Raw genomic sequence first — 71,164 nt, forward strand, 5'->3', positions numbered from 1 at the left:
ACGATTTTCCAGGAAATTAGGAAACAACCTTCCTCAAAACCCAGTAATACCACTTTTGGGTATATATCCAAACGATGCTCAATCATGCCATAAAGACGTGTTCAACTATGTTCATAGCAGCTTTGTTTGTCATAGCCAGAACCTGGAAATAACCTAAATGCCCCTCGATCGAAGAATGGATAAGAAAAATGTGGTACATTTACACAAAGAAGTACTACACAGCAGAAAAAAATAACGACAGCTTAAATTTTGCAGGAAAATGGATGGAGCTAGAAAACATTATTTTGAGTGAGGTAACCCAGACACAGAAAGACAATTATCACATGTACTCACTCATAGGTGGTTTTTAAACATAATGCAAAGAAAGCCAGACTACAAACCACAATCCCAGAGAATTTAGACAACAATGCGGACACTAAGAGAGACTTACATAGATCTAATCTACATGGGAAGTAGAAAGTAGAAAAAGACAAGCTCTCCTGAGTTAATTGGGAGCATGGGGACCTTGGGGGAGGATTGAAGAGGGGAGGAGAGAGGCAGGGAGGGGAGCAGAGAAAAATGTAGAGCTCAATAAATATCAATAAAATAAAAAAAAAAGAATGACTCTTAACCCAGTTCCCTGCAAATGCTTTCTCCCTACTGCCATCATGGTAAATGGGTTTTTTTTTGGGGGGGGGGGGGAATGAGACAGAGTTTCTCTGTGTTACAGCTGTGGCTTCTGGCTATCCTGGGATGCACTTTGTAGACCAGGCTGGCCTCGAACTCATGGAAGCCGGCCTGCCTCTGCCTTCTGAGTGCTGGGACTAAAGGGGTTCACCATGCCTAGCTAGTATTTTCACTTAAATGCAAGATGACATTTTATTTAGCAGTCTGTTCTCGTTCAAACACCTACACCTTTCCACTTCAGCAATTCTTATCTCATCTTTTATATTCAAACTATCAAATTTCTCCAGTGGATCCCCAAAACTTTCCATAACCAATCTGTCCAGGTCGATAGCTGTATGAAGATTATAATCTTCTGGCTTTTTTTTTTTTTTTTGATCTAGCAGACATCACGGAAACTGACATAGTTCTGGGCTGGGGCTCTATGTCCCTCCGTGGCAGTGCATGGCCTAGCATGCAGTAGGGTCTGTCATTGGTTTCCAGCACTGCCGTCAGAACCAAACTGAGGCTAGATATGATGGCCCACACCTTCAGTCCCAGCACTCAGAAGGTAGAGTAGCAAGCAGATCTCTGGCTCACAATGAATTCCCATTTCAAAAATCAAAAACAAGCCAGAAAGCAACAATTTTGTTTCCTCATTATATTGTTTTTCTATCCCATTCATTCCCTTTTATTTCTTTTTCTTTCTTTCTTTCTTTTTCTTTCTTTTCTTTCTTTCTTTCTTTCTTTCTTTCTTTCTGGTTTTTCTGAGACAGGGTTTCTCTGCGTAGCTTTGGAGACTGTCCTGGAACTCGTGCTGTAGACCTGGCTGGCCTTGAACTCACAGAGATCCACCTGCCTCTGCCACACACTCCCCCCCCCCTACAGTGCTTGGACATTTGCCACCACTGCCTGGCCCCAAGCTGTTTCTGGTGAGATTAAATAGCATCATTCTTCTCAGTAAATAGGTACCATTATATAACCGAGAATAAGCTGTTGACCTTGTGTGGCGTCACTAATGACGACACATTATCTCACTGATGTTCTATTTCTAGATTAGGATGGTAAATTTAGCCTATGGGAATACGAATACTCGGTTAACCTACTGCTCCTGCCACGATTTAAGCAGTTGATATTTATATTTATATTTATGTATTTAAAAGGTGTTGTGTAGCTTACCTTGGGATCCGTGAACAAACCGTCTGTTTTGACGGGGCACCGGTCGACAGATTCATTGCTCCCATGGAGTTCAGCTTGGTGAGTTTATTGGGGTTACTTGTAGGAGTATGGGTGACCCAAAGCCCATCCCAGCTTGGTGAGGACTCAGAAAGCATAGTTGGAGCTCTCTGGGAAACGAAGGACTTTCTGGTCCTTTCTTTAAGTTTCCTGAGCCTTGTAAGTTCAGTTAGCGTCTTTTTCAAAAGTATTTTAAATTACAAGTGTGAGCGTTCTCTCCTGCCACCATAGGGATCTCAGGAATGGAACTCAAGTCACCGGTTAGTAGGGGTTGGGTCCCGGTGAGTCGTGTCGCCAACTCTTAGAACCTGCGAGGTGCTCGGGTTCGCCCGGGCTTTGGTCCGGAGCTGCTTTGGGGCGGCGCCGAGCACACACCCAGCTCCTGGCTGCGTCAACTTCAGTCAACTTCAGGTTGACTGACACCCAAGCCCGCGGAAAGCCAGCTTCCTTCCCCTGCCTTACCTCAGAGAATAAGAGATTCTGACCGCTAGAGGGCCGTTTAGACATTTTTATTAAACAGCAAAAGTTTGGGCTCACGGCAGCTGAAACAAAATATAATTTGTTTCGTGAGATATTTTACAAAAAAAAAGAGAGAGAGAGAGAGAGAGAAGAAAAAGGGAAAAAAAAAAGCTCAAAAAAGGTATTTTAATGTATGATACTACTTGAAGCAAACTAAAATACTGTCATTCCTTTGAAAGTGCCTAGAAAAGGAGCTGTCCCTAACTGCCCGGCTAGCTCAGTCGGTAGAGCATGGGACTCTTAATCCCAGGGTCGTGGGTTCGAGCCCCACGTTGGGCGGTTTAGTTTTCTTCAGTTTTCCAGGTGAAGACCTGACATTGCTTATTGTCAAACAATCCAGTTCTGAAACAACCATACAGAAGAAGCTGGTGTGGAAAGACAACATTATTAATGGCGTGGTTCAGTGGGTAAAGAAACATTTACTCAACCTGTTCTAAGGGTTGTAATTCTGTCCCTGGAGCCCTCGTGGTTGAAAGGAGAGAAATGACTCTCAGAAGTTGTTCCTTGCCCACACACACACGATTTTTTATTTATTATTATTATTATTATTATTATTATTATTATTATTATAAAGATTTAAACGAAAAGCGGCAAAAATCCTAAAAGGCTATTCCGCCTAGAATTTTTTTCTTTTTCTTTTCTTTTGTTTTGTTTTTATGTTTTGTGTTTTTGTGTTTTGTTTTATTTTGTTTTTTCGAGACAGCGTTTCTCTGTAGCTTTGGAATCTATACTGGAACTAGCCCTTGTAGACCAGGCTGGGTGCAAACTCACAGAGATCCGCCTACCTCTACCTCCTGAGTGCTGGAATTAAAGGCGTGAGCCACACCGCCCAGCGGTAAACATTTTTTTTATTTCTATTTCAATGTTCTATTTAAGGGCGGTCTGAAGTGAAATGGTAACGAAAGCACCATAACATGAAAATTAATGAAATCGTAGAGTTCTCAAACATTGCGTAAGTGATCTTTATTTTTAATTTAATTCTGTCTGTGGTTTTGAAGGTTGATTTGGAGAACAGCACCAATATCTTTCTAAACTACTTTAAAATGGCATCGACTGTCCGGCTGTGGTGGCACACGCCTTTAATCAGCACTTGGGAGGTAGAGGCAGGTGGATCTCTGTGAGTTCGAGACCAGCCTGGTCTACAGAGCTAGTTCCAGGACAGGCTCTGATGCTACAGAGAAACCCTGTCTCGAAAAAACAAAAACAAAACAAAACAAACAAACAAAGCAAGATTGCATTGACTATATGCTATCAGAAACCCACTATTAGGTGTTTTTTGTTGTTGTTTTTTTAATCACCTTTCCTTTTCTTTTTATTAAAGTTAGTGATTGAAATTGCAATATCTTTTGTTCTTTTAAAGATCCCTTTCTTTATAGATTTTTCCCAAAACAATTCCCATTGAGTAAAATGTGGCTTTTATATTGACAGTTCCAAGTTCTTAAATATTTTCAGTCATTCTTCAGCAATTCTTTTTTGTTTTGTTTTTAGTGTTCCAAGACAGGGCTTCTGTGTGGCCCTGACTGTCCTGGAACTCTGAACTCATGCTTGAGACCAGGCTGACCACAAACTCACAAAAATCCACCTGCTTCTGCTGTGCTGGGTTGGTTAAAGGCTCACGCCACCACTGCCCATTTTCCTTAGCACTTCTTAAATGTCCTCCACAATTAACGTATTTTGTTATCATCAATTCAAAATACGGTTTCAGATTTGAAAGACAAAACATGAACAATTCCCTGAAATCACCAAGCCCGGTGTTGCAAAACAACAAAGAACAAAGCAAGAAGGAGGAGGGGGAGGAGAGCAAAGAGAGGGAGGAAGATAGTCCAAGAGTCTAGTTACGGAAATGCACAGACTCTAGGTGATCAGAGGAATGGAATTTTCCAGGACAGCAGAGAAGCAGCAAACTGTAAACTGAGGAAGAACACAGTGAAAATCCCATACATCTATTTAGTACAAATCAGTGTAATAGACAGAAGTGTGTGTCTGTCCAACCCGCCCTCCACTCCTGTGTTAAAGTCCCTAATCCCCACGATCTCAGAAAGTCGTTTTATTTAGAAATAGCGTCATGGATAGATGGAATTAGTCTGGATGAAGTCAGGGCAGGCTCCAAATCCAGTATGACCAGCCGCTGGCCTCATCACAAAGGAGAAATCTGGCAAAGACATCCCTTCAGACAAATGGGACATCTGTTAAGATGAAGGCAGAGAACGCAGGGTAGTTTCCATGAATTAAGGAACTCCAAATACTGCCAGCGATCTACCAGAGGCTTTGGGAGACACATTCAACAGATTCTGTGTCCTTATCCTCAGAAAACCAACACTATCAACACCATCATCCCAGCCCCTAAACTGTGAAAACATCCATTTCTCTTGACCTAGCTCTAGTACTTTGTTCTAGATGCTGCTGAAAATTAATATAATTTGTATTCTAGTTAATTAGTAGTTTTGATTTCAAATTTATTCTGTTCTGAAGTATCTCACTTCAGAAACTAAATGTCATCCTCCTTCTCGAAAGGTTCATCGTTCTAAGAGTGCAACCAGGCCACAGGTCTCCCAGAATCAACATTCATTTTTTGTTTTGGGGGGGTTTTTTTTGTTTTTTAAGAATATAAATTGGGCAGTGGTGGCTCACACCTTTAATCCTAGTACTCAGAGAGGTAGGAACAGGTGGATCTCTGTGAGTTTGAGACCAGCTTGATCTACAGAGTGAGTTCCAGGACAGCTAGAGATACACAGAGAAACCCTGTCTTGATAAACTAAAACACAAAAACAAAACAAAAACAAAGAAACAAGAATATAAAGGCTTATTTGTCTCACTTGCTCCCTAGCGCCATTACTCCAGACCTAACTGATCAGTTCTGGATAGGTTATCATAGCCTCACTACACCCATCCGAAGCAAACAGTCAAACTCAGGCTAATCCAGATGTGGTTCACAGTTCAGGATGTGGGATACTGAGATGAGGAAGTGTGGAGCAGTGCAGAGCCTGAGCCTCCCCAACAGAAAAAGGCAGAGTAAGTGGTTCAGCAGGTCCCTGGTCAGGACACAGAGCTCATACCTCTAAGACCCTAAAATTATATCAGCACCTTTCTTGGTCAGCCACCAAGTGGGCTGGGCTTTGTGAGAAGCAACACTTTAAAAGCTTAATCTCAAAAGATGTTTTCTTCCTCTTGGCTGATGATTTCTGTGCTAGTGATCTATATTCATAATATATTCTAATATAAACTAGTGATCGATTGCACATTTTGTTTTTCCATGAATTTTATATTTGAGGGGTGTTGAAGTAAGAGCGGAGGGGCTGCATCCCCGGCACCCCGGCCGCCTGCTTGGCTAGCTCTAGCTTATGCCCCCAAATAATTACATGGAAACTGTATTCTTTTAAACACCGCTTGGCCCATTATATCTAGCCTTTTCTCAGCTAACTCTCGCACCTGGACTAGCCCATTTCTTATAATCTGTGTAGCCCACGAGCTGGCTTACCAGGAATGATCTTAACCTATGTCTGCCTGGAGTGGGAGAATCATGGCGACTCCTGACTCAGCTTCTTTCTCCCAGCATTCTGTTCTGTTTACTCCTCCCACCTATGTTTTAACCTATGAGGGCCAAGCAGTTTCTTTTATTGCTTAACCAATGAAATCAACAGATTGATATATGACACTCCCACATCACTTCCCCTTTTTCTGTTTAAACAAAAAAAAGGAAGACTTTAACTTTAACATAGCAAAATTACATATAACAAAACAGTTATCAAGCAAGAATTACAGTTACAATATTTATATCTATTTTATCTTTTATCATAACTAAGGAAAACTATAACTACCTATCCATTCTTCAACTCCATCAAAGACTGCAGAAGGATATAATATTACCTAAGTAAACAAGAAATAAGAAAACTCTAGAAATGACAGAGACATCTCGCTGCCTGTACAGTCACCCAAAGTTCTTTTGTACCGTTGGGGCATCCGTCTTCGGCCTACAGGCCCATAGTATCCAGCAGACATTTTCATGAAGCAGGAAATTTCAAAGGCAGTTCAGTCACTATCTGCTGTGTCCTGCAGAATGTCTTGCAGACTCTTTTATGAATCAGGAACCCCGAAAGATCATCTCACCTTTAGGCAAGTTTAGCAGTCCTCTCTCTTTGGGTTCTCTGTGTCCAGTTTATGCAGTAGTCCAGGCAAGAACAGTTTCTTGCCCAAATGGCTATCAAACTCCATAAGGATCCTCTTCGATGCCCATCTTCTTCTTGAAGTAGATTGGTGCTGCCAGGAGCAGAGTGTCTCACTGTCATGAAAAGTCCTAAGTTATTAAAACATTAAATGCCATATTCTGCAGTCTTTGAAAGATATGAAGAATGTCTATCTAACTGAAATGTATCTCTATATATCTAGAAAATCTAACTAACATGACTACAAACTTGACTATCATTTATGATTATCCATCAACAACCTATATTTCCTAATTATACATTACATTTTAAAAATGAACTACACAATCACAACACCTTATTCAAGATCAGAAATACATATACATATAACAAAATTGACCTTAAAATCCATACCAATGCAAATTATTCATACCTATATCATTTCCCCCTTTAAATGTAAAAGAACATTTATAAACAATATTTTGGGAACATGGGCGCAGTTTTTTCTCTCCAAACTGCTTCCTGCTGAATGGGGGCACTGTTAATCAGATCATTTAGGGTGTAACCTGTGTGCCAGGTTTATCTCAGTTGGCAGTTGAGTGAAGTAATTTTTTGAGGGTGTTCACAGAAACTTTTTGGGAGGTCGTGGTCTATCATACCATATCGGGATAGATGCAATCCACAGGGTCTCGTCCTCTGCGAAAACAAAAGAAGACCCTCTCCAAAGCATCATATCCTTAGACCCAAATTTTGAAATCGTAATACCCTTATATCCATTCTGGTTTAGCTTGGCAGCCCATGTAATGAAATGTCTCTCTGTACTTAGCTCCTTCACAGTCAAAAATTTTAAAGAAAACACAATGTACATAATCCAGACTCTCTGTGAATTTTCCATTTTTACGTGGCTTATTTTTCTTTATTTCTTTTAATCTACAACTATCTGTACTCTGTCTCTTTAAAGACTTTACCTCTATTTTTTTAAACCATCAACTTGAAAGACCCCCGTGGTAGGCAGTCTTTCAGACCGGGGAGACCCTCCCAAGGAACAGCGAGACCACTCTCCGGATGCAAACAGCAAGAGGTTTTTATTGAGTACACAGGTACCTGGGGCGGCTTAGTCTTTCGGGAGACAAGCGCGCCTGCAGACTGGGGGAAGGTCTTTTTATAGGAAAGAGGGCAGCAGAAGCAGATTACAGAAGCAAATGCATCGTTAGGGGTCAGTGGAATGGGGCAAGGGGCACAGGGGGTTTTTCCTTTCCCAGCACAGATGTATGGGAACAGACATCCTGTTAATTGATGTCCTGTCCTAATCTATGGATATATAGATCCTGTTTTGCAGCCAAGCAAATGCATCGTTAGGGGTCAGTTGGAATGGGGCAAGGGGCACAGGGGGTTTTTCCTTTCCCAGCACAGATGTATGGGAACAGACATCCTGTTAATTGATGTCCTGTCCTAATCTATGGATATATAGATCCTGTTTTGCAGCCAGGGACACTGACCTTACTCTGCACTTACAGTCGTACGTCAAAAGCTCTTTGAAGTGACGTTACAGCAGATAAGCTGGGATCTTTCATAGGGGGAGTTGTCTCCTCTGTGAATTACTGATATTCTAGATTGGGCACGTATACTGACTATAGGCATCCTGTTTCCCTAAGCAACCGGGATGTTCTCATTAGAGCAGGCCAGCTGCGGGTTCCTTATCGCTTGAGGCCAGATGGCTGACCGGCTGACCGTGGATATCTTGCCTGGCTTTTCCGCCCTCATTTTCAAGTCGAACTTCCCTGCTCTAATTACTTGCGTTGCTGCAAAGTTTAAGCCTTGCAAAATGGCGTTACTGCTGCTTAGTGAGTGGGGGTCTTTCATTCCCCCCTTTTTTTTTTTTTTTTCTCCGAATAAAATCCTTTATCTACTCAGCTGCGGTATCCCTATTCTCGGGATCAAATTGTCTAAGTTGGTGGTACTGTTGTGTCAGGACCAAAGCCTGGATGACAGACAGCCTGTCCTTCATAAATTGTACTAGCCGGTTGAGAATGCATGGTCCGAAAAGCAGAATCAATAGTAGTATGATTAGGGGTCCCATAATGGAGGAAATCAGGGTGGTGAACCAGGGCGATCTGTTGAACAATCCCTCAAACCAGCCTTGATCAGATTCAAAGAGCTGCTGTCTCTGCTTAAGTCTTTCCCTCAGCTTTGCCATGTTGTCTCTGACTAATCCTGTGTGGTCTGCATAAAAGCAGCATTCTTCCTTTAGGGCTGCACAAAGTCCTCCTTCCTGCAGGAACAGTACGTCTAGTCCCCGCCTGTTTTGTAGGACTACCTCAGACAGTGAGGTTAAGGACTTTTCCAATGCACTGACCGATTCCTCCAAGGCTTTTATGTCAGTGTGCATGGCTGCCTGTAGTTGCCTAAACTGCTGGGTGGCGGCAAGGGCTGTTGCTCCGGTCCCTATCCCTGCCGTAATGCCTCCAACAGTCAATCCCCCAAGCAGGAGGGCTAGGGTGAGGGACACTGGCTCTCTCCTGAATCTAGGTCTTCCTTCAAACTGAGCATACACATATTCTGGTTCATGGTAAGTTATTTTCGGCCATAACTCAATTAACACACAATAATCAGAGGATATGTTTAAGACTGAGGAAGACACACAGGGGGTCAGTCCCGTGCTACAGGCCCAGTAAGTGCCATTGGGAGGTGTTAGGTAATAAGTGCCCTGGGGCAGGGCTAGTGTGGTGTTGCAGAGAAATGAATGTGAGGGTGGGACTTTTCCTATACAAAGGCCCTTTCCTGACACCTCCGATAGCGTCAGCTTGTGCCGTGGTATATTGGAGCATTGGGCTGGTGGGGAGGTCTGATTGGTAAAATTCCCCATGAGTGCCAACCCTTCATAATAGGGGGGCCTAGGTAGTAGGCAGAGCCAGCATTCTTGAGTCCGGTCAGGGTTGGTTAAGTTTAAGGCTTGATATGCCCCCTGTATAAGGCCGACCAACCTGTCCCCAGTTCCGGATACCGCCGGAGCGGGCACTGACGGGAACGAGCCCTCCGCTAAAGAAGTTGAGGAGAGTGCCGGGGTGGCGTTTCCTGAAGGGGGTTGGGCTGGCGCTGGGGGAGGTTTGGGAGGGGATGGAGCCTGTTGGTCGCCCAGGACTGTGTTGGGGCCCAGGGACGAGGATGGAGAATCCGGGGTGAAGCCATAAGTGAGAGTAATTATAGCTCCATGGTCTGGACCGGTGGGGTCGTATCTCCGGATCCCCCATGATCCTGTTAGGGCAGGGGCCTGGTCCTTACATTTTGAAAAGGTCAGGCGAATGTTTGGGCCGGAGGGGTAAGGGGTCTTATCCCAGTATTTTATATGTAGGGGATCATTTCCCTGGGGGGTTCCCCAAGAGCTAGCCAGGGATCCCCAGGAGGAGGTTTCGCAGCCCCAAGCGTTACAATAATATTGGTTGGCCGTGCTATGTGAGCATCGTTTATGGCTCCGGGTCCCCGGACAGGCATACCAATCAGCATTGTTACCGGGAACCAGCCCTCCCACTGCCTGGAACAAGGTGACTAGATTGGCTTTCATTTCGGGTGGGCATCCTAGATTCTTGGGCCCCTTCATGGTTGTAACATTGAGAATCACATCTGTACCGGCTACTAGGAGGGTCCAGGTGCTCTTTCCCACAATGTGGGGCGAGACTGAGCGTTCTCCCAGGGCGCGGGGGGAGGTTATGAGCATCATCAAGACTAGGTACGGGAGAGTCTTATCTTTAGAGGGTTTTGTGTGCGGTGGATCCTCCATGATGCCCCGGTTGTGGTTCCGTCAGGAGGGCTGGCTGCTTTGACGTGCGACGCGTGGACCCAGGCTGCGATGCCGTCAACTTTCAGCGCGGTCGGGGTGGTCAGTAGCACGGTATAGGGTCCCTTCCAGCGGGGTTCCAGATTCTTAACCTGATGCCTGCGGACCCACACGGTGTCGCCAATCTGGTAGTTATGAGGCACCACTGGTCTGTCCAATTGCTCCTGGTAGGCTGCAGCAAGTGGTTTCCAGACCTCACGTTGCACGATTTGGAGTGCCTGCAAATGAGCTTGCAGAGAAGGACTATTAGCAAAGTCTGAAATATTGGAATCAAAGAAATTAATGAAGGGCGGGGGCGCCCCGTATAGTATTTCAAAGGGAGTAAGTCCATGGGGTCCTGGAGTGTTTCTGGCCCTGTATAGGGCCAAGGGTAGTAGGAGTACCCAGTCTCTAGAGCCAGCTGCAAGCGTTAATTTGGTCAAAGTCTCCTTAATAGTTCTGTTCATTCTTTCTACCTGTCCTGAGCTCTGGGGTCTGTATGCACAATGTAATTTCCAATCAATCCCCAATAGCTTGGCCACCAACTGACTTACCTGGGAGACGAAGGCGGGCCCATTATCAGTGCCCAACATTTGGGGCATGCCATACCTGGGGAAGATTTCTTCCAGTAGCTTTTTGGTCACAATCTTTGCGGTCTCATGCTTGGTCGGGAAGGCTTCCACCCATCCCGAAAAGGTGTCCACAAATACCAATAAGTACCGGTATCCATACATGCCTGGTTTTACTTCGGTAAAGTCAATTTCCCATTGTACTCCTGGTCGATGACCGCGAATTCGCACCCCCTGTCCCACCTTGGCTTTTCCTGCATTCACCTGTGTACATGCTCTACATTTGTCCACAACCTTTTGGAGGATGCTGTCTCGCCCCAGTAAATAGCAAAAAGTCTCCTGCCGATCTAACAATGTTTTCATCTTTCGGGGGCTTAGATGGGTCAGTTTATGTAAGTAATCAAGCATCTTATAAGTGTATGCCATCGGCATCACTGTTTTTCCCTTCCATGTCCATTCGCCCGTTCTCTGGTCCTGCTCCGCTCCCATGTCTGCCAGGAGCTTCAGATCCTCCTCATCATATTCGAGGGGGTCTCTCCTATCCTGGTGCATGGGCAGTATGGCTAGCGGAGCCTGCAGGGCCACCTGTTTAGCGGCTTCATCAGCCAGCCGGTTTCCTCGAGCTTCAGGGCTGTCTCCTTTCTGGTGTCCTGGGCAATGTATAATGCTCAGTTTTCGAGGCAGAAATAAAGCTTTTAACAAGGCTAAGATCTCTGTTTTATTTTTAATTTCCTTTCCTTCTGAAGTCAGTAGCCCTCTTCTTCGGTATATTTCCCCATGAACATGAGCAGTGGCAAAAGCATATCGGCTGTCAGTGTAGACATTGAGCTTCTTACCTTCTGCCATCCTCAAAGCTTGTGTCAAGGCGACAAGCTCTGCTCGCTGCGCAGAAGTCCCTGCAGGCAGAGACTGTGCCCAGATCACTTCGGTCTCCGTGGTTACCGCTGCACCCGCCTTTCGCTCACCTTCCCGCAGAAAGCTGCTGCCATCAGTGTACCAGGTGACATCCGCATCCCGGAGGGGTTGATCCGTCAGGTCCGGTCTGGTCCCGTGCATTTCCGCCAGGATCTCGAGACAGTCGTGTTGTTCCGTCTCCCCCTCCTCTGGGAGTGGTAGCAGGGTTGCAGGATTGAGCGCCACCACTGGTCCGAAATGGATTCGGTCCGAGTCCAGGAGCATGGCCTGATAATGGGTCATGCGGGCATTGGAGAGCCAGCGATCTGGGGGTTGTCTGATTAGAGTCTCAATTGCGTGTGGGGCCAGGATGGTCAAAGGTTGGCCCATAGTCAGTTTGCCAGCGTCCTTGGTGAGGACTGCCACTGCTGCTACCATTCTGAGGCATGGGGGCCATCCTGCGGCCACGGGGTCCAACTTCTTGGATAGGTAGGCTATTGGCCGCCGCCAGGGCCCCAACCTCTGGGTCAAGACCCCTTTTGCATATCCTTGCTTCTCGTCAACAAACAAATCAAAAGGCTTAGTCAGGTCAGGGAGGCCTAAAGCTGGGGCTGTGAGCAGAGCCCGTTTGATTTTCTGGAAAGCCTCATCCTGATCCGATCCCCATGAGTACATCACCCCCTGCTTAGTCAGTGGGTACAGAGGGGCTGCCAGTTCCGCGAATCCGGGGATCCAGAGCCGGCAGAATCCCGCTGTCCCTAGAAACTCTCTCAGCTGGCGGGGTGTCCGGGGTGTAGGGATTTTCATAACTGTGTCTTTCCTGGCCTCCGTTAGCCACCTCTGTCCTTCTTTGATTTGGTACCCTAAGTAGGTGACCTGCTGTTGGCATATTTGGGCCTTCTTGGCGGAAGCTCGGTACCCTAGGTTCCCCAAAGCTTGTAGTAATGCCTCAGTTCCTTTTTTACAGTCCTGAGCCGAGGTAGCAGCTAGCAAGAGGTCATCAACGTATTGCAACAGCATCAGGCCAGGATGCCTCACTCTGAAATCCGCTAAATCTCGGTGTAGGGCCTCATCGAACAGGGTGGGGCTATTTTTGAAACCCTGAGGCAACCTGGTCCAGGTCAGCTGTCCCGAAATCCCCAATTTAGGATCCTTCCATTCAAAAGCAAATATAGGCTGACTTTTGGGGTGCAGTCTCAGACAGAAGAATGCATCCTTGAGGTCCAGGACGGTATACCAAGTATATGAGGGTGACAGTCCACTTAACAGATTGTAGGGGTTAGGAACTGTCGGGTGTATGTCTTCCACCCGTTTATTGACCTCTCTTAGATCCTGTACAGGTCTATAGTCCCCAGTTCCTGGCTTTTTCACGGGCAGCAAGGGGGTATTCCAAGGGGACCGGCAGGGGACTAATATTCCCTGATCAAGAAGCCTTTTGATGTGAGGCCTTATTCCTTCCCTTGCCTCGTGAGACATGGGGTACTGTTTAATCGAGACAGGAGTAGCAGTTGTCTTGAGGCTTACCATTAGAGGGGGCTGCTGTCTGGCCAGCCCCATTCCCCCGGTTTCTGCCCATGCCTGGGGAAAGCGGTCCAGCCAATAAGCCTCAGTGGGGGCCACAGTGGTACTATCTTTTTCATGCAGCCTATATTCATCTTCTAGGCTGAGAGTCAGCACATGTAAGGGTTGTCCCTGAGGGCCAACTACCTGTGCTCCGGTTTCCTTGAAGAAAATTTGAGCTTTTAATTTTGTGAGCAAGTCCCTTCCTAGGAGCGGATATGGACAGTCGGGCACATGGAGGAAAGAATGAGTCACCTTACCGGTTGCTAGGTGAACCTTGCGATCCGTGGTCCATCGGTATCGTTTTCCACCAGTGGCCCCTTGGACCCAGGCAGACTTGTCACTCAGGGGTCCGGGGTCCCTGGTTAGCACCGAGTGTTGAGCTCCTGTGTCGACCAGGAAGGTGACGGGTTGCCCCCCAACATCTAAGGTTATCCTGGGCTCAGGGGGGGGCTCCTGGCCCTGACCCCCCTAGTCGTCCAGGGTCAGGAGGGAGGTCCGGGGTGGCCCGAATCTCCTGGGCCCTCTCTGTTTCTTGGGGCAATCTCTTGCCCAATGTCCCTTTTCCTTGCAGTAGGCACATTGGTCCTTGTCAAGGGGTTGCCTTTCCCTGTCTCCTCCCTGTCTATCCTGCCTTTGCCCTGACACTACGGTGGCCAAAAGCTTAGTCATTTCTTTATGTCTCTTGCGATCCCTCTCCTTTTCCTTTTCCTCAGCTTCTTTTCTGAAGCGGTCCTCTCTCTCCTCTGCTTCTCTCCTGAGGCGGTCCTCTCTCTCCTCCTGCGTCTCCCTTTTATTGAAAATCTTTTCTGCCTCCTTTAACAGATCCCTGAGTGAACTTTCCCTGAGGTTTTCTAGGCGCTCCAGTTTGCGCCTGATATCTGGGGCTGACTGCCAAATGAAAGACATGGAGATATTGGTCTCCTGTCCGGGGTCGTCGGGGTCATAAGGAGTATACCTGCGGTAAGCCTCTTTAAGCCTCTCAAGGAACGCAGAGGGAGTTTCCTCTGACCCCTGTACAACCTGCTTTACCTGAGCCAAATTCGTTGGGCGTCGAGCCGCCCTGTGGAGACCCGCTATGAGCAACTGGCGATAGAGAACTAGGTGATTCCTACCTTCCACCGTGGTGAAATCCCAAGAGGGACGTTCAAGGGGAAAGGCAGAATCTATTTCATTAGGCAATTGGGTGGAGCGGCCATCAGGTCCCCGGACTTCCTTCCGGGCTTCCAGGAGGACCCTCTGCCGTTCCTCCGAAGTCAGCAGGGTCTGCAACAGCTGCTGGCAGTCGTCCCATGTAGGCTGATGGGTGATCAAGATAGATTCAATCAATGCGGTCAGCCTAGAGGGGTCCTCAGAGAAAGGAGGGTTATTATTTTTCCAGTTATAAAGGTCCGAGGAGGAAAATGGCCAGTACTGCAATTGGCCATTCATTCCCGTGCGGAGAGGGAATGCCTGTGAGGAGGTTGTATCTGCTGCATGCGGCTGGTCCCTCCGTCCCCTCAGGCGCGCGGCCATCGGCGAAGGATCAGGAGAGGCAGGCGTCTCTCTCTCAGTGGGGTCCGCCTCATTCGGAGACTGCGGGGCTGGCTCCTGGTACGGCGGAGGATCCTCCGTGAGGAGGTCCATTAGCAAGTCGCCCTCTGGAGGCAAAACTTTGGGGATAGGGGATCCTGAGGACTTGGTGAGGGCTGGGTAGAGGGAGGAGCGGGGCGGGGGTCCCGTAGGGGTGGGAAGGAGTGGAGGGGGTAGAGTGGGTGCAGAGAAAGTGAGGGTAGGGGGATTTGGGGCGATGAAGGGCTTGACCCAAAGCGGTGGGTCATAAACCATCGCTTCCCAAACCACAATATATGCGACCTGGTCTGGATGCCCGTGAGGGCCAGGATCCATCACCTTGGCCTTCACCTGTAAGATAACATTGATGTCAAAAGTTCCATCCCGAGGCCAGCCCACATTGAATGTGGGCCACTCTAAGGAGCAGAAAGTTACCCAACGTTTCTTCCGAATGTCCAGTGACTGGTTATTTGCAATGTCTTGGACATCTCGCCAGTGCTGCAAAGTGAGGCTTAAAGGGGTGGTTACAGATTGGCCCATTCTCTCAACCGCGGTGACAGTAACAATCAGACAAACGCACAAAATACAACTTAGACCAACACAAAATCGCGCAGCGCGGCTTCGGCGTAGGACCGAAAGCAAAACTTCAGACGGAGACTCTGAGGATCCGGATTCCTCGTCTCCCAGAAGAATCACATACCCTTCGGACTGTGGGGGCGCCCCAAACAATCCTATTCGGTAAGGATTCACAGAATTACCGATGGGCCAGGCACCACATCCAGCCCCAGATGTCCCTGGGACGTCTCCCAGGGCTGCGGTCGGGGGTATGAGCCCGTCGGCTCCCCACGTCCGCCCGATACAGACCTAGTCGGCCAACTAGTACAGAGTCAGTCGCAAGCGCAAACACAGAACACCGAAACACGGATACACTGAAACACTGATATTCAGGGGAAACAATCGCTGGCCAGCTTACCTCCCGGTGGTGGGTCGGTGATCCCTGGACAGGAGTCTCCAGATCTCGGTGGGACCTCCAAATGAAAGACCCCCGTGGTAGGCAGTCTTTCAGACCGGGGAGACCCTCCCAAGGAACAGCGAGACCACTCTCCGGATGCAAACAGCAAGAGGTTTTTATTGAGTACACAGGTACCTGGGGCGGCTTAGTCTTTCGGGAGACAAGCGCGCCTGCAGACTGGGGGAAGGTCTTTTTATAGGAAAGAGGGCAGCAGAAGCAGATTACAGAAGCAAATGCATCGTTAGGGGTCAGTGGAATGGGGCAAGGGGCACAGGGGGTTTTTCCTTTCCCAGCACAGATGTATGGGAACAGACATCCTGTTAATTGATGTCCTGTCCTAATCTATGGATATATAGATCCTGTTTTGCAGCCAAGCAAATGCATCGTTAGGGGTCAGTTGGAATGGGGCAAGGGGCACAGGGGGTTTTTCCTTTCCCAGCACAGATGTATGGGAACAGACATCCTGTTAATTGATGTCCTGTCCTAATCTATGGATATATAGATCCTGTTTTGCAGCCAGGGACACTGACCTTACTCTGCACTTACAGTCGTACGTCAAAAGCTCTTTGAAGTGACGTTACAGCAGATAAGCTGGGATCTTTCATAGGGGGAGTTGTCTCCTCTGTGAATTACTGATATTCTAGATTGGGCACGTATACTGACTATAGGCATCCTGTTTCCCTAAGCAACCGGGATGTTCTCATTAGAGCAGGCCAGCTGCGGGTTCCTTATCGCTTGAGGCCAGATGGCTGACCGGCTGACCGTGGATATCTTGCCTGGCTTTTCCGCCCTCATTTTCAAGTCGAACTTCCCTGCTCTAATTACTTGCGTTGCTGCAAAGTTTAAGCCTTGCAAAATGGCGTTACTGCTGCTTAGTGAGTGGGGGTCTTTCAAACTTTATTCTCTATATTCTTTTTCTTCTCTCTCCCAAGCCTACGTACATTCATCCAACAGTGTGACTCATTTAGTGGTCTGAATCTGTCCTATTGTGAATCTGCAATTTTTTACTATCCAGGAGCACTTTTGATTTGCACCTTTAAATCATTAGGCACTTAAGAATCTAAGCTGTGACATTCCTAGGTCAAAAACAGGTACTGTCTGCTAGCCCCGCCCAGTCCAACATGGTAGAGCCGCTTGTGCCTCTGATCCTTGCACATTGTACCACTAGCATGGCGGAGCTGCTTGTGCCTCTGAGCTGCGGCACACAATGTCCCCCTTTTAGGCACACAGCAGTCTAGTTGTCATCAAACAAATCGTAGCACTTTACTCCAAATGCTCCATTCAAAAGCTCTGTCTCCCGCAGGAGCCAGACAGAGATCGCAATGGCGGCACAGTCCAGAAAGCCGGCATTTTAAAACAGCCAGTTTTTTCCTGCTGCTGAGTCAGGAAAATTTCAAAATGGAGGACGTACCATTTTGTGCTAGCTCTGGGGCCACCAGGTAGGAGCGGCACTCAGCACTTTAATTCTGAGACTGAGCATGCAGCACAGAAATTCTTTTCATCCAAGTTACAGCCAAATCTGACACACAGAGCCACCTGCCTGAGCCTGATTCGGCCGTCTGCCCAGGTGCAGTTGGGGAGCGCTGAGCCATCAGCACGGTCTCAGAGCACTCTCCTTCCGATCCCAAGCAGGAACACAGACATCCAGTCCCATAAAATCCATTGAAATGCTTTAAAGCATTTCACGCTGGCAGCACAGCCCCAGGAAGCTGCGCTTTAAAATGACACAGCGTTTTTTCTGCTGCTGATGCCGAATCAGGAAATCTCTCTACAGCATGCCACCAACAAACAGCAAAAATCTGTGTTCAACTCTCTCTCCCTTATTTTTAAGCCTTCTCAGGTTTTTAAGTGGATTTAGTCCATCACGTCTGGGCGCCACTCTGTTGAAGTAAGAGTGGCCGGGCTGCGTCCCCGGCACCCTGGCCGCTTGCTTGGCTAGCTCTAACTGAGGGGTTTATGCTTAGTTCATCTATATATCACACATTTTAAGATGATGTGTTAATTCTGTGTTATTCAATTTCAATTGCTAAGTAGCAAGAAAAAAAGCGGTATCTTATTTATTTATTTATTTATTTATTTATTTATTTATTTATTTTAAAGACACAGTTTCACTACATTGCCTGGGCAGGCCCACCTCAGCTTTCTGAGTTCTCTGCTAGACAGAGCCATTCTAATCGCAATAAATGCCTGGCTCTTCTTTAGATATTGATTTGATATGTATGAGGCTGTCAGGAAATCTAAACATTGACTAAATAAAAGACATAAAGAAAATGTACTAATGGTGTGTGTGGGGACGGTTACAGAGTTATAGTTAATATTATAGAATGAATATAGACACGCTATCTTCGATTTGTGTGTAAATATCTTTTGTGGAGGAAGGAAGAAGGGGTACTTAAGAAACAAGATTGGGTACATGTTAATAACTGTAGAAGTTGAGTGGTGGATGCACCCTGGTTCCTCTTGAGTTTAATCTAGTTCTTGTGTTTGTTAATGTGGTGGCAGAGCGGAGATTACTTAAGGTTTGAAACCAGGGCTTAGTATAAACTACCCTCCCCCACCTTCTTTAAATTTGCTTTGTGACAAGGTCTCACTGTGCAGTTCTAGCTGGCCTGGAAATTGCTATATAAACAAGGCTGTATCAGAGTCTTAGTCACTTTTCCATTGCTGTGACAGAGGGCCATGATCAAGGCACCTTATAAAAGAAAGTGTTTAGAGCCACGCCGTGGTGGCGCAAACCTTTAACCCCAGCACTCGGGAGGCAGAGGCAGTTGGATCTCTGTGAGTGTGATACTAGTCTGGTCTACAAGAACTAGTTCCAGGATAGCTAGGACTGTTACACAGAGAAACCCTGTCTTGGGTGTGTGAGTGTGTGTGTGTGTGTGGGGGGTGTTTAATCAGGCCTTTCAGAGGATTAGAGTCCATGACAGCAAAGCAAAGGCACGTAGACAGAAACAGCTGAGAGCTCACACCTTGATAAGAAAATAGGATGCAGAGAGGCACACTGGGAATGGTGTGAGTGTTTTGAAACCTCATATCCTACCCCCGGTGACACCCCTCCTCCAACAACACCACACCTCCTAATCCTTCTCAATATTTCCACCAATGGAGGTAGGCACCAAGTATTCACACATATGAATCTATGGAAGGCATTATCATTCAAACCACCACAAACAGGGACCACACTTTGACCAACACTGCTTAGTTATGCATACCTATTTAAATGTTTTATTACATATTAATTTTGTGTACGTGTGTATGTGTGTATGTGTGTGTTAGAAAAAGGGAGAGGGAAAAGGAGAAAGCACGCCACAGTAGCACACATTTGGAGGACAGAGGATAATGTTTGGGAACAGCTGTCTCTCTCCTTCCACCATATGGGTCCCAGAAACCAAGCTCAGGTTGTCAGGCTTGGCTTTTACCCACTGAACCATCTCAGTGGCCCAGTTACACTATGTGCATCTCTTGTCCTTTACATAAACACAAACCTCATGCTGGAATCCTGAAGATAAATTGGGAGAGGGTGCTAATGGAACACATAATTTGTTCCTTTCCTAGTGTAGCCACACTGTGTAGCATTAAATAAATACCTTTTCTCTGCTTTACACTACTATGTGTCTGTTAAGTTGACCTATTGAGAATAGGCTAAGCCTGGCTTGTTAGAGCAGCCAGGCCCCAAGCTCTGACACTGACCACTCAAGTAATATCACCTATTATTCAAAAACAAAAAGGGCTTTACGCTCTTTATCCCAGTAATTACTTCTCATCACCAATGGCAGGACAACCAGGCATTGCGGTATCCTCAAGGGACACAAGGAGAACCACGTATGTTCATGCCAAATTTGAGCATGGTGGCACATGATGGTAATTCTTTCATTCAGTAACTGGAGACAAGAGAATGAATGCCTTGCTGATGCAGTTGGTTTGACATGAGTATGGGATACATGAGACCCTATCTCAAAGGTAAAATAAGGGCTATGGAGATGGATCAATGGATAAAGTGCTTGATGACCTCAGTTCAAATCCACAGAACCCATAGAAAGCAGGAGGTGGGGTTGAGTGGCTGAAATCCCAACATTCCTACGTCTGATCCTCATGTCTTCAGACTCCGCAGCGGCATGTGATGTGGGATGCTTTTCGGTATGCTGTGAATATGTTTTATTACCATTGGTTAATAAGGAAGCTGGTTTGGCCAATACCCAGGCAGAATAGAGCCAGGCAGGAAATCTAAATAGAGATACAGGGGAAAAAGGGTGGAGTCAGAGAGATGACTGCAGTTGTTGAGAAGCAAGATGTGAGGTGACAATTCACAAGCCTCGTGGTAAAATATAGAATAATAGAAATGGATTAATTTAATATGTAAGAACTAGTTAAAAATAAACCTGCACTAAAAGGCCAAACAGTTTGTAATTAATATTAAGCCTCAGAGGGGTTATTCGGAAACTGAAGGGTGGGGGAGCAACCTTCAGTTACAGGCATGCACGCACCCCCACTTATATATACAACACAAAACACATATATACAGATAGATAAACAAATACATTTATAAAATCAAAGTCATGTCATACATTCAAAACAGGTCAGGTTTTTCAGAATTTGAATGTTATAAACAAATACTATTACCACCATTAACAGGTATGTGTTGTGTATACTTTGCCTCAGAATCCTCCTCCAATCCTGGTGGCAGTCAATTAAGCCAATGAGCTCTTTTCTTACAATGTTTTCAGATATATGGAATAAAAAGCATAAGATGGGGCGGTGGTAGCGCATGCCATTAATCCCAGCACTAGGAAGGCAGAGGTAGTCAGATCTCTGTGAATTCGAGGACAACCCGGTCTACAGAGCGAGTTCCAGGACAGGCTACAAAGCTACAGAGAAACCCTGTCCCACCCCTGCAAAAAAGCATAAGATTATAAAAGCATATAATTTTATAAGAATAGAGAGATGGCTCAGCGGTTAAGAGCATTGCCTGTTCTTCCAAAGGTCCTGAGTTCAATTCCCAGCAACCACATGGTGGCTCACAACCATCTGTAATGAGATCTAATGCCCTCTTTTGGCCTGCAGGCATACATGTAGACAGAATATTGCATACATAATAAATAAATAATTTAAAAAATAATTTTATAAGAATAAAGCTATCTATCAAATACTTTTTTCCATATAATTTATACTTTCTTTTTTTGGTTTTTCTTTTTTTTTTACATTTTTTATTGATATTTATTGAGCTCTACATTTTTCTCTGTTCCCCTCCCTGCTTCTCCCCTCCCCTCTTTAAGCCTCTCCCAAGGTCTACATGCTCCCCATTTACTCAGGAGATCTTGTCTTTTTCTACTTTTTACTTCCCATGTACATTAGATCTATGTAAGTCTCTCTTAGTGTCCGCATTGTTGTTTAAGTTCTCTGGGATTGTGGTTTGTAGGCTGGCTTTCTTTGCATTATGTTTAAAAACCACCTATGAAGCTGGGCAGTGGTGGCGCATGCCTTTAATCCCAGAACTCGGGAGTCAAAGGCAGATGGATCATTGTGAGTTCGAGGCCAGTTTGGTCTACAAGAGCTAGTTCCAGGACAGGTTCCAAAGCCAAAAAGAAACCCTGCCTCAAAACAACAACAACAAAACAGAAACAAAACAAAACACCTATGAGTGAGTACATATGATAATTGTCTTTCCATGTCTGGGTTACCTCACTCAAAATAATGTTTTCTAGCTCCATCCATTTTCCTGCAAAATTCAAGATGTCATTTTTTTTCTGCTGTGTAGTATTCCATTGTGTAAATGTACTACATTCTTTTTATCCATTCTTCGATCGAGGGTCATTTAGGTTGTTTCCAGGTTCTGGCTATGACAAACAAAGCTGCTATGAACATAGTTGAGCACATATCCTTTGGCATGATTGAGCATCCTTTGGACATATACCCAAAAGTGGTATTACTGGGTTTTGAGGAAGGTTGTTTCTTAATTTTCTGAGAAATCGCCACACTGACATCCAAAGAGGCTGTACCAGCTTGCATTCCCACCAGCAATGCAGAAGGGTTCCCTTTTCCCCAAAACCTCTCCAGCATAAGTTGTCATCCGTGTTTTTGATCTTGGCCATCCTTACAGGTGTAAAATGGAATCTTAGAGTTGTTTTGATTTGCATTTCTCTGATGACAAGAATGTTGAACATTTCCTTAAGTGTCTTTCAGCCATTTTAGATTCCTCTGTTGAGAGTTCTCTGTTTAGGTCTGTACAACATTTTTTTAAAATTGTATTATGTGTTCTTTTGGTGTCCAATTTCTTGAGTTCTTTGTATATTTTGGAGATCAGACCTCTGTCTGATGTGGGGTTAGTAGAGATCTTTTCCCATTCTGTAGGCTGTCATTTTGTCTTCTTGACCATGTCCTTTGCTTTACAGAAGCTTTTCAGTTTCAGGATGTCCCATTTATTGTCTCTCTCAGTGTCTGTGCTGCCGGGGTTCCATTTAGGAAGTGGTTCCCTGTGCCAATGCATTCAAGTGTACTTTCCACTTTCTCTTGTTTAAGGTTCAGTGTGGCTGGCTTTGTGTTGAGGTCTTTGATTCATTTGGACTTGAGTTTTGTGCATGATGATAGATATGGGTCTATTTTCATTTTTCTACATGTTGATATCCAGTTATGCCAGCACCATTTGTTAAATATCCTTTCTTTTTTCCATTTGATATTTTTTGTTTCTTTATCAAAGATCAGGTGTTCGAAGATGTGTGGATTGATATCCGGGTCTTCTATTCGGTTCCATTGGTCCTCCTGTCTGTTCTTATGCCAGCTATCATATACTTAAACATATGGTAGGTACATGCTTTAACATTACTCTATTAAGTAATAGGATCTGGGTCAGGTCTAGTAAAAAAAAAATTCAAGATCTGCTTTATTCTTAGCTATGCAATACTATGTGTGTGTCCATGCCTGGTTCATGCATGCGAATGCAATGCCCGGAAACGCCAGAGGCATCAGATCCTCCAGCAGCTGTGGTTACAGGTGGTTAAGAGTTGTCTGACAACAGCTCGGAATGGATCTTGGATCCTCTGTAATAGCAGCACATGTTCTTAACCACTGAGTCATCTCTCTAGCCTCAAGCACAGTAATTTTAAAGCAGTGATGAACATAAATGGTAATTCTGAATTGTATGCAAGAACTGTAATGTGTGTAATGTTAGCTAAGAAAGCAGCCCTACTTCTGCTGGCAGAAACATCATAGGTGCTGCGGATTGGCATGGCTTATCATCTTCATTCATTTTTATATTTTAAAGTATTTTGTTTATTTTATTAACAATTTTATTACATTTACTTGTTGTATGTTTGTGTGGGGGCACTTGCACCAGTGTGTGTGTGTTAATAAGATTCAATTCTATTCTTTCCTTCTACCACATGGAACCTGAGAATCAAACTCAGATCCCCCGGCTTGGAGGCAAGACTTTTATCTTCTAAGACATCTCACTGACTCTATCTTCACGTATTTGTTTGTTTGGCTGTCTGTTTATTTTTATTTATTTTTTATTTTGTGCTTGAGTGTTCTGTCTCGCCATGTATGTTTGTGTACCACACAGAGACCAGAAGAGGACATTAGAACCCCTGGTACTGGACTTCCATGTAGTTGTGAGCTGCTCTGTGGGTTCTGGGAATTGAACCCAGGTCCTCTGCAAGAGCATCACGCTCTTTGAACTGCAGAGCCATCTCTCCAGCCCTACTGTTTTCATTTATACAGAAAGACCAAATTTTAGCTTGAGTTGGGAGAAAACAGTTATGTCATTTTTGTGGCTCATGCAAATTCATGCACCCTTGAGCTGAGAAAGTAGCTCAGTAATGGCGTCTTTGCCTATCCCCTTTGAATTGGGCTCATGGGCTTCTAGATTAAGCTCTTCTGATCTAAGTTTTAAAAATGGCACAACAAATAAAGGCTCTGGTCATGCCGACCGGAGACCCAAGTTCCAGTCCAGAACGCACATAAAGTGAAAGGAGAGAATCAACCCCACAAAGCTGTCCTCTGGCTTCCACGTGAACGGTGACACTTGTGCCCGTACATACATCATGCACACATAATATTTTATAAAAGAGGAAGCGACTGTATTGATCATTCATTGGTTAAAAGCACTTACTGCTTTTCTAATTGCAACTGGGGTTGCTGTGAGCTGCCATGAAGGTGATGGGAATTGAACCCAGGTCTTCAACCTGTGCTCTTAACTGATGAATCACTTCTCCAGTCCTCATAACACAATATTTTTAAATGGCCATTAACATATTTCTGTTGAGCTGGCTAGATGGTTCAGGGGCTAGAGGAACCAGCTGCTCATGATGACCTGTGTTCTATACCCAGAACTCACATGACAAAAGGAGAGAACTGGCTCTTGCAAGCTGTCTTCTGACGGCCAACATGTGCAGCACACATAATAAATAAACTTAAAATTTGTTATTAAGGTATAATATAGGTATGGTAAAGTGCATTACATAACGTGTACGGTTTGATTTGCTTAAAAATTCACATCATCATCATCATACAAGGTCTAAAAATCAAATATAGAACATTCCTAGCATCTCAGGGTGCCTTCGTGCCTCTGCTAACCCTGGACATCCAGTTAAACACTGCCTCCATTTCTAACCTATTGTTGGAAATCTCGTACCTTGCTTCTTTTGCACGATACACTTCTGTTGTGTTAAGATCGGAGAGAGGAAATACCGCGTTTGGCAAGAATGTGGGAAAACAGGTATTTTCTAAGTTGCTGGTTGAAACGCAACCAGAGGAAGCAAAGTAGTTTAAAATTCAGAAGTTGGGTGTGGCGGCAAATGCCTCGGATGCCAGCACCGTAGAGGCAGAGACAGGCAAACCTCTGAGTTTGAGGCGAGCTTCGTCTACAGAGCTAGTTCCAGGACAGCCAGGGGTACACAGAGAAACCACGTGCTGAAAACAAACAAACAAACAACAAAAAAAAAAAAAAAACAAAACAAAAACAGAAAGTTAGAAGCAGAATCTCAGGAATCAGAGTTAGGTAGCTTATTGTGAGTTCAAGGCTGGCCAGTCTGCACAGTCTACACGTCCAGTTTCAGGCCAGCCAGGGCTATACAGAGAGACTGTCTTAAAAAGGAAAAGGCTTGAATGCAAAGGCTTTCTTCCTAGGGTAGGTAGGTGCAGACTGTGGAAGGGCTTCAGATACAATTTCTGGAGTTATCTCCTAGGTAATAGCTGTAAGTTTTTGCATGTAATTTGTGTAATTCTGTGGGTACAGTGTTACTTCACAGCAGAGTACACTAAGGAGTTTTTTGAACAGAGGAACAACATGAAAAAAGGTTTTTGTTTTTTCAGATTGTGTATACGTTCAAAACCACCTCAAAGAAATAAGATGACTGAAAGGGTATAGCGAGGTCGGGTACGGAACCCTGATTTTGGCATCAACCAAAGTTTGCCTTCTCTGGGACTAAGTGAGAAGTCAGAAGCTGGAATCTACAAATGGTCATGGGCACCGACCCAATACACAACGCACGGCTTTCTAAACACCGAAGCTTCTGGAGCGGATTCCTTCCCGCTCGCCTCTAGCTTCATCTCTGGCCTCCAAAGCTCCCTTAGGCAGAGTGCTGGTGATGCTGTGGCCACTTCAACACCCCTCATCTTCGTGGCCTCCTCATCTTGCGTATAAGCATCCGTCCGTGAGCCTTTTCCATCCTTTCATCGCCAGCCAGTGATTTGCTTATTTTTACCTCCTTTCCACCGACAGAAAACCAAATGTGGGTTTTAACAATCCTCTGGGGGATCGCGATCCTCGGGGGACTAGGGCCAGCGGGGGTGGGGGGTGGGGGTGGGGAGGGAAGGCGTCTCCCTTCCCCTCCCCCACCCGACTTCGCGTCCGTTGGGGGCCGAACTACCAATCCCGGCGTGCCTCGGGGGCGGCACGGGCGCAGGCTTGCGTGCGCGGCGGGCAGCCGTTGGCTGAGGCGGCGGCGGCGAGGGTCGCGGCGCTGTGAGGTCAGGCGGCTCTGGCAAATCGCGCCCAGGATGTAGAGCTGGCTGTTCCCGACGGCGCTCCTGACGCGAAGTTGGGTGGGGTAGAGAGTAGGGGGCGGTAGTCGGGGGTGGTGGGAGAAGGAGGAGGCGGCGAATCACTTATAAATGGCGCCCAAGCAGGACCCGAAGCCCAAATTCCAGGAGGGTGAGTGTGCCGCTTTGGGTCGAGGCAGCTAACGGCGCCGGGGAGGGAGGCTGAGTCGGGGCGGCTGAGGTTTGGGGGGTCGGGGGCGGCGGGGCTCGCGGCCTGGGGCCACTGCGGGCTGTGCTTTGTGAAGGGAAGGCGCACTGCGCAGGGCGGACTCGGCGCGCCGGGCGGCGGCCGGGCTTTGTGGCACAGCCAGGGCCGCGGGAGTCCCGTGCGCGGGGCCAGACCTCGGCGCTTGTTTGTTTGTCTCTGAGCAGGGAAGGCTATTGTGGGGAGGCGGCCGGCGGGCGAGCCATGGCGACGGTTAGGAAGTGATGTGGCGTGGGGGAGGGGAGCAGCGGCAGCCCGTGTTGTTGTCGTCCCCCCCTCCGCCCCGGGCTGCCGCGCTGCCCCGCGCCGCTTGCACCACCGTGGGCTGGAGGGGCGAGGCTGCTGCCCCCCCCCCCCCAATCCCGGGGCTCTCTCGGCTATTTCGGGGAACCCTGCCGCCGGAGGACGGGGAGTGGGCTTTGCGCCCCGCGGCGGGAGAAGTGCGTTTGTAAAATGGCCGCGCCAAGATGGCCGCGCCATCATGGCTGCCGGCGTCTCGCAGCTTCTTGGTGCGGCTTCGGGCCGTGCAGCGCCCCCTGGCACCGAGACCTCGCGCAGGCCGAGGCCTGCGTTTGCCTCCGAGTGATGGGTGGGGACGGAAAAACCGTAAGCCGCCCGAGCGGGTGGCTAGGCTTGCTGTGCCCTGAAGGCATCGTTTTGCTGTGTCCTGGGTGCTCTCCTACGCAGTTGCTCGGGAAAACAATTTCCGTTCTCCCGCAGGGAGTGTCCGGCGAGAGGTCCTTGGCCTCGTCGCCGTCTTTAAACCCAGAAGTTGCTTGACTGGTTGCAGTAGTAGTCTGTTAATGGCGATTTGAAAGCTAATGTTTATTAATTGGCTTTGATCGAGAACATTGTTGCAGTTTAACGGTCCTTTCAGGGGGAAGCGGTTACTCAGTTCTCGTAACTCAATTACCGAGGTGTTTAATAGCGCACTAAAGGAAGTAAAACTGTAAGCGTTGAGGAACGTTTTAAACCTTTTATTGTCATGGCCGTTTGTGCTTGTTGCGTACATTCCCAGCTCAGACGCCTGCCTAACTTGTTTTAGGGTTGTTTAACCATTAAGGTGCTAGACATTAAAAAGACACAACAACTTAACGGTATTCCAAGGGTTTTTGATGAGGACTCTAAGTACTTTGTTCCCACTTTGAGAAATTGTGGCCCTTCGTTGTTTTGCTAGGTGTTTTCTAGAAAGTTTTTTTTTGTTTTTGAGGCAAGTCTTGATATGCACCCCTGGCTGTTATATTGATCCTCCTGCTTCGGTCTTCAGTGTGCCTCAGCTAAATCTTGTTTACCGTATCTTGTAAGTTCCCTTAATGTTATCTAGAATTCGATACCTAAAGTAGTTTGAGGGCTGGAGTCATAGCTTTGTCGCCCGGTGCTTCCTGAGGCAAACACGAGGACTTTTTGCATTTTTAAAAAAGAACGCCGTTAGTCCAAGCACTCTGGAGGCAGAGGCAGTTAGATCTCTGAGTTCAAGGTTTTCCTTGTCTACTTTGAGAGTTCCAAGACAGCCAGGGCTAAAGGAGAAGTTGATAAAGTAAGGAGATGAATGAAGGCAAACCAGAAAGAGGTGTTGGTGTAATTGGAGAAGAATAGGAACAACAAAGACTTGGGTTATGAAAGCTGTGTAAATCCCTGCCTTTACCATTACATCTGAGCTGCCGTTTCCAGGTGTAACTGGTTGTGACACACACCCAAAATTCCAGCGTTAGAGAGTAGGATGGCACTGTCCAGAGAAAAAATACAAGCTAAACTATATAACCATCTTTTTAAAATTATGTATAAAAGACTATATAAGATGTTCTGTCCCCACCTTGACTGTTATTTTTGGTTTTTCGAGACGGTTTCTCTGTAGCTTTGGAACCTTCCCTGGAAATCCCTCTGTCTTGAACTCACAGAGATCCGTCTGCTTCTGCCTGAACAAGTGCTGGGATTAAAGGCGTGCTTTACCACCGCCCAGCTACCATCTTGACCCTGATTCCAGGGGCTCACATGACGGAGATAGAGAACTGTCTCCCACAAGTTGTCTTGAGACCTCCACATGTACAGTGTCTTGTGTGCATATAACTACTCCCCTCCCCACAATAAGTAATAAAAATTCAGAGAACATCTTGGAAGGAAAATATTTAGTGTTGATATTATTTTGAAATCTTGATAGAATTGTGATAGTGAAAGGTGGTGACTACATTGTGTGTGTGTGTGTGTGTGTGCGCGCGCGGGTGTGCAATGTTTTATGTGTATTGAGTGTCTTGCATGCATGCACTATGTATGGGCCTGGTACCCTCAGAAGCCAGAAGGCCTTGGATTCTCAGAACTGGAGTTGTGAACCGCTGTGTGTGGGTGCTGGGAATTGAACTATTTCTGTCTCATGGAGGGCCGTTTAACTACAAGCTAGTAAGAAGACAGCCTCTGGGCAGGATCATTGTAGTTTGAGGCTAGAGTGGATCTAAGGATGAAGAACTATGTAGTTAGAATTTGTCGGTTATTGAATTTTTCTGTTCACTAATTAGCCTGATTTACACTAGCTAAATGCGTTTATTTTTTGAGTCAGAGTCTTTAGTGCAGTTTTTCAGCTATATATTTATATTTACATAAATATATGCATATATTTGGATTCATAGAGCCATAGTATAGTTTTTAGCTGAAGCAGCCAATTTTTAAAAGTATATTATTTCAGAGTAGCTTAAAGGGTACTTGGAATGAAATTAGTAATCACAGATCTGATCTTACTGCTTCTGTTTAAGAGCAGAATGTTTTACCCATTTATTTAGATTTTACCCCTGGACTGTTAGATCAATTTTCCATCTTTATTCAAGGCTGGCCATAGGTCTAGTAATGCTTTTAACAGTTAAGTAGTAGGAGTTTTTAGGGATACCTTGATGTCAAGGGTTGCTGGATCTTACTTTGGAAGTCTAACAATGGAGGTCTCTGAAGTTCAGAAGTAATAATAATTTCAAAAAGCAATCCAGAGATAAAGATGTACGTAGCTCAGTTGGGAAAGTGCTTATAGCATGCACAAAGCCTTGGGCTCATTAGATATGATAGTAAACTTGGAATCCCAGGAGGTGGACAGATCAGCACTGTTTCCCTTCTACTTGTTGTACATGTTCATTCTAAGTTCCATGGGTATTGAACTATGTATATATTACTACACTTTTGCATGCTTGTTTCTGCTGTCTGGATCCTCCTTTCTCTGTGAACCCTCCCAAGAAGCTGGCTCTCTTAGCTGCTTAAGAAAAGTACAATATAAGTACAGAAAAAGACAAAAACATTTCTTAACCTATGTGTCCCTTATTAGTAGAAATGCTTGGCACACAGCAAATACGCCACATTTAAGAGAAAGGGTCTCACCATGTAGCTTTGACTGGCCTATGTAGGTGTATTGGCCTTGAACTCAAGAATACTGGGATTAAAGATGTGTACCACCATGCCAGGCTTATAATTTATGTATATATACATATATACTATATGTACACATACATACATATATATTTAAGAAAAGATCTCATTACAGATGTTGTGAGTGACCATGTGGTTGCTGGGAATTGAATTCAGGACCTTCTGAAGAGCAGGCAGTGCTTTTAACCTCTGAGCCATCTCTTCCAGTCCATATACATACATACATATATATTTAAAAAAACATTTTTTTCCAGCATAGGACTATTAAGATACAATTTTATAAACACATAACTGACCCTCTTGAATACGTCAGTCACCTTGGAATGTGTTGAAAGCAAGTTGACTGAAAATAATGTGTGTGATAAACTTCCACTATCATTATGTGAAGTCAAGAGTCCAGAAATCACCACCCAATTTGTTTGATAAGCACAGATGTCTTAAAGTCTTAACTCTACCCAGATTTTATTTGGATTTGCCAGTGCCAATGGTAGAGTCAACATTGGGAGTAAATTCCCAGGGCTAGGATTGTTCTGTGGGTTTTTTTTTTTTTCATTGAAATAGCCTAGCTTCCAGAATACTAAGGAATGAACAAACATAGGTAGGATAACTTAGAAAAAATTCATCTTATGTATTTGGTCAGGAGTTTTAATGTGTAATACTCAGTAAAAGGAAGCAGAAATCAGTCAAGTGACTAAATTTAGAGAAAACACTTTAAAAATTCTATTCCCAAGTAGTGGTGCACACCTTTAATCCCAGCATTTGGGAGGCAGAAGTAGGCAGATCTCTGTGAGTTTGAGGCCAGCCTGGTCTACAAGAGCTAGTTCGAGGACATGCTCCAAAGCTACAAAGAAATCCTGTCTCAAAAACCCCAAATAAATAAATAAATGAATAAATAATTCTATTTCCAGATTAGAACAGGTGAACTAGCCAAACTTTATCCCATAGGTGATTTGATAATTTTAATAGAAATTTAAGTTTGAACCTTGTTGACCCTGGATACTAAAGATATGGTAAAGTTTGTTCTGAAGTGTTCATGAATAGTTTTACCTGTTTTTCCTGATTTTGCTGGGACTTTTATAATCAAGTGTAGTGGTTCTTGAAGTCACATCTTTCAGTATGGCAAATGACTCAAAATTAACCTGACTCTTTTCCTCCCCCCTCTTTCTACAGGCGAGCGAGTGCTGTGCTTTCATGGGCCCCTTCTCTATGAAGCAAAGGTATGGAACCTGCTTTCTTTTGAGAAGGTAGCCAAAATGTTAGGTAGATTCGACTTTATAATATCAAATTATATATAGTACTTTCTTGCTGGAGATGTAAAGATTTCATTTTTGCATAGGTTCATAAATCTTTCTCATTTTGAGTTTGTTACTGCTTGCTTGCTGGTGGATGGAGAAAGTTCCCTTTCTAAACTAACTCAGTAAAGACCTATTGGTTGGAAATAGCATTAAAGTGATAGATGAAGGTTGTTTGGTTGTAACAAATAGCATTTTATGATAAATACCGCAGCAGGAAACAGCACCAGAGCTGCACGGTGTGTACTTGCAAGCATTTGCACGTCGTTGTGTAAAACCTTGTGAGCATTGAGATCAGAGGACAACCTTGAGTGCCAGTCTCTTCTTGATGTCCCTGAGACAGTCTCTTCTATCTAACTTTAGATTTCCTGGGATTCTTTTCTTCTTCACCTTCCATCTCATTGTAGGAGCACCAGTATCATATGGGTTCTGGGGTCATGAGTTGTCCTGCTTGCATGGCAAGCACTGTTATTCACTGAGCCTTTTACTCAGCTTTAACAATTGATATTTAACTTCCCTCTGTGTGTTTCTCTTTGTGTTTGCTGGTTATGAGACTAGAGTTCTTACTAGCTCAGGCTGGCTTTGAACTAACAGTAAGCCTCCTTCCTTACCCTTTTATGCTGAGGTCTCAAACAGATGTGACCCACCACCATTCTCTGGTTGTCGTATATATTTAACTGCTATTAGTTAATTTGAATGGTAAAATTTGAACCCTGAAAGAACAAGGGTTTTTCTTTTTTCATTATGATTTTAAATTTAGATGCCTGGTGGTGCTACATTTTATCCTAGCAGTTGGTAGGCATAGGCAGGTGGATCTCTGAGTTTGAGGCCAGCCTGGTCTGTAGAGCAAGTTCCAGAACAGCCATGGCTATATGCAGAAACTCTATCACAAAAAAACCAAAAGGAAGAAGAAAAAAACTAGCCAGTGATAACAGCAGAATACATTTATTTTTATTTTAATTAAAAATATTTACAGTGCTCAGGATTTAACACAGCATACATATGTTTGGAAGAGAGCTACCACTGCAGTTACATCCCCATGCCTGGACAGTCTACTTTATAGTCTAAAATTATTTTTATTATTTTATTTCTAATGACTTTTGGCAGAATTGAGTTTGGGGTATCATTCTGGTGCTCATCCCAGGGATTTAAATATTCTAGCTATGTTCCCTATCACTGAGATATATCCAGCCCAGCATAGAAAATTAAAAGTTGTCCCATCCTCTTTAACACTGCTGGGGCTCAAAATGGGGGCCTTTTGTTTGCTAGAAAAGTGCTGTATCAGTAAACTCCATCCCTAGCCCTTTACTTTTTGAAACAGGATCTTGCCGTATAGCTCAGATTGTCCTTAGCTTCAGTCCATAGCTTGTCTAGTCTCCAAATCTTATTCTGACTGCTTGAGGACTGGGATTACAGACACTTGTTATTTTTGAAGATGTTTCTTTTGAGACAGATGCTGGGGTGATCTTAAACTCACAGAGAGGAACTGCCTCTACCTCCTCAGTGCTAGAACTAAAAATGTGTCTGGACAGGCATTTAAGAATTGAACACAAAGGCTGCTGGCTAGTTACATGGTAGAATACTTGCCTACCATAATTAAAGCCCTGAACTCGATCTCAGTGCTACTCCCACCAAGAAAAAAAGAAACACTGTATACTGGGTGACACAGGCCTATGAACCAGGCAGGCTAGTTGGGAAATCAAGACAGAAGGATTACTCGGGATACGGAGTTCAGGGATGGCCCTAGTGAAACTCTGTCTCACAAAGTAGTAAACAAGACGGGACAAAGCCTAGAAATACTTTCCATGAGTAAGATGCTGGTTTAAGTACCTAGTACAGAAAACCAACAAAAGTGCAGCAACACACACTCATACACACTATACACATGTATAAAAAGCATAATGATTCAAAGTGATTTCTGTGTAAATTTCTGTTAAGTTTATATTTGTACCAGCCAGTTCTGACTAAAAATGATGTTCACAGCTCATGTTTTGAATGTATAGCTGTTTGTTTGTAACTAAATCCTTTTGGTTTTGATCTTGTATGTTTTTCATTGTTGTATGAACTTTTGGCAAACATCTGAACTGGTTTTTCTCTAGCGCATAATATTCTGGTGAACAATTTCTTAAATAATGATTAGAGTAAATTATTGTTTGGTTGACTAGTGAAATCAAAAAAGTCTTGTCATGGGGACTTTTCTCTAATAGTTTGTTTTGTGTGGTTACTTTTAAGAATGCTCTTTAATTTTTTTGTTTTGTTTTGTTTTTCAAGACGGTTTCTCTGTAGCTTTGGAGCCTGTCCTGGAACTAGCTCTTGTAGACCAGGCTGGCCTCGAACTCAGAGATCCTCCTGCCTCTGCCTCCTTGTGCTCAGATTAAAGGCATGCGCCACCACCGCCCGGCTAATTATGCTCTTAAACCTAATAAAAAAAATCAGCATGCTGTCTTTTTTTTAATAGACTGATGAGATTGTATTTTTGAAATAAATGTAGTTCTTAGCTAGAGTTTAAAAAACTCTTAAGAATAGCTTTCATTTCTTGAACTTGGGTAGCAGACCTAGATTGTTGATTTATAGTGACCTCCTTTCAGTGCTGTTTGTTAGTTTTGTGTTTATTTTTAAATTGAAGTTTTGTAACTTTATAGAAAAGGATTCTCAGCACTAGAGTTATAGAATCAAACTGCCCAACAACTCTGTCCTTGAAAGTTTTCTAATTAAAGTTTTATAGTACTAAATAAAAAGCACATCTGTCTTTAGGATGCAAATTTGATAAGATTATGTGTATACCAAAGACTTTGTCTTTTTTATTTCAGTGTGTAAAGGTTGCCATAAAGGACAAACAAGTGAAATACTTTATCCATTACAGTGGTTGGAACAAAAAGTGAGTATTAGACCCTTAAAAGCATTTTGTCTACTGTTATAATGTATATATCAAAGCAAGAGTGAGCCATCTTCAGTATGATGAAACTATACTAGGGAGAACTCGACCAGATTATATGTACTTGATGTTTGGGAATTTTTCTTATATTATTTTATAGTGCCCAGTGGTTACACTTGACCAACTATTCTAGTTGAATTACGAGTGGTTGGTCAGCATACTTTTTTATGGCGTGTTTTAGGATGGCCTGAATATTTTTGGCCTGAGCACAGGCCAAATGACTTAATAGTTCTTATTCAAGCAGTTAAACTCAAAACTAGTTATAGAACAGGAGAAAGGAGGAAAAATATGAAATGACAGTTTATAAATCCATTTTGTGAAATTCTGAAACATGTTAACTAAGTAGTTTCATGTGGCTTAGCATAGAAAACTCTAGAATTTAATTTTCTAGTGGTCATTGCAGCTTTCTCAGTAGTGTTTTCTTTGAGACCCAAACAACAGCACCAATAAATTATTTAAGCCCTTTTGTTGCCTGTAATTGCGTTATTATTTTTAATAGGGGAATTTGTTTCGTCTTTTCGAGACAGGATTTCTCTGTGTAGCCTTGCCTTGACTGTTTAGTAGACTGGACTAGCCTTGAATTCAAAGAGATCCACCTGCCTCTGCTTCCTAAGTGCTGGGATTAAAGGTCTGTGCCATCACACCTGGTTTAACAGGGGAAGTTTTCGGTTATTTTTATTATTGATCTTTTGTACTTCAGGAATGTCATTGCAAAGGGTCAGCCATTTAGGAATTACTTTTTGATACCTTTTAATGCTTAATGCTTTGTTTCACTTGACCCAGAGTCTGGTTCTTCTTTAAATGGGAACAATGCTGTGATATGGGTACTTTAATGTAGAGGGAGGGTTTTCTTTTTCTTCTGTTAAGTTTGCTAACCCCATAATTTTGGTCTAACTTTATATAATTCTTTGAAATATCCAAAAGACTAGCCAGTTAATTCAGTTTGTTACAAACAGAAACAAATTTAGGTGAAAAATATCAAACTTGTAATTATTCCTTTAGTATAATTGTAGAAAGGTTACAATACAAAATACATGAAAGCATATTCTGATAATTGAATAAAGTATTTTTAATAATGATCAGTAGGTACTGTCAATATTTCAGAATTATCCCAGTCTTGTATTTAAGAAATTGGAAACTAGGTGAGCTGGCGCATAGCTTTAATTTCAACACTCAGGCAGAGGCAGGCTGGTCACTAACAGGCCAGCCAGAACTACGTAGTGATGAGAACTTGTCTCAAAGTAATAATAATAATAATAAGGAATAAGTTTAAGTTGGTTGTAGTATCTAGAAAACAGACTTTTATGTTTTAGATTTCTACAGTATCCATGTTTAAAAACAGAACTGAAAACTGAATTTCATCTTTAGTTTATGAGGTTTATATTTTACATGTTAATATTTTGCTAATGTCCAGATAAAATGTGTAATAGACGCTTTCCTACAGGAAGTAGTATGTCTTCTTTATGCATATTAGGGATGGGAAAGTTAAAAGTCCATATAGACTATGAAAGGAAAGCACAAGACATTCATGGAGTGACCTACTTCCCCTTCCCTAGCATACTTTAACTTAGAATTTACTTCAGTAGCTGTGCATTTGGCTTTTATGCTTCAGTCTTCTTGTATATCAGATATTTTGTGTAAAATCAGATATAGGTCAATATCTGTATGTTAGGTTATTTTTGAAAATCAAAGCCTCAGGTTTTCTGGTTTTACTTTTTCAAAAAGTAGTTTTTCCTTTGTTGGATTGTACTTCATGACAGAAATAAGTGATGGTTTTATTTAAATCTTGTTTTCTTGGGAAAATAGGGGAGTGGTGATAGTAGTAGACATTACAGGTTTTATTTGTTTTGTTTTTTTTTGAGACAGTGTTTTTCTGTAGCTTTGGAGTCTGTCCTGGAACTAGCTCATGTAGACCAGGCTAACCTCGAACTCAGAGATCTGCCTGCCTCTGCTCCCCGAGTGCTGGAATCAAAGGTTTGTGCCACCACCGCCCAGTGACATTACAGGTTTTTATGAGGAAAATTAAGATATAGGTGTCTTACAGAGTTGACTTGCTAAACATGCCCATGTTAGCCTTTAGGAAGTATTTAGAAATGAGTTTTCATTTTCCTTTTCTGAAACTGGATCATGTTTTGTAGTTTTGGCTATCCTGGAAGTTGCAGTAATCTTTTGGCCTCCTGAATGCTGAGATTACAGGCTTAATCTCATGTGTAGTTGTAGAGAAACTTAAAACCATTTGAGAGGGATGTTTTTAAAATGCCTGTCAAGTATATTATGTGTGTATTCAATTTTGTCTGTGGATTTGACTTTGGGGATTAGTCACAACTACTTTGAAAAATACTGAAAGTTACACGCTTGATGTATACTTAAAAATTCTAGCGGCTCTCAGTTATTAGTCTACTAGTAGAGATTCCTCAGAGCGAAGATGGTTGTCCATTTTGTTTTTCTCAGTTTCAGCAAGGATTTTCATCTCTTTGGTAATAAGCTGTTGGAGTGATTTGGTAATTGGTTATTCAGTGTGCTAATTTAGATGTGGTTTGTATCTGAAGGGGAGGGAATTTCTGAGGTTTTAAAGCAGTTAAAGGCAGCTTTAAGGAGTATAGGGATATGGATTTTTTTTTTTTTAGAGAGCTTTATGGATAGGGATGTAGTTTCAATGGTAGAGCTCTCTTGCCAGCATGCATGGAGCCCTCGCTCAGTCTCCAGTACCTCCCATTCCTCCCGACACACCCCAAAAGAAAAGGCAATCTGTAGGATACTTATTTAGAGACAAGGTTTTTCTTACTATGTATCCCTGGCTGGTCTGGAGCTTGGTATGTAGACCATCAGGCCTGGAACTCAGATCTACCTGCACTGGGATTAAAGGTGTGCACCACTATGCCCTACTGTAGGACACCTTCTAAAACATTGGTATAACAAAATTCCAATTTCAAACTGGATTTCTCTTAGATACTTGTTTAAATACACTTTTCAAAAATCACAGTAGATACTAAGATATTTCTAAATTTTCAAAAATCTTACTGGAATTTGTTGACACAGACATTAGACTATTCCATTTGTAAATGAATCTTGATAAAGCTTAAGCTAAATTCTGCACATAGTTACTGAGATTACTTTGTACTATGCTGTCTGTATCAGAAGTGCTGTGAGGCCCAGGCGCTCTGAAAAATCTTTGAAGACACGTGAGGATATTGTAGCCCTTTTTCCTGTTCCTGAAGGAGCTCCCTCAGTACACCACCCCCTTCTGACCTCTAGGTAAATGCATGTTTTAAAGTTTTCTTTAGGAAATCATGTTGAGGAATGTTTTTTATTTATTAATTTTCCTTTTGGCTATACTCCATAAGAGGTCAGAGGTGGGAAATCATTAAATAAAAGATTGCCTCAAGAATACACCTGATTGTGTCACTAATGGAGCTCCATCAGCAGGAGAAAGACTTAATTTTATTCAAAAGTTAGTTTGCTCAAAAAGTTCAACATTCCACAATAAAGTTTTGTTTTCCCATATACACCAATAAAAAGCTTGTTTTGTGAGAAACCGGATACCTGAGATTTTAGAAAGCTTTTTTTAATCACCTAGGAAATTGGAATGCTTACATTTAGTAGATAAATGTGAACAGTGAGTTATCTGAAGAAAAAAAAAACATTGTAAGCCTTTAATGTACAAACTTAATCTAGTCACCTAGGTGGTAAGTATTGGTAGACTGTCGTGTGCTCCTGGTGCACTTTTAGCATTTATGAGCTGTGGACCTTAACATAGTACTGTAATTCTGAAAAGCTAATGGCTTAGTGACTTATTCTTTGACCATTAACAAATTTGAATAATCCACATACATAGTTTATATTTGGAATGCTGCTTCTTACTAGAACACACTTTGCTTAGATTTTTCTTTTAGTTGGGAATAGATTTGCATTGCCAGCTTAATCAGATTATTTCATAAAAAGCTGAACATGGTTTGTGCATGCCTGTAGTTAGAGAATTTGGGATACTGAGGCAGGAGGATTACCATGAATTCAAGGCCAACTTGAAATTCATTTTTTAAAAAGTGAAAACAAAAAACCCTAGGGCTGACAAGATGGTTCATTGGGTAAAAAGTACTTGCCTTCAAGGGTGAAGAACCAAGTTGTAGTTCTAGGACCTATACAGTGAAAGAACAGACTCCTAAAAGTTCTTTTCTGACACCCTCACACACACATCCTATAACATACACTTGTACACACACATATACAAATAAATAGATGTTAAAAAAATTAGAACACATTATTTCAAGGGAATTCCAAAATTTTGCTGTTTAGATCTTTAAAAGTTAATTGGAAGAGAACCTAAACTATATTTAAAATGTATTTCAGTGTTTTTTTAACTTGTCTTTTTCAGTTGGGATGAATGGGTTCCAGAAAGCAGAGTACTCAAATATGTGGACACCAATTTGCAAAAACAGCGAGAGCTTCAAAAGGCCAATCAGTAAGTTTGTTTTGGGAAATAAATTTTGATATTTTTAGACATGGAATGAGCAGAATTAGATCATGTTGACACCTTCCTCTACTTTTAGTAAAATGATTCTTGATACTTGTTAGTTCCTGTGTTAAAGCTTGATTTCAAGTAACTACATATTTTCTGGGTAAAAGTAATATCCTGTCATTTCTGAGTCTGTCTTTAGAATTTAGTAGAAAAACTAGTTTTATGCCTTTAATCCCAACACTTGGGAAACAGTAGCAGGCAGGTCTCTGTGAGTTTGAGACCAGCCTGATCTATAGAACGAGTTCCAGGACAGACTTCAAAGTCACAGAGAAACCCTGTCTTGAAAAACAAAAAACCAAACAAAGACAAAAAAATTAATTCTGAAAAACAAAGTTTTGGAATTGTAGGTGCAAACTTTTAATATCTTGTTTAACATCTTCTTGGAGGCTATGGAAGTTAACTGATGGGAAAATGAAAAGGAAGAGATATTCCCATTATATTTATTCTGAAAATAGGTTGTGGGAAAAGGACCCAGAAAAATTATCTGTAAGTAGTTATTACATTTGAATTTTACAACTAAAATATTTAAAAAATTAAAACTAATTATATGGAGTCAAATTAAAAGAAAACTTCGGGACTGTTAGTGAATTCCTCAACCAGGCACAACACTGGAATTTTCAATTTCCGAGACCATATGCTAATTTGTACTACATTGATTTTAATTTTAGTAACAAAATTTTTGTTTTGCCTCTTGTTATTTACGTGGGCATGGGTATGCCATGACGAGATTGTGGAGGTTGGGGTCAGTTCTTCTGTCATGTGGGGTCCAGGTACTGAACTCAAATCAGTGGGTTTGGTAACACCTACCTTTTACCTCTTGGGCTAGCCTTCTGGCTATGTTTAGTTTCTTCAATCTTTTGATTTCTGTAGACTTTAAGTGTTATTTTTGGTTTTATTTTTTTATATATGAGTGTTTTGCCTTTTATGTGTGTATGCATATTATATGTATAATATATATTACATATATATGTATCACGTGTGCTTGATGTGTGAGGAGGCCTGAAGAGGGAGTAAGATTTCCTGGAGTTATGGATGGTTGTGGGCCATCTTGCAGCTTCTGGGAATCAAACCCAGGTCTTCTGCAAGAGCAAGAAGTACTCCCCCTAAGCCATCTTTCCCAGACCTGATTTATGGTTTTGAGCAGCCACGTGGGTGCTGAGAATTGGACCCAGGTACTCTTTGATCTCTCCAGCCCCAATTTCAGGCTTTCTGTGTGTCTTACTCATTTTATTTTAGTTTTTTAATAAAATGAATCTGTACAACATAGATATTTTGGAACACTGGTGGTTCACTTATACTAACAGATAAGTTGTGTTTTATTTTTTTTTTTAAGATTTATTTCTTTGTTTTATATATAATTTTCTGCCTGCATGTATGCCTGCAGGCCAAAAGAGGGCACCAGCTCTCATTAGATGGCTATGATCCACCATATAGTTAGTTGCTGGGAATTGAACTCAGCACCTCTGGAAGAGCAGCCAATTCTATTAACAGCTGAGCTATCTCTCCAGCCCTCAGATAAGCTTTTTAAATTTTTCTGAGTCAGGGTCTCACTGTATAAGCCCTTGCTGGCCCCGACCTCACAAGGATCCACCTGCTTCTGTCTCCAGAGTGCTGGGATTAAAGATGTGTGCCATTATACGTCTGACTGGAAAATTCAGTTTAAATATAGATTATAGATGGAATCAAGTAGGCACAGTTTGCTGTTTCTCATTACTTTCTGACATTGCTTTTGAAGGGAACAATATGCAGAGGGCAAGATGAGAGGGGCTGCTCCAGGAAAGAAGACATCTGGTCTGCAGCAGAAAAATGTTGAAGTGTAAGATGTTCTTTGTTAATAGTGCCTTATAAATGTAATTCAAATTTACAATTGATTTATGATACTAATGGGTATTTTGTTTCTAATGGGTATCAGGTTGTAAAAGTAATTTAAAATGCACATTAGTTACTTGATTTTCCTTAGCCTCCTCCCTTGCACTAAAATATGTGCAACATTAAAATAGATTGAGTGTGCACTTCAGCAACAATAATTGCTCTTTCAGCCCTCAAGTTTGAAGTTACACGTATACACATACAGGTTAGAAAAGTAGTTTTGAATTGTCAGGGAGTCACATTTTGAGATAATTATTTTGGCAAATGTTACTTTCAGTAGTGCTAAATATAAAATGAGAATAAAGGGGAAAAAGTATAATTTGTAAACTCTGGATTGCAAGGCTTCTTGGCAGCTAGCCCATAGTTTTAAAGTCATTTACTCGGACTGTGTCCCTAAAAGGTTATGTACCTGAAGCGACTGTAGAAATAATGACCTTATACATGGTCTTAAAGATTATAACTATTATCTGAAGGGTAAGTAACCAAGGCCTTTGTTTGTTGTTCTGTTTTTGTTTTTTCGAGATAGTTTCTCTCTGTATCAGTCCTGACTGTCCTGGGACATGCTTTGAGGACCAGACTGGCCTCAAACTCACTGAGATCATTTACCTCTGCTTCCCGAGTGCTAAGATTAAAAGTGTATGCCACCACTGCCGGCTCATAACCAAGGCTTATTAAGAAGTAGAAAAACATTTCCTTATATCAGGAAGGAGACTTCTAAAAGGAGTTGGCTATTATAGTGCTTTGGACTAGAGATTTCATACATGTGTATAATGTATTTGATCTATCCACCCCCCTTTCCAAGAGGGCTCTTGTCATGTCCATGTCCTTTTTAAAACTAATGAGTGTAGTTACTGCTAGCTTTATGTTCATGGGTGTAGGTAGGGCTGTTCACTGGAGCATGGACCACCTACCATACATACCTTTAAAGAAAAATTACTTGCTTTTCCCCAGCACCCATAAACTGTCAGTAGCTCCTCATGAGTTAGAATGTTGGCTTGTGCAAGTAACTCCAGCTAATATGAGTTTGAGTGCAACAGGTTATGTTGTATCTAGAAGACAGCATGTCACAGAAGAAAACACTCTTTCCCTATCCTCCTGCTTTATACTTATTCTTACATCCTCTTATGCTCTGTTCCCTGAAATTGAGTGGAGGAAGGTGGAACGATACAGATGTCCCAGTTATGGATGAGCATTCATAGTCATGTTCTGAGCACTTTGCTAAGTTATAAGTCTGCAGAAGGAGCTTCTCTGGCCAAGGTTGAGAGCAGCACTAATCTTTGAGTAGAATTATCTACAAGGTAGTTTGATAACAGCCATCTAGCAAAACAATAATAGACTTCTTTGTAGAACCTCTGACTCCTGTAGACTCGCTAGCATGGGCTTTTGACCATGTCACAAAACCAGACATGAATTCCCTCCTATTGAACAGTCTTCAAATCCAATCAGAAAATTATTTCTCCTAACAGTCATCACTGTTGTACTCCGGCAGATTTTTGGAAACAATAGTGTTCATCCATGCAGGGTAGAACACTGTCTTTCAAATATGATTTTTGAGGCAGAGTCTTACTATATAGATCTGGCTGTACTGAAATTGGATATGTAGATTAGGCTGGCCTCAAATTCACAGAGATCTGCCTGCCTCTCTGCCTCCTGAGTGCTGGGATTGAAGGGGGGTAGGTACACCAGCATGCCTAGCCTTTTTTTTTTTTAAAGCTTACATATATATTTTTTAACTCTATTAATAAATGTAGTGGGTTTCCATTAAATTTTAGTTTGAGTTCTTGTATCCTGCTTCCCTTGTAGGTTCTTTTTCTTACTTTGTTGTTGTTTTAAAGGATTCATTTTTTTTAAGTGTTGTGTTTGAGTGTTTTGCCTGCATTTATGTCTGTGTATCACATGGTTGGATGCCTGGCACCCATAAAGGTCAGAAGGGATTTCCTAGAGTTGGAATTAACAGACATGTTAGCCATCATGTGGGAGCTGACTTTAGAACCCATATTCTCTGGAAAAGCAGCTAGTGTTCTTAATAACTGAGACAAGTCTCCAGCCTCCTAAAATAGAATTTTTAGCAGTTCATATTTTGACTATATGTAGTTTTAGAATTAGAATGCAGGCAGAACACAAGCAATTTATTTTATGAATCCTTCTGTACACTTTGAGGAGCTAACTTGCATGTGTCTAAAGTATAAGATCTGTTTTTTGTTGTTGTTCCTGTGAATCATTGGCATGCGTGTACAAGTAAAGTTTTTGATTGAATGGGACTTGGAAATACTATCTCCCAGGTCTTTCCAATTATAAACCTTCAACCTTTTGAAGTAAAGGAAAACTTAGGTTGGCCAGATTTTTTTGTTTGTTTTGTCTTTTTGGTTTTTTGAGACAGGGTTTCTCTATGGCTTTGGAGCCTGTCCTGGAACTAGCTCTGTAGACCAGGCTGGTCTCGAACTCACAGAGATCCGCCTGCCTCTGCCTCCCAAGTGCTGGGATTAAAGGCGTGCGCCACCATCGCCCGGCTTGTTGTTTTTTTTTTTTTAAAAGAGTTTCATACTTAAAAGATCTGCCCGCCTCTGCCTCCCCAGTGTTGGGATTAAAGGTATGAACCACCATACCCAGCCTTTTTTGTTGTTAAATTTTTATGATTTTTAAGCTGATGTGTATGTGTTGGGTGTTTCAAAGTGCAGGTTCCCACAGAGGCCAGATGGATCTCTGAGTTTGAGGATAGCTTGGTCTACATAGTGAGTTCCAAGACGGCTAGAACTCCATAATGAAATCTTGTCTCAAATAATAATAATAATAATAATAATAATAATAATAATAATAATAATAATAAATAAAAAACTACAACCAAGGTAAATATTTTGGGAAGCAAACATATAGTCATAGACAATTTTGGTGGGCATTTTCTCTGAATTTACTTACATAAGAACTGGAACAGTTTTTCTAGGAGTAATTTTTATTTTCTTCTCTTTACAGGAAAACAAAGAAGAACAAGCAGAAAAGTAAGAGTATAAACTTTCTTAATTGATGTATTCTTATATCAGTGAGCTTGTGAGTTCACTGGTTTAAACTGACATTTAATAAATATGTGGTTTATTGACCTCAAATAGAGGTCTTTCAGCAGTGTTGTATAGATAAGTGATTCTCATCTTTCGGTCTCCTTAAGATGTTGTTTTCACCCACTTGCTTTAATTTAGTCTTAATGATTTTCCTAGTAAACTAGCATTTTAAATACATGACATTACTAAGTCCTTCTGAAATGATGTGATAAGTTTTTTTGGTAGAAACATTCTTTAGCTTGGATTTATGAAACATCTGTAATGGGGAAAATGAGAACTTAAGATATTCTTTACCAGGAAGAATTTTAGTTAAAACCAATACCATCCCTACCTCCCATACACATTTTGTAGCACCTGGAAATGGAGATGGTGGCAGTACCAGTGAGACACCTCAGCCTCCTAGGAAGAAGAGAGCCCGGGTAGATCCTACAGTTGAAAATGTGAGTTTTCTATTTTATTTTTTTCTGGCAGCTTAGTCTAAAAACTGATGATCCTTTTCCTCTACTTTCCCTTCCCCTGTGGTTAAGATGGGATTTTGCTGTATGGCTTTGGCTAGCTTTGGGACTTCAGAGCCTCATGCCTCAGATTTGAATTGCTGGGGTTACTGAAATATGCTACCAAAGTATGTAGGCAGGTCCTGGGTCTAGAAGTAACTAAAAAGTGTCTTTAACGGTAGCCATGTTAGTTGCACATGGTGGTGCAAGCCTTTAATCCCAGCCCTTGGGAGGCAGAGACAGGCAGATTTTTGTTCTTGAGGTCAACCTGGTCTATGTAGTGAGTTCCAGGACTGCTAGAGCTGCGTAGTAAGTCCATGTCTCGAGAGTTAAAGATTGAGGATAGGAAGAAAAGGAAAGAAAGCCATGTTTTGCAGTAATCATTTGGTAATCAACAGTAAATATGAAGGTGTTAAGTTGTATCAGTTCAGGATACTTCATTTTTCATAAGAGGAGAAAATGCAGGAAGGGCCATTATGACTCAAGAATATATTCTATTCTACTGGCTTTATGATTTCATGTATTGGTTTTTTTTAGTGACAGTTCCTTCTTTATGAGTGACTACCTCAAGGAATTGGTGTATGCCTGGTGTCTGAAGGTCAAGAGAAGTTAATTAAGCAAGGAAAGTTAGTAATACCCTCTGTTTTTCTATTTAGGAAGAAACATTCATGAACAGAGTGGAAGTTAAAGTAAAGATTCCGGAAGAGCTGAAACCATGGCTTGTTGATGACTGGGACTTGATCACCAGACAAAAGCAGGTAACTTGAGAATGATACGGGTTGTAGTTATGTGTATTTGACAAAAAGAAAAAAAAGCTTAAAGGTTTTTTGCAGGGAGGGGTTGTTTTTTGTCTCTTTTTGAGACAGGGTTTCTCTATGTAACAGCCCTGGCTATCTTTGAATTCACTTTGTAGACCAGGTTGGCCTCGACCTCATTGAGATCTACCTGCCTCTGCCTCCCAAGTGTGGGGATTACAAGTGTGCCCATTCAGCAAATACTTGAAGTTATATGATTGAAATATTTTAATATAATTTTATGAATTTTCTTTTTTTTGCCTCTATGTCTACATGGCATGGCCTGTGTGCAGTGCCTGTGGAGGTCAGAAGAGGGCACTGTATCTCCTGGAACTGGAGTCCCTGATGGCGAGACACCATCTAGGGTGCTGGGAATTGAACCTAGGTCCCCTGATGCTCTTAATTGCTGAGCCATCTCTCCAGTTTTTAAAAACTCTATTAGTTTATGATGATTAAGAAAGACGGAGGTTGCAGGAGCAACCTCTTCTAGAAAGCTAATAGGCAGAGACAGGCATTTCAATCTTAGTGTTGCTGACAATGGAGCATTTATTTATACATGTTCTGATAATAGAGTATACTAGAAAGTATATAGCTTTACTGGCAATTGATCCTGAATGTAAAATAAGGTCCTAGGTTTAGTTACCCATTTGTAGGATGTTGTATAATTTTCTCCCCAAGAAGACACAGACAAATTGACCATGTTAGATAGAATGGATCCCAACAGCTGGCCAGCTTGGCAAACCAGTGAAGTTTTGGGGTTTATAGAGCATGAATGATGGGTTGTGTACAGAAATGTTAGTAGCAATTAAAAAGTAGGTATGCCAAGCCCATTCTTTGGTTTTTTGAGACAGGGTTTCACTGTGGCTTTGGAGCCTGTCCTAGCTCTTGTAGACCAGGATGGCCTCCAACTCACAGAGATCTGCCTGCCTCTGCCTCCCGAGTGCTGGGATTAAAGGCGTGTGCCACCACTGCCCAGCTTGAAAAGCCCACTCTTTAAATGAACCATTGTAGGTGGGGACTACTTGTTCATTCCTTGCCACCCAGACCCAAAATAATCACATAAAAACTATATTAATTACAATAATCCTTGGCCAGTTAGCTCAGACTTCTTGTTAACTAATTGTTACATCTTAAATTAACCCATTTCTATTATTTTGTGTTTTACCACTAGGCTTGTGGTTTACCGGTAAGGTTCTGAGCGTCTTGTCTCCTGTGGTTAGTTGGTGGTGTCTCTCTAACTCCGCCTTCTTTTCTGCTTAACATTGTGGGAAGGAATGTAATAAACAGTGTGTTCACATTTTTTTTCCCTAGCTTTTTTATCTTCCTGCTAAGAAGAATGTGGATTCCATTTTGGAGGATTATGCAAATTATAAGAAATCTCGAGGAAATACAGATAATAAGTAAGAATAAACCCTTTTGACTATGCACAAAGTACTTATGTACTGTTTAGATATAATTGAAACTATACTGTAGGTACTTACAGTCATTAAATTTTTTGCTACTTTGAAAGCATAAATACTTTCTTATTTTGGCAGTACTGTAGTTTTCCAAGTTCCTTATTACATAATTTGAAATTGGTTTTACTAGTTTAAAATGAGTTGCAAGAAGCGGGGCCCCTTGTTTGTCCCGGGCGCCCAGATAGCTTACACCCTAAATAACCACACAAAACTGTATTAATTTAAACACTGCTTGGCCATTAGCTCTACTTTCTTATTGGCTAACTCTTACATAATAGTTTAACCCATTTCTATCAATCTGTGTATCACCACAAGGTCATGGCCTACCAGAAAAGTTTCAGCACATCTACCTCCGGCTGAGTCTCTCTGACTGCTTTCTTCCTCCCAGAATTCAGTTCTGTCTTCTCCGCCTACCTAAGTTCTGCCCTATCAGCTAGGCTAAGGCAGTTTATTCATTAATGAAAGCAACACACAAACAGAAGGAACTCCTACACCAAAAATGTCTTCGCTATAGTTTAACATTTATGTCCTCTCCTGAAAGGAAATATTTTGAAAGTAATGATTTTGTTATTTTATCAGGGAGTATGCCGTCAATGAGGTTGTAGCAGGGATAAAGGAGTACTTCAATGTAATGCTGGGCACTCAGCTGCTCTACAAATTTGAGAGACCACAGTATGCTGAGATTCTTGCAGATCATCCTGATGCACCCATGTCCCAGGTGTATGGAGCGCCACACTTACTGAGATTATTTGGTAAGAAGACTTTAAGAAACATGGCTTTATTTCCCCCCCCCCCCTTTAGGCCTTTAATAATTTGATTTAAATTTTGGTCTTTACTAAATGACTGAGAGGTAAAATAACAAAACATAACTTTCAGTTTGAATTTTTCTTTAAAATTTTATTTAAAAAAGTTTAAATAGCAAATTTTTTTTGAAAAAGAATTTTGATAAATTATTAGCAAGACTGGATGGAGCTCAATGCATAAAATACAGGTGTGAGGGAACTCCCCCCTCCCCCAACAAACCCACATAAAAAGCTGAGTATTATAGTGTGGACACTTTTGGAGAGATGGATGTGTCTTGGGTTCTCACTGACTTCCCTGACTTACTTAGTGAACCCCAGTCCAGTGGGTGGTATTTCTTGCTGTCCTTAGCTTGTAGGACACGGTCACACACGCACACGCACCTATGCTTACACATAAAATCATTTAGGTTTATGAAATCTGTGACAGCTCATTTACTTCTTACATAGTTAACATGTATGGTTACAGTGCTGCCTTTGAATATAACTTTAACTCAATTCTTTTGTTAAATAGTGCGAATTGGAGCAATGTTGGCCTATACACCTCTAGATGAGAAAAGCCTTGCTTTATTACTGAACTATCTACATGATTTCCTCAAGTAAGTTTAATTGAAATCAAACAGTTGGAATGGTTACTTAAAATTAATGTATGAAAAGAGATATTGACATAATCACTAAAAATAAGTAGTTTATTTTTACAGATGTCAGTAAGGCACTAGAACAATATAAACAGCTTATATAGGAATTACACAGATGATGGAGAGCAGCCACGTAGGTGATGTATGGGAAATGATGGAGTGATTAAATCTCCAAGCTATTAAGACAGTGAAAATATCATAGGTTAATTTTGTAGATTTACAGTCACATACATGTATTAGAGAGTAGAAAGATAAACTGTTAAGGGGATAAATAATGAGAAATAGCAATAATGTCAATGTTAGGCTGATGTCTTACACCTGTCAAAATTGAGTTTGAAGAATTTTTTTTAAAGTTTGAGGCCAGAATGATCTATATTGAGACCTGTCTCGAATAATGTCATATAATACAAATATAAGTTAACAGTAAACATCTTTTTGTCATGGTTAAGTTTAAGAGATTGAAGAAATGGGAAGAGGCAGTCTAGCTTATAATGTTGGATGGCATTATAGGGAAGAACTTAAAACCAAGCAGATTTTGAAAATGATAGGTTGCTCTAAATACTGAATTGAAGAAGAAATCAGCTGTAGTGGCAGGTGGTGTTCTGATTCTTGTTTGGAGAACAACATTGAATTTGAAGAAGACTGGACTTTTCATAATATTGGTCGTAGTTACTGTGGATTACTTTTTGGACTTGGGAAAGGTTAGAGTTTATTATTTATAGCCCTTTTTCTAACAGTGGTGAATATTTTCTCCAGACTCCCAATTTCTTTGATAATACAGAAATGCACTCCTATTTCACATCCTTTATGTCAGGTGTGGGCGTGAAATGTGTTTGTAGACTTCCATGTGTGGAATTGAACAGTCTGGAAAAAGCTAAAGAAAACAAGTATTATTGTTTTAAGGGTAGTGCTGCTGTATAACAGGATAGCTGTTTTGCAGATCCCATAGGTTATTCCTTGTGTAGAAGAGAGTAACTTGTCAATAATGCATCTTTGTCTGTTTTCTAACTGGTTTGAATTGCAGTCATGTGGTCAGTGATCTATGTGTCACTATATAGTTAGTATCAATATAACTTTTGCCATTTTTACAGTGAGTTAACGTTTTTCTTTTTTAGGTACCTGGCAAAGAATTCTGCAACCTTGTTCAGTGCCAGTGATTATGAAGTGGCTCCTCCTGAGTACCATCGGAAAGCTGTGTGAGGGGCGTGCCCTCTCCCGCTTGTGCTTGGATCTCTGTAAACAGTTTGGTTCTTAGTCCTTCTCTTGTACAAATGATGTACTTTGAAGACGCGTTAGTGTATAACAGAATTGATGTTTGTTTTCTGTTTGATTTTAAACAGAGAAAATAAAAGGAGTCACTGCTCCTTTTTCCTTTCTTTTTTTCATTTCAAAGTTTCTACCAGTGTATTCAGTGATGGACAGCAGAGGGACATGCTGTAGAGTGTTTTATTGCTTAGTTGATAAAGCTGCTTTTGAATGCTGGTGGTTCTGTTCCTTTGACACTACGCACTTTTATATGTGTTAATGCTCTATGACAAAATGCTCTGATTCCTAGTGCCAAAGGTTCACTTCAGTGTATATAACTGAACACTCATCCATCTGTGCTTTTTTTTTTTTAAATGGTGCCTAAAGAGCCCATCCTTTGCAAGTCATCCATGTTGTTCCTTAGGCATTTTATCTTTGCTTAATTGTTAAAGAATGGTGGCTTGTTTCATGGTTTTTGTATTTGTGTCTAATGCACGTTTTAACATGATAGACGCAATGCATCGTGTAGCTACAGTTTTATGGAAAAGTCAATCTTGTAGGAGTTCTTTTTCAGATCTTCAATAAATTTTTTTCTTTAAATTTCAAGAGATTGCGTGACTGCGTTATCAAAACTTGGCATATTGTATATTTGTGATTAGATACTGTTTTCTCAGGAGATTGTTGTTTGTGGAATGGAAGACTTACTTGGATGTGGAGTAAATAAACTATTAGTGGTAGAAAATTGTTATCTAAAAGGCTAGATGTGGACAGCACATGATAGTACCTTCTGTTACTCAGATTCTTGGAAATTTTTGAGCAGTTGGCATTTTTAGTTGTGTGAAAATTGCTTTCAGTTAGTGATTGTTTATATTTAAGGAGTTTCTTTGAGAAATGAGCTAAAATCAGCATAAAATGCAGTTCATTGGGATATTAGTTAGTAAAGGGCAACAATGTTATCTTTGAGGTGCCAGAGTGATTTAGGCAATACTGGGAATTGTTCAGATGGCAAGATCTAGAGGAGTACAGGGAAGAGAGATTGAGTGAGAGTATGTGTTGAAGCATTATGTATTCATGGTCCCTTGATCTGCATTTGATTAGATGTTTAAAGATTTGCTTGTGGGGTGGGAGATAGTTCACTGTTGATTACCTATTGAGGTCTTGGGTTTAATCCATAGCACAAAGTGGGGACTAAAACTACCTGTTTCTTTGCTCCATGCAAGATGATAAGGGTAGTGAGTTTTTGTTTCTGGTTTTTTCTGTATTCCAATGCCTGTTATTGTTTGCAATTGCAGTAGAGTTTTTGTGAGGCAGGGAGAACTTGACACATTGCACATGTGGATGCACCTTGCACATGCGTTCTGGGGGTTGAACACAGGTTAGGTCTTTTCCTAATGATCCCTGGCCCCAGTAGTGTACTGTATTTTTACTCAGTCAAGATGGTTTTCAGGAGTCATTTAATTTATGCAACCTTATACCTAAGTTAGACTGAAGTTTTCTATAACAGCAGCTATACTGAAGCCTTTTTTTGTTTTTTGACATTTATTTTACTGTCTTAAAAGTATAGCCAGGTATGATAATAAACACTTATAACCCCGGTGTTTGGAAGTCGAAGGAAGAGCACAAGTTTTGGCCCATCCTGATCTAACTCCGTACAATAAAAGACCTTTTATTTGTTTTTCGAGATAGGGTTTCTCTGGGTAGCCCTGGATGTCCTGGAACTTGCTCTGTGACCTCAAATTCAAACATTGCTTTCCTCTACTCCCTGAGTGCTGGGATTAAAGGTGTGTGCCTGGCCCATTCCTCTCTTAATCCTTGTTTACAAAGTATGTTTATTGGTAAAATGGGACTGGGGAGGTAGCTTGGAGGGTAAGGGTGCCAGACATGAAAACCTGATGATCCAAATTGGATCCCTAGAGCATAAAAAAATTCTATCATCCCAACATCTATATCTATATAGAGAACGTGGAGACAGGAGAATGACTTGAATGCTTGCAGGCCAACTAGCAGCAGAAACAAGGCCTTGCTTTAGCAGAGTAGAAGGAAGAATCAACTCCTAGACTCATGAAACACAAGGGGTGGGGGGGAATACCAAGAAGCTTGTAAACTGCAAAACAGCATTATTTAGGTACAGTTTTGGAATTTGAAATGTAGTGATCCAGTATCTGTAGTGTCAGCTGCTGGGTAGACTCTAGTAGGAGGGTCAGTCAAGACCAGCCTATAGAGGATACCATGTCCAAGATGAAAAAGCTTGCTATACATGAGTTACCTGATTGAGACCGAAATGGCCCCCGAAAGTTTAAACACTTGGTCTCTAGCTGGCAGCACTGCTTAGGTAGGGGCCTGTCTGGGAAAAGTAGGCCCCATTTGGATGATCTATCCCTGGTTCCTTCATGCCACACACATTGCTCCCTTACTTGCCAGTATGTAAACAGATTGTACCATGAACAGCCTTATTCATTCTGCTTCCCCTGTCTTGGTGAACTCTAAGTCTTGAAATTTTGAGCTGGAATAAACCAGGGATTTGCCACAACAATGAATTAACACGTTAATGGAGAAATCAGTGATGTTCCCGATCATCATCATTTGAGAAAATTTGAGAAAGTGGGAGAACAAAAATTGTGTTTTTCCTGCATGTACGTCTGTGCGCTATGTGTCTCTTCCTCATTCCCATAGAGGTCAGGAGAGGTCATTGGAGCTCCTGGGATTTGAGTTAGGGAAAGCTGTGAGCTGCCATGTGGGTGGTGCAAACTAAACCTGGGCCCTCTGGAAGAGTAGCCAGTGCTTTTAATTGCTGCATCTTCTCTCCAGCACCAACCATTAGAATTTTCACCTTGTATATTTTAATCAGGAGATAAGATTACAGAGGTTAATTTATCTGTGTGCATTTAGCTAAGTGACAGCTGAGTATAAGTATCACCCACACAATGATTCATTGACTGCTGTGAATTATAACACCCATTCTCTTTCTACCTCTTTGGTACCTATCATGGTGTTTATATTTTAAGTGTCCTGGGTGAAAACTGATGCCATGCCCTTAAAACTAATGACTTTCATTTTGCTCTTGCTTGACTCCTGGGAAAATCCAAATTAGGTTAATGACCCATTAGCATCTCATCGCATAGCTCAGGCTGCCTTGGAACTCAAACTTTTTTGTTTGTTTGTTTTTCCGGAGCCGGATTTCTCTTTGTAGCCTGTCCTGAAACTAGCTCTGGTAGACCAGGCTGGCTCCGAAGTCAGAGATTCGCCTGCCTCTGCCTCCCGAGTGCTGGGGTTAAAGGCGTGTGCCACCACTGCCTGGCTGAGCTCATCAGTCTTTTGCCTTAGCCTCCCAAGTATTGAGGTTACAGGCATGCTCCATATTCCACCATACCCATCTTAAGCCTCCCTCCCCACCCACGTTGACCCGTTGGCCTGAAATTTGCTGTGTAGGCTGGTGTCAAACTGGTGGCCTCTGCCTTCTGATCACACGAATCTGTCCCATGCCCATTATGTGTGTATGTACATATGTAGAACAGACATTGGTGTTTTGCTTGCCTGTGTGTGAGTGTCTTGTAGACAGTTGTGAGCTGCCATGTGGGTGCTGGGGATTGAGCCATTAGCCCCTCCAATGCCTTACCCATATTAATACCATTTCTAAATCTTGATACTTGCTGTTTTGGATAGTTTGATATTTTTTCTCCCTCTTGAGTTTGCTTTTACATGTTGTTGAATGAACAAAGCACATTGAAAAATAACAGTCTTATGAATGAAGTACAGTATTTCCCAGGGGTAGACAGACTTTTTCCTGCCCATCGGTTTCTAAATAACTGTCAGAGACTTACACTAGCTCTGACAGCTTAAATGAGCTCATTTATATTAACCGAAATTCTGCCATGTGTCATTACCTCTTTCATTTTGTATCTCTTGTTTCTGTGTCGCTGGCCACTCCTGACTTTGCCCTTCTTTCCAGTGTCCTTAGTCTGGCTTTCCTACTTTTTTTGGTTTTTCGAGACAGGGTTTCTCTGTGTATCTTTGGTTGACTATCCTGGAACTCAAATGTAGACCAGGCTGGCCTCAAATTCACAGAGATCTGCCTGCCTCTTCCTGAATGCTAGGACTAAAGATGTGCACCATCACTGTCTGGCTCAGTTTCTTTAAAACCAGTCACAGCATGATTTGCACAATGTACAGGATTTTTCCATAGCATAGAAGACATAAACAAAATTGAAAGAGCGTACACTATAGAATGCCGAGAGATTTAAGAGGAAGTAGAACTTCAGCATACATACATGAACAGAAAAGGAAGATAAATCTGAATGAAAATTCATTTGCCTTTAATCTAGATAATGGGATATCACATATAGTGTCAAGATATTTAAAAGGCAAGACAGAAAATGACACCTGTTATGTAAAAGGTTTGAAATAAAGGAAGTACCTACTCCAAGGGCCATAAAACAGGGCCTCAAGTCTGCTGCCTGTGGAATTCCATAAAGCTGCCAACATCCACCCTGGACCCCCAAGGTCACAAAAAACAAAGCAGTTATGAAAACCAGTTACCCCAAACAGCATTTTCTGGGCCAGCCACACACCTTGTGCAGTTCACACAAACATGTGTCCTTCCTGTACCTTCATACTGAGCCCAGGATTTGGAGATATCAACCTCTAAGACCAATAAAGGTTTGTTTCATTGTTTTGAGTTTAATAGATATTTAAAGGAGACAATTGAAAATGAGGAAGTAACAAAATTAAGACCAATATAAAGTCATAGCACTGCTCCACCAGTATCAAGAACAAAACTACAATATGGCACACCCATATTTAATGCAATTTAAATTGAAACAAAATAATTTGCAGCTTTCAACTTCAAGAAAAATAAGTCAGAAAATCTATCAGTAAATCTAAATCAGAAAAAAAAACAGTATAAAGAAGGTGAGAGATGCATGGAGTACCGAGGTATGGTTAAAACTAGGTATGAGTAAGATGTGAAGTTACCCTCTGTATGTTGTGAATATGTTTTATTATCTTTGGTTAATAAAGCTGGTTCTGCTCATGGCAGGGCAAAATAAAGCCAGGTGGGAAATCTGAACAGATAGGCAGAGTAAGGGAGATACCATGTAGCTGCCAAAAGAGACAGACACCCAGAACCTTACCCAGTAAGCCACAGCCACGGAATAATAAAAATAGGTTAATTAAAAGATATGAGCTAGTCAATAAAAAGCCTGAGCTAACAGGCCAAACAGTGCTGCAATTAATATAGTTTCTGTGTGATTATCCAGGTCTGGGCGGCTGAGAGCAAACAAGCAGTCTCCCTTAAAAGACTTGTTGATCTTTATAAAATAAACTTCCTAATAATGGTGATACACAATTTGTTTTATTATCCAGTGACACAAACTATAGAGTCATCTGGGAAGTGGGAACCTCAGTCGGAATTCTATCCATCACATTGGCCAGTGAGCATGTTTAGGCCATTTTTTTGTTAATGATTTTTGCAGGGCCCTACCCATTGTACCCCTGGGTGACATAAAGCAGGCTGAACAAGCTAGAAAAGCAGTCTTACGTGGACTCCGCTTCAAGCTCTTGGCTTGAGCACTTGCCCTGGCTTTCATAGATGATGGACCAACTGTAATCATTAAGAAATAAACATTTTTCCCCCTCAGGTTGTTTTTGATCATGGTGTTAATTACAGCAACAGAAAGCAAACTACAAATTCAGGGTAGCAATTTATTAAAAAATAAGAATCTGTTTGGATGCACACCTTCCTAGGTCTTGTTGGAGGGGGGAGGGCCTTGGACTTCCCACACGGCAGGGCACCCTGACTTCTCTTAGGACTGGAGAGGGAGGGGGAGGGGAAATGGGAGGAGGTAGAAAATTTTAATAAAAAACAAAACAAAAAAGAATCTTGGGGCCAGGAACCTCGGTTTCTCAGTGGTAGTGTGTAGCTAGCACTTTTAAGACCCTGGTTTCTTTTCTTTATAAAAGAAGAAACTATCTTCATTATACACACCAATCCAAGTTTCCACTCCTTCCCCTCCTCCCATACCCTCCATCCACCCTCCTGTCCCATCCCCATTCAATCCTCAACGAGGGTAAGGCACATTTCTTTGGTGGAAGTTCCAAGGTCCTCCCTACTATATCTAGGGTGAGCAAGGTATCCATCCAAAGAGAGTAGGGTCCCAAAAAGCTAGTACATGTATTAGGATTAATCATGGTGCCACTGCCAGTGGCCCCTCACACTACCCCAGCAATTCAACTGTCAACCACATTCAGAGGGACTAACCAGTTCTAATGCTTGTTCCTTCCCGGTCCAGTTGGAGTTGGTGAGCTCCTATTAGCTCAGATAGACTTTCAGTGGGTGAACCCATCATGGTCTTGACCTCATTGCTCATATTCTCATTCCTCCCACTCTTCAACTGGACTTTGGGAGAGCTCAGCCCAGTGCTCCGAATCGAGATGCCCCTCAACCAAAGAATGGATAAAGAAAATGTGGCACATTTACACATTAGAGTATTACTTGGTGGTTAAAAAAAACAATGACATCTTGAATTTTGCATGCAAATGGATAGAATTAGAAAACATGAGTGAGGTAACCCAGACCCAGACCCAGAAAGATGAATATGGTATATATTCATATTGAGCCTATAGTTCATGATCTAGAGAAGCTAAGCAATAAGGTGACCCTAAGAAAAACACAGATTCACCTGGAAAGTTGAAACACAAGATTGCCTGACTAAACTGGAGCATGGGATTGGGGGGGAGAAGGGAGGTTTGAAGGGGGGAAGAGAAGGGGAGGGGTGAGAAGAACTTGAGGGAATGGGATAGTCGAAGGAGGAAGGACAGAGACAAGAGCAAGGAAAGATATCTTGATTGATGGAGCCATTATAGGGTTAGCAAGAAACCTGGCATTGGAGAAATTCCCAGAAATTCACAAGGATGACCCCAGCTAAGACCCTAAGCAATAGAGGAGATGGGGTCTGAAATTAACTTGCCCTGTGGTCATACTGATAATATCTTAAATACCACCAAAGAACCTTCATCTCAGTCCCAAGCACCAACCAATAAAAATTGAAGGTAAGCTTTACATGCCCAAGAGTCCCATCTCCCTAGAGTTCACAGAAAGTTGTTAGCATCCTCCTACGGGTGCTGGGAATCTAACTTCAGTCTTCTGGGAGAACAGCAAGTGTTAACCATTTAGCCAACACTCCAGCTTTAGCTGTACTTTATTTTAAGGGACAATTCTAAGATATAAAGATTTCAGGGTTATAAATGTATTAGTATTTAGGAGGCAGGAGAATCACAAGTTGAGGTTGCCTAGGGTTGCATATCAGTTTGAAGAAAACAATAGGAAAATTGAAACAAGGTAGGCAAATAAAAGTATATAATCTCAGCTGCAGTGGTGTTTAAAAAAATTCAGATTATTTTATTAGTATGGGTGTCTTGCCTGCATGTGTATCTGTACCACATGTGAGTCTGGGTCTCTTCTGAGGCAACAGACAGTGGGTGCAGGGAATCAAATCCCAGTCCTCTGGAAGAGCAGCCAGTGTTGTTATTTTTGAGTCATCTCTCCAACCCCAGGAATGATTTTGTTTCTGAGATAGTCTCATGTAACCCAGGCTGGCCTCAAAAGCTCTGTGTAGAAGAGATTGCCCTTGAACTGGCTCTCCCAGCCTGGTAATAGAGGTGCTGGTTGTAATGGTCTGTCCTGTCCCTTTAAGAGACAAGCCCTATTCCCCCTCCCCACCCCTCCCCACCCTTCCCTGTTCACTGAGGCAAGCAGATCTTCCTTATGCTTCCAGCCTGAGTTTTCTTTTCCATCTCTCTCCCGAAGAGGCAGCTTCTGCCTCTCTCCCTTCTCCCCACCTCTTCCCGTCTCCCCCCCCCCCTGCGCTCTTCCCCTTTCCATAACCCACTAAATAAATAACCACTTTCTCTGCTGATGTGCCTATCCATGTCTGTCTCTCACCCACTGCGTGACTCCCTGCTTGGGGCCAGCTGCCTTCGTGGCCTGCCATGGTCTCATGTCCACTGCTGCCACTCGGGGCAACGGTACCGTTTTGTTTTGTTTTTAAACTATAACACTGGTATTTGAGGTTTCAGTCAATATACCAAACTCACCTTGATTTTTCCTGGTTCTGAGGATTTTCTGTCTAGGGCCTTTTGCATGGTTGGTAAGTGCTGTACCAGTGAGCCATATTTGAGTACACTAGGAATGATATTAGAGGTCTCTATGAAGAAAAGCCATAGTGAACTCTTCAGTAGCTGAGGTGTTAGCTGGATGCAAATGAGTTGATATATGGAATCAGAAGAAATGACAGGTTTGTTCCTGTGACCAATAGTAGACATCTGGATTATGCCAACTTTTTCCTTTTTAAATCCCCTCTCTTACCCTGATTTTTCTAGGGAATTTCTGTTATCTTTTCTGTCTGTGTTCCAGTCTGGCCTCTAACTCTTGATCTTCCTGCCTCAACCTCTTGAGTTCTGGAGTTTCAGGTGGGCCATAGTGAATCTTCATTTATATGAGGGATAGATGTATCTTACTAGATGTCAGGGTCAAGTGTGGCCTGCTGATAAAACGTGTGGAAGAGTATTGGTGATAAGCAACCTCAGGAGAGGCATGACTGGGTATATAATGAAGATATTGGGGTCTGGGCTTTAATCATGTACTTTCTGATCAGGGGAAAAAAAACACTTAGGCTGCCAAGCCTGAACCTTGGTTCTATTCCCAAAGTAGTTGTCCTCTGATCTTCACATTCACATTGTGTTGGGCGCACATGTACACACACACACACACACACACACACACACACACACACTTCTCAGCTCTGAATTTTTCTGACTGTCAGGGTCATTAGAAGGAACCTTGAACTGGAAGAAAGGTCTTCCAGCTTGCCTGCATCAGCTGTGGATTCTAGTGCTCCTTTTCCGTGGGCTGGGTGGGCTGGGTGGGGGCGGTGGTCCAGACTGAAGCAGCTCTCCTGCATGGAGTACTTGTAATTCACATGCGTCACCTCTTGGGGGTGGAGTTGCCTACTTTTACGTTTTGCTGAGGCAGAATCACCCAAGAGGCCATTTGGCTTTTTATTTTTTAAAAACAATTGTGGTTCTGGTCTTTCTTTCTCCCCTACTTCCTTCCTTCTTTCCCTCACTAATCTTTCCCCTCACCGTTCATATCCCAGGCTGGCCTAGAATTAAATATGTAGCCTAGGCTCACCTTGAACTCAGAACCTTCTGTCTCAACCTCCCAAGTGTGGGGATTAGTATGTATGCCACATACCTGGCTTATTTTAATTTTTTTTTTTTTTTAGAAAAGTGTTGTGAAGCATATGTTCTGATATTCTGGTTGTCTTTTGCTTCACAAATTTGCAACTCTAGTTTAATGCAAATATTTTAGGTTGGGTGATGTAGCACATGTCTGTAATCCCAGCACTAGGGAGGCCAAGGCAGGAGGCTCCCTACATGGTTAAACCCAGGATGAACTGAAGGCTTTGTCTTAACAAACAAACAAAAGGATACTGGCTGCTCTAGTCTGCAACAGTCTAGGCATTGCTCTATAGAAACGAGAAGACAGGTATATCAAGGGTTTTATTCATTCTCATGCCTCTGGGACTATAGCTGTTAATTGCAAGTGTTTTTTGTTTGTTTGCTTTGCTTTTGACAATGCTAAGGATGAAACCTAGGGCCTTGCCATGCTAAGCAAGAATTCTACCTTGAGTTAAATCATCAGCCACCTCAAAGAGGGTACTTACTGGCCTGACAAAGTGGTCAAGTGGGTACATCTGAGTTTGATCCCTAGGGTCCACATGGTTGTAGGTGAGAACAAACTCTCACAAGTTGTCCTTTGACTTCAGTATATGCATTGTGACACCTACATTCCATACACAAACACATGAACACACACAAAATAAATGAATGCAATACATTTTTAAAATTAAAGGGGAAAGGGTCAGTGAGATAGTTCAAGGGGTGAAGGTGCTTGCCCACAAGTCTAATAACCTGCATTTGATACCCAGGAGCCATGGGTGGAGGAAAAAAACAGACTCCTGATGATGCCCTCTGATCTCCACATACTTCGTGATGTGTGCATGTCTTCTTGCTCTTTCGCAAATAAATTGAATGTGTAATTAAAAGATTAAAAAAAGATCTTGCTGAAATGTAGGAGTTTTTTTTTCATATTTCAGATGCTAGATCTCTGTTAGATGTTTTGCAAATCCTGTCAGATTTTTCTGTTGTTGTCCATGCTGTCCTTTAATACACAGAAGCCTTGAGTTGGATTGCCTTTTTTCAGCCCCTAATAGTGGATGTGTCCTTAGGGTTTGCTATTTATAAGGTTTCATCTATGGGTAGAATAGTTTTGCTTCTTTCTATGTGAATGCCTGTTCTACTATTGTCTCATCTGATTGCCCAGGCTGTACTGGACAGAGCTGGTGAGAGCAAATTCCTCTCTTGTCCTTGGTTGAATGGGAAAAATATTCAATATTTCACCATTATCATATTAGCTGTGGGCGTCCTTAGATGTTCTTTATCATGTTGATATCTACCCCTAGTTCATTAAGGTTTTTTTTTTAAGTTTTTTTTTAAGTTTTTATTTATTAATTATGTATACAGCGTTCTGTCTGCACACCAGAAGAGGGCACCAGATCTCATTACAGATGGTTGTGAGCCATCAGGTGGTTGCTGGGAATTGAACTCAGGACCTCTAGAAGAACAGTCAGTGCTCTTAACCTCTGAGCCATCTCTCCAGCCCTAAGGTTTTTTTTTAAATCATAATATTCTCCCCTCCCCTCCCCTCCCCTCCCTCTCTCTCTTGCACTTGCTCACTCTTTGCATGCGCCGCATACACGTGCATGCCAGGGACTGAGAATTTTGCATGCTACACATGTACTCTGCCGTTGACTGATCCTCAATGTTAGATTCTTTTAAAAAGTCACATTTATTTATCAAGTGTGTTTGTGAGTGTACTCCTGGGTGTACCTGTGTAAACCCATGAATATGGACATTGGAGAACAACTTGAAGGAGTTGGTTCTTTCCTTCCAAAATGTGTGTCCTGGGGATCAAACAAGTTGTCATCAGATTTGATGGCAACTGCCTTTAATCTCTGAGCCATCTTGCAGTGCCAATTCCCATTTTTAAGTGGCATCAGGAATTGAACTCAAGACCTTATGTATCTAGCTAAGAAAACTTTGTCCTCTTAAGTTGAATCTCCAGCCCTCAAGTATTGAATTTATTAATTTCAAGTGTTTTCTTCACATTTATTGAGATGCTTGTGCAATATTTTGGCCTTTATTATATTAATTTGGTATATCATATTGATTTTTCACATGTTGACTTATTCATTGCTGGAGTGAGTCACATTTGGTTTAGATGTATGTACAACCTTCTTGCTGGTTTTTTGTTTTTGTTTTTTTGTGTTGGTTGTTTTTTTTTTTTTTTCTCTCTGTGAAACAGTCCTGGTTGTCCTTGAACTCACAGATCGACCTGCCTCTGCCTCTCAAATGCTGGCATTAAAGGCATGCTCCCCCACCACCTGGCTCTTGCTGGTTTTTTATTGAGCCTTTTTATATCTTTATTGATAAAAGGCATTGATCTAGTACTTTTGTGATGTCTTTTATCTTTGGGCTATAACTTTTTTTTTTAAAGTTTATTATTTTTCCCTTTAAGTGGGAGCTGTTTGATTCTCCCAAGAAAGAAATCAAATCATAGGGAGAATGAAGGTTACAGTACCTCTTGGAAGCTGCTTTGGGTGATGTCTAATGGGTCATCAGATCAGACAACGTCCTGATAGGAGAGTAAGCCCAAGAGCAGGGAAGGAACCAGGACTGTGCAAGAGATGCAGGAGAGGGAAACATTGAACTAAGGAATGCAAGTCAAAGAGAGATAACCAAGAGAACCCTCTTTCGGGAATCAGACACAGGCCCCGAGGCAAATTTTTGGGACAATCCACCAACCTGTTCTCCCACAAGGAAATCTATTCACGACCTTTGCAGAGCAACCCGAGGCAGTGTAGGGCTCCATCTCAGCTCCTTTGTATACATGGTTTTGACTCCTGAAATGGGGATGCAACTGTCGCACTGGAACTTATGGGCTCTCGCCAGAGGGCACTATAGGACTATTGTTGGGGAGATGTAGCACCACTATGGAAGGGATTCTTGTTGCCTCTGGAGTCATTGACACTGATTTTGAAGGAGAAATCAAGATTATGCTCCTAATGGAGTTTCAGAGGCTTATGCAATTAATTTTACTTCCCCTGTACAAACCAAAAATCAAATCAAGAGAGATAAAAGAGGAAAGGCCAGATTTGCTTCATCTGATGCCTATTGGCTACAAGCCACAGGCCTACAGTGACCAGAACTCACCTTGTCTATAAATGGGAAAAGATTTTCTGGTCTTTTGGACATGGGTACAGATATTTCTGTTTTAAATGCCAGTCAATGGCCTTCTAAATGGCCCCAAAATGAAAACTATTACACAGCTACAAGGGATTGGTCAAACTCAAAATCCTAAACAAAGTAGTAACAAGGTTTACTGGGAGGATGGAGAGGGTCATGAACTTTTCAGCCATACACTGTTCCTCATTTACCTGTAAATTTATGGGGCCAAGATATTATGACCCAAATGGGAGTATATTTATATTCCCACAACACAGTTATGGCTAATCAAATGTTTCAGCAAGGATTGTTGTCCATTCAAGGTCTAGGCAACGAAAATAAGGGAAGAATCAATCCTATCATACCTAGCAAAAGGCCTCCCAGGGCAGGATTAGGGTATTTTTAGGAGAGAACACTGAGAAACCTGTACTTCATGCAGACCCAATTGTCTGGAACAGTGATGAGCCTGTACAGGTAAACCAGTGGCCTCTAACAGAAGAAGAATTACAAACTGCCCAGCAGTTAGTGCAGGAACAGCTGGATAATGGTCACATTACATGTTCCAATTCCCCCTGGAATTCTCCTATTTTTGTAATTAAAAAGAAATCAGTAAAGTGGAGATTAATTCAAGACCTAAGAGAGGTTAATGGGACCATGCAACCAATGGGAGTGTTACCTGGGCTACCTTCTCCTATAGCTATACCAAAAGACACCCATAAAATTAGTTTAGACTCAAAAGTTTTTTTTTAATACCATCCCTTTGTTACCACAAGATTGTCAAAGATTTGCATTTAATATTCCTTCAGTTAATTTCAGAGAACCAATGAAAAAATATCAATGGAGCATCTTACCTCAGGGTATAGCAAACAGTGCTATATTGTACCAGAAATTTGTAGTTCAGGCTATACAAAATGTTAGAGATCTATTTCCACAGGTTTATATTGTACATTATATGGGTAATATCCTGCTTGCCCATAGAGATGAATTTTACTTGAGACATATGGACTGCTACAACAGAGCCTTAGCCATGCAGGATTAGTTATTGCTCCAGAGAAAGTACAGAGGCACTGACCTTTCCAGTATTTAAACATCCTAAAGAAATTAAGCCTCAAAGATTAGAAATTAGGAGGAATGGTTTTAAGACCCTGAATGATTTTCAAAAGTTGTTGGGAAACATCCAATGGCTGAGACCTTATTTAAAATATTCTATGGGAGACTTGAACCACTAAGTGAAATTCTTAAAGGGAGTAGTTGTCTGAATTCCACTAGACAGCTTACAGAAGCTGCCAGACAGGTACTCATGCAGGTAGAGTATGCTCTATAGAAACAGCAAGTACATTATATTAATTATGACTCACCTTGGCAAGCATGTAAATTCCCTACAACACTTACTCCTACAGCAGTTTTATGGCAAAATGGTCTGCTTTTATGGCGGCACCTTCCCATTTTGCCAGTTAAGGTATTAAACCCTTATTTTGAAACAGTAACTTACTTAGCACAGAAGAGCAGGATCTAGGAGGTATTTTGGCAGAGAGCCTGCTATGGTCAATGTCCAGTATACTAAACAGCAAATTGATTGGTTATTTCAAAATAGTGATTCCTGTGCAATTGTGTTTGCTCAATTTGAAGGCCAGATTAAAAGTCTTTTCCTAGCTGATCCAATGCTGCAATTCACACAACTACATTCCTTTAGGTTTCCTAAAGTTGTAGCAAAAGATCCTTTAAAGGATGCTATGTTAATTTTTACAGATGGTTCTTCCAATGGAAGAGCTGTATATGTGGTTAATGGTGAAGGACATGTAGTACATACAGAACTGGCCTCAGCTCAAATAGTTGAGCTGTGAGCTATTGCTATACTGTTTCAACTTTTGGCAAATAAGGTATTTAATCTATATACTGACAGCTAATATATATTTAATATTCTTAAAGTTTTAGAAACCATTTCATGTATTGGGACTAGCAATAAGCAAGTTAAAATGTTGTTCCAGCAAATTCTAAATGCTATACAACAAACAAGGTTGCCAGGATTTGTATATCAGGCATATCAGAGCCCTTTCAAATCTTCCTGGTCCAGTAGCTGAAGGTAATGCTTTAGCTGATAAACTTACAAAGATGATACCTTTATTTCAGGTTGAACTTGCTCAGCAATCACATGCTCTACATGATCAAAATAGTATAAGTTTAAGAAAACAATTTAGATTAACAAGGGAAGCTGTTCGCCAAATTGTTAAGCAATGTGATATTAGCTCACAGTATTTACCTGTACCTCACCTGAGGGTAAATATCAGAGGACTACTTTTTAATCATTTGTGGCAAATGGATGTTACTTACATTTTCAGAGTATGGAAAATTAAGATATGTGCATGTGACAATAAATAAATATTCAGGATTCTTTTTTTTAAATATTTATTTATTTATTATGCATACAATATTCTGTCTGTGTGCAGGCCAGAAGAGGGCACCAGACCTCATTACAGATGGTTGTCAGCCACCATGTGGTTGCTGGGAATTGAACTCAGGACCTTTGGAAGAGCAGGCAATGCTCTTAACCGCTGAGCCATCTCTCCAGCCCCCCCCTTTTTTTTTTTAAATATTTATTTGATATTCAGGATTCTTGATGGCCACTGCACAAACTGGAGAAGCCACTAAGCATGTAATAACTCATTGCTTAAAATGTTTCTCATGTATGGGGACCCCAAAAATCATAAAAGCAGATAACGGGTCCAGATACATTGGTAAAGCATTTTAGCCATTTTGTTCCCAATGGAATATTGAACATAAAACAGGTATTCCTTATAATCTGCAAGGACAAGGAATTGTGGAGCATGCCCATGGCTCCTTGAAAACACAACTTCAAAGGATAAAAACAGAAGAATTAAGAATCACCACATAATGCCTTAAGCCATGCACTTTTGCTAAATATCTTGAATATGAATGTCCACTAGCAATCTGTCACAGATAGATTTTGGCATGATGGCACCAAGGCGACCTTTGCTAAGGCAAAGTGAAAAAACCCTTGCACTGGATTATGGAAAAGACCCGAGCCTATATTAATTTGGGGTCGAGGATATGTTTGTGCTTTTCTCACAGGAAGAAAATAAAGCTGGATGAGATGACTGCAAATAAAGCAGAGGAGTACCAGCCCTGATGACATTGCAGCTGCTGATGACTCCATAGGAGAAATGGAAAGAGGTTCCCGAACCTGTGATCCTGACCTCCTCATCCCACCATGCTGCGGCCAAGGAGATAGGTACCTAAACCACAACATCGTGATTCACAACATCATGTGCAGTCTGACAAGGGAAAGAAGATTGTGGTGACAACTGGTGATTCCTAGTTTTTTGATAGACTTGCTGCACAGACTTTCAGACCTAGTGAGTCCCTTTTACTTTGGAGCCAGACCAGAAACACAGACTGAACATTTGACTGTTTTGTACTTTCAGACACAGAACTCAGATTGGCAGTGAGTTATGCAGTCTGCTGTTGAAATGTTGAGAGAACTTGAGAACTGAGACCTCAGTTTTCCCCTTAGGGAAAAAAGACTAATTACCAACAGTGATCGAAGCCCCTCTTCTGATATGAGGAGGGTAGCCTAAGGGTTTTTGTTGCTGCTCAGAGACTGGGACAATTGCTTAAAAGCAGCATTGCATTTGGACTCTCACTCATTACAAAAAACATTTTCCTGTCTTTGGGTTAGAATGGATTTAAGAGAATTGTGATTTGACAAATTGAGTTATGGTTTTGACCTGCTAATGCTTTAGTTCACTATAAGATGTTGATGATTAGAAACAGTTTAGAACTTGTCTAGGAAAAGAAAAATTCTTGAATTTGACATGTTTGATAAGACAAATTTAGGTTTTGATACAGCTGAATACTGTTAAGAAACCCTCCAGAGCAATTGAAAGTGGTCATTCCCCACCCTGGTGCTCCTCCTCTCCTTTAATTAGGAGATACTACAGCCATAGAAGTGTGTATAGCACTAAGTATTGGCTGCTTGCTTACCATTAGCTAATCGCTGATGAACTCTCTTGACAAAAGCTTGGCTCAGAGATACAGAGCACAGAGGTAATTTCTCACATAACCCTGATTGATTACAGAGGTTGGCAGTTAGTGACAGGTTTGAGCCTTCCCCTCCCCACAGGTGCCGAAGACGTGGACTTGCATAGTTGGAATGCAAATTCTGAGGAAAGGTAATTATGAGAAATGAGAAAGTGTTCACCTAAGGCAGATGAAATAATCTGTCCTATTGCAGAAGCACAGGCTTTTTAAAAAGTTAATAAAATGGGAGGAATTGTGGAGGCCCAAAAATGTGATCCTATTTCCACCTGGACCAAAGGTCAGAGAGTTGGAACTCACCTTTATTCCTTCAAGGTTATTGTGTTTCTACCTCAAAGGTCCCACCTAGATTTAGATCAGAGAGTTCTGCACTCCCACCACACTCAAACAGTGATTCCTTCCCCTCCCAGGAGATGGAACAGAATGTCCAGGCCCATCCCAGTGTTCACTGTGTCTTTATTGAATACACAACACAGACAAGATCATCACTGGAGCTCTCTCTACATGAAGAAAGCTGGAAAGAGAAGATTCTAGTCCATGTGGGTTTGAGTCAGTTCAAAACCACATTTAAGGCACATGGCTGGTGATGGCTGCCACATGGGTGGACTGGTTGCTGGTGAAGTTCTTCTTTCTCAATTAAAAGTTTTAGGCTTCTGGGTTCAGAGCAGGACTGAGGGGGCCCCTGGGTGGATTCCCCACAACTTCCTCCTGGGAAGGATGTCCATTGAAGGGCTGGCTGGCTCCTCACTTTGTCTGCCAACCAGTTGCCTTTGCAGCGTTGGCTTATACCTGAGGGATGGGGTAGGAGGCACAGGCAGCCAGGCCACACATGTTCTTCCCACGCTCAATGAGAAAGTACCTGGGCAGAGAGAAAGGATTGAGGCCTGACTAGTGGCATCCATACTACACAGCTTTCTACAATGTTCTGCTGCACATGACTCCAGGGGTTTTGCCCTCTGAATTTATTCATAGAACAACTACCATGGGCTTATTTTATCAGCAGGAAATGACTGGCCTCACTTTGTAACTAATTTCTTTCTTTTTCTCCTTGAATATTCTACTTCCCAGAATTGATGGAGGCTCCCTTCTTCCCTCTGTCTAGGTCCTCACATATCGTCCTACCAGTAGGACCTCCTAAAAATAAAACTCTCCTTTGTGTGTGTGTGTGTATCTGTCTGTCTGTCTCTTCATTTGTTCTGATTCAAAGAAGGGGCTGTCACTTATTGTAGCAAATTCATTGCTTTCATTTCTCAGACCCCTCCAGAGGTTGGTTTTGTCCCAGCAAAATGCTGAGGTCTGGCTGTTTCCAGCCTTCAGTTATAGACCCCATTAAACCAACTGATCTCCTGTCTCCTGCACAAGACTTGCTGGGACCTAGGATCCTATGAGGGGTCTTGCTAACAGGGCCTTGGCATGTGAAGTTCCATTTTCAGGTTCTTCTTTCCCTGGCCTGGCTAGGGCTTGCTGTCCAACTCCTTAGAAGCTGTAACTTTTAGGTGGTGTGCCTTACACTTAGGGGGTGCCTCTAGACCTGAGCCACATGTGTCCCAGAAGAGGGAACTACTTACCCTTTATCTCCCCACTGGGTACCCCAAGAGTTTTTCACGATCCAGTAGGGTACTCCATCTTGCTCTCCATAGCCAACAGCCAGGACTGCATGGTTGACTTTATCTGGAGTCTGATGACAGGTAGTGCTAGAAATAGAAATGAATTTACAATGGTTTGTAGTGTAGGAAGGGTAAAGGCCAGAACTGTCACAAACAAGGGCTTTCTAGTGATGTAGAGAGATGCTTCCCATTGGACAGAGGGTGGTATGTTGGTTGTCAATCAAGTATGGTTCAACCATGATGGGAGAGAATGAGTTTCCTCAGTTCTAAGTGCTGGTAGTCTCCACATAGGACTGGCCACACTGCACAGTGGACACCTCTGACTCCCAACAAGAAGAGTAGCCCCCTGCTGCACTTTTGCAGGCAACAGTGCCCAGCTAGAATTCAACCTGCTAAATTCCTTCTAAAAACTAACTTGTGCTTATGACAAATATGTTGGCTTGCCATTTAGCCTCCATGAGACATTCCATGACTTCAAGAAGACAAGCTACAGTGGCCACGTATTGATTCAATGGACATAAGTCTTTTATCCCAGCACTAGGGAGGCAGAGGCAAGTGGATCTCTGATGTGGGATTCTCTTCTGTATGCTGTGATCATGTTTTATTGCAATTGGTTAATAAAGAAGCTGCTTTTGCCCAATGGCTTAACAGAGTAAAGCCAGGCAAAAAAATCCAGAGATTTAAAGAGAGAGTAGGTGGAGTCAAGGAGATGCCATGTAGCCACCAAAGGAAAAGGATGCCAGTAGGAACCTGGTGGAAACATGCTGCTAGGCCATGACCTTGTGATGATGCACGGATTAATAGAGATGGGGTTAATTTAAGATGTGAGAATTAGCTAAAAATATGCATAAGCTAATAGGCCAAGCAGTGTTTTAATTAATATGAGGTTCTGTGTGATTATTTCAGGTCTGGGTGGCTGGGAAACTAATGAACAGTCTCTGCCAACAGAGCTCTGTGAGTTTGAGGCCAGCCAAACCCTGTCTTAAAAAAACCAAAACAAGCAAAAGATTCAAAGGCATATGGAAATTAAGTGGACATGGAGCTGTCACCATTGTGTTAGGTACAGGGCAAGGTGCTGGCCTATAGGCAGCAGGACCCACTTTGCCCTTAGAAAGCTTTATTTGGCAGGGGGCAGTTGGGCAAAGAGGCTGCCCCGCAATGGTCTGAGGGATGGGTCAGTGAGATAGGGGAGAGGACCCCCAAGAAGTGGTATCTAACCCAGGGGGATGGGAAGTAAAGAAGCTTCCTTGAGGAGCAGGGGATATACGTGAAACTCTTAAGTTCTTCCACATTGGCTGGATTGAGGGAATCGAGTAAAATGAGAAGAGACAAGTGGTATAGGAGGTTCTTCTGTTCATGTGTTGCTTTCATTGGTTAATGAATAAAGAAACCGCCTTGGCCTTTTGATAGGGCAGAACTTAGGAGGTGGGGTAAACAGAACTGAATCCTGGGAGGAAGAAAGCAGAGTAAGAGAAGCCATGGATCCTGTGTCTGAGATGGATGCTGGTTAGAATCTTGCTGGTAGGCCATGACCTTGTGGTGATATACAGATTAATAGAAATGGGTTAAACTAATATGTAAGAGTCAGTAAGAAACTAGAGCTACTGGGCCAAGCAGTGATTTAATTAATACAGTTTCTGTATGGTTATTTCAGGGCTAAGCTAGCAGGGTGGCCAGGAAGAACAAGCAGCCCTCTCCCTACAACATACAAGAAGGGAGGTTTGATGCCAGATGTGTGCAGAGAAAAAGGGGAGCAAAATTGCCAAAGTCCCAAAGCCAAGTTAAGACCTTGGGTAATGGGAGCCTTGGGTATTTATACCCAACTCATCATAGGGCTGGGGAGATGGCTCAGTCAATAAAGGCTTGCCACTCAAGTCTTGAAGATCTGAGTTCAGATTCTCAGCTTGCATGTAAAAAGCCAGCCTACTTTTGTAATCCCAGTGCTGGGAGGGGGAAGATGACAGAATCCTGCAGCTCATTGGCCAGCCATCCTAGCTAAATCATTGAGCTCTAGAATCAGTGAGAGACCATCTCAAAAAATTCTTAAGAGAGTGACTGGGGGAGGCACCTTAGGTTGACTTCTGGCTTTCATATACATGTACACTTGGACACACTCACATGAGTGTATCTTTTTTTTTTTGTTTCTTTTCAAGACAGTGTTTCTCTGTATAGGTCTGGCTATTCTGAAACTAGCTCTTGTAGACCAGGCTGGCCTTAAACTCACAGAGATCGGCCTGTCTCTGCCTCCCGAGTGCTTAGGATTAAAGGCGTACACCGCCACCGCCTGGCTTAACACTCACATGAAAATATATACATACATACATATATAGATATGTCTATAAATGTGTGTATATCTATATACACACACATATACTTACACAGAAGTTTTATGGCCAGAAAAGTGATTCAGAAGGACTCTGGGTCCAAATGGAGGAGAGGCCAGGGAGTCTATTTAGTGTAGGAGAGAGGGCTGTCTAGAACAAGCCAATGAGGAGGCATCTAGAGAAGATGATGATGGGCTGGAATAGGTAGAGAGGAGAGTGAGCAGCCTATTGTGTCTCTGGCCTCTCCGTCAGCTGCAGCAGGGATGTGCGTCTGTTAACAGACACAGAGACCTTTGAGGAGTACTGGAGCTGGAGGAACGCAGGGTTGGAGGTCTCCATGACCACCCACACTGAATTGGCAGGGGGCCCTCAGATCTAAGCATGGGTCTAATAAATACTTGGAAGAGACGTGGTGGGCCATGGATATTCTTAGAAAATAGTTGGCTGTGGATTTATAGCTGAATCTAACATCTGCATAGAGGGATGAGGACAAAGCCCAGAAGAACATGAACATTCTAGAGTGACTAGGCTAGAGAAGAGAAAGCATGAAGGAGCCCAGAGAGCAGGGAGCGACTCGAGGGACTGACTCCTTGTTGAGCTCATTCCTGGCACCAAATTGGCAGACTAAGAGGTGTGGGCACAAGAAATCCCATGGTAGACGTGCTGAGTGGAGCATGGTATAGCTCAGCAATAGATTGCCTACTGTCCACAGGGCCCTGCGTGCTAAGGACTCTGGTGCTTGAGAACAGTTCATTTTCCTTTCCCATATTCCACCCGAGCCTCCACCTCCTCAGTGCTGGAATCATAGGTGTGTACCATCTATGTGGTGCTAGAGACCGAACCCAGGGTGTGTGCATTCAAGGTAAGCACTCACCAAATGGCTACATCTCCAACCCTATCTCCAAATATTTGACTATGTTTTTGAACCTTAGTTTTCTTGACTGGATTCAGCCCTCTGTAGATGACTACAGAGCTCTGGGCATGGATTTTGGCCTTAGTCACGACTTAGCCACAACAGCTTGGCCTGAGGCATTCTTTGTGACCTTTTTTTTTTTCTTCTGGGGTAGAGACTTGATCCCTGACACTCAGAGCAACAAGACTAATGGAGAGAACATATCCTAAGTCTCATGAATACAATCTAATTAAGAGTCTAGGGTGAGCTGGAAGCCACGTGCTGGGTTTGAGGAGGGCCACACAGTCTTACGCACTGTCCCTTCTGACTGCCAGGTCCCCAGCTTACCTGGAGTAAATGCCCTTTCGATACAGCATAAAATCTTCAGTCACCTCAAAGGCAAAGCTCACAGGGTTGTGGAGTGCCACAGCTTCCACCATTGCCTTCTCATCATTCTGTGGACAAACAGAGGGTTGACAGACCTGCATGGTCTCTGCAACTGCCCTACCATACTTATGGCCTGTTGCCTCAAGGTAGGGGCTAGAGTTCTAGAGACATGCAGGTGACCATGGGAACCAAAGCCCCTGGCACTCAGCAGTGACACAGACCCACTTTCTTATGCAGGGTGCCAGCAGCCTTTGGCTTTATTTTCATTCATTTTTGATTCAGGGTCTTATGGAGTCCAGGCTGGCCTTTGTTACTGAGGATAACCTAGGATTCCTCATTTGAAATGGACGCTATAAAGTAATCCCACACTAGCTCAGAATGGATTATAATAAAGGGTTATTTATTTAGGGGTAGACTCACAGATCACAGTCCTCTGCACAAACGGGGAACAGGAACTGAGTCCAGCAGCAAGGGGAGAGAGAGCGCACAAGCTTTATGGCTATATTTATAGTATAAGAGAACACACCCAAGTGGGCTGCTATCTTAAAGGCTATTGGTGAAGGAGTTTCCACAGCACCCCATCTTCCTGCCTCCGCCTCCCAAGTGCTGGAATTACAGACTAGTACTACCATGCCTAGCTCTGATAAATTAGCACTTGGTAGGCAGAGGCAGGTAGATTTGTGAGCTCAAGGCCACCCTGTTCTATATATTGAGTTCCAGGACAGCCAGAGGTGCATAACAGAAAGACTGTCTCCAAAAAACAATCAATAAATATGCAGTGATGGAGATGGAACCTAGGCTCTTGAACTTGTTAGGCAAGCGTCCTATGCTTGTTATATGTCATCATGCCCGGGCTCTGTTGTTGTGTCGGGGATCAAACCCAAG

General features: G+C 42.4%; 3 protein-coding genes and 1 non-coding gene across 7 annotated transcripts in view; 2 read left to right on the plus strand and 2 right to left on the minus strand.

The window, feature by feature from the left end:
- The first annotated feature begins 2,603 nt into the window (after window positions 1-2,603).
- Window positions 2,604-2,676, plus strand: Trnak-cuu. The gene has a single exon. It is a non-coding gene; the product is annotated as a tRNA-Lys (tRNA).
- Window positions 2,677-10,120: 7,444 nt separating this feature from the next.
- Window positions 10,121-15,110, minus strand: LOC121444738. The gene is given in 2 exon segments (XM_041646639.1): window positions 10,121-10,603; window positions 11,759-15,110. Coding segments are annotated over 2 exon segments (3,585 nt in total). The 5' UTR covers window positions 15,003-15,110; the 3' UTR covers window positions 10,121-10,262.
- Window positions 15,111-25,938: 10,828 nt separating this feature from the next.
- Window positions 25,939-49,277, plus strand: Morf4l1 (mortality factor 4 like 1). 4 transcript variants are annotated; one of them, XM_041646655.1, is made up of 13 exons: window positions 25,941-26,086; window positions 30,749-30,795; window positions 33,681-33,748; window positions 36,944-37,060; window positions 38,178-38,264; window positions 40,057-40,137; window positions 43,161-43,186; window positions 43,595-43,683; window positions 44,394-44,495; window positions 45,843-45,931; window positions 46,568-46,740; window positions 47,303-47,387; window positions 48,542-49,277. In XM_041646655.1, the coding sequence occupies exons 1-13, from the start codon at window positions 26,047-26,049 to the stop codon at window positions 48,624-48,626; spliced, it is 1,089 nt and encodes a 362-aa protein (XP_041502589.1). In that variant the 5' UTR covers window positions 25,941-26,046; the 3' UTR covers window positions 48,627-49,277. The 4 variants fall into 4 exon arrangements, with proteins under 4 accessions (XP_041502590.1, XP_041502589.1, XP_041502592.1 ...); XM_041646656.1 differs by lacking the exon at window positions 40,057-40,137 and having other exon boundaries at window positions 25,939-26,086; XM_041646657.1 differs by lacking the exon at window positions 36,944-37,060 and having other exon boundaries at window positions 25,946-26,086.
- A 16,228-nt stretch (window positions 49,278-65,505) lies between these two features.
- Window positions 65,506-71,164, minus strand: part of Ctsh (cathepsin H) — a 22,227-nt gene continuing 16,568 nt past the window's right edge. The window contains exons 10-12 of the mRNA XM_041646640.1: window positions 70,241-70,347; window positions 66,638-66,763; window positions 65,506-65,928 (exon numbers count right to left, since the gene is read on the minus strand). Coding sequence (XP_041502574.1) covers window positions 65,853-65,928; window positions 66,638-66,763; window positions 70,241-70,347 — 309 coding nt within the window. The 3' untranslated portion in view covers window positions 65,506-65,852. The remainder of the gene's footprint in view (window positions 65,929-66,637; window positions 66,764-70,240; window positions 70,348-71,164) is intronic.

The sequence above is a fragment of the Microtus oregoni genome, unplaced genomic scaffold (genome assembly GCF_018167655.1).
Source record: "Microtus oregoni isolate MIOR12 unplaced genomic scaffold, Mior012 000139F_ref0000186, whole genome shotgun sequence".
Classification (NCBI taxonomy): domain Eukaryota; kingdom Metazoa; phylum Chordata; class Mammalia; order Rodentia; family Cricetidae; genus Microtus; species Microtus oregoni.

What these genes read in the sequence shown, in the direction of transcription:
- Morf4l1 (XM_041646655.1), top strand. Translation starts at nt 26,047, where the DNA reads ATGGCGCCCAAGCAGGACCCGAAGCCCAAATTCCAGGAGG. An exon ending in AAAGAAGAACAAGCAGAAAA is followed by an intron (nt 43,187 to 43,594) that starts GTAAGAGTATAA and finishes CACATTTTGTAG; the next exon opens with CACCTGGAAATGGAGATGGT. An exon ending in TGATCACCAGACAAAAGCAG is followed by an intron (nt 44,496 to 45,842) that starts GTAACTTGAGAA and finishes TTTTTTCCCTAG; the next exon opens with CTTTTTTATCTTCCTGCTAA.